The sequence below is a fragment of the Gavia stellata genome, chromosome 6 (assembly GCF_030936135.1).
Source record: "Gavia stellata isolate bGavSte3 chromosome 6, bGavSte3.hap2, whole genome shotgun sequence".
NCBI lineage: Eukaryota > Metazoa > Chordata > Aves > Gaviiformes > Gaviidae > Gavia > Gavia stellata.
The window spans coordinates 3,293,524-3,361,523 of NC_082599.1; the positions used below are offsets into that span (position 1 = coordinate 3,293,524).

The following is a 68,000-nucleotide window of genomic DNA, read 5'->3' on the forward strand; positions in this document are numbered from 1 at the left end:
GGAGCGCTGCCCATTGAACTCAGTTGCATTCACCCAGGCTTGCCCACAAAATTAGTCTGAGCAGGCTTGAGTCCTAGCAGAGTTAGACCATCGGTTTATACACCTGAAAGGGATCCCAGCATCCTCTTAAGGGCTTCATGTCCCCCATGGACAAGGACTAACTTCTAATTATTGTGCCTGAGCCTGGCCTCTCTGCCGGCAGCATGGCCAGGCTGAATTCAAGCTCTGAGCTGGCTGCAGATGAAGGAAAGCAATGCACCATCCGTGCAACTGGAGGTGATGTCTGGAGCAGGATGGGTGAATCAGTCCTCGTTATCTCCCTCAATCTGAGGAAGAGCTGAGGGACTCGCTCAGCGGGGACATCTGCCCTGTAGCAGCTGAAGGGAGGAGGGATGGATAGATGACAGCGGAGGAACCAACTTGTCCTTTCTAACCCATCTTCCCCGGGTACCAAAAGACATCGCCAAGGCTGCTCAAACAGGGCATCATCCCACTGCAGGTGCAGCTGAGAGCTGCACCCAGAGGTGTCAGTAATTAGCAACGCTGATGTTATACAAAGCTCTTCTCACCGGCAGGTTACATGGCACGTCACTGAGTCACGAAGTGTAGCTATTTCCAAATTAAGGAGAAAAAAGAGAGGCTGAGAGCTGCAGCAATTTGCCCAACATCCCTAGGGAGTCGGTGTCATGAGCGGAGAGCCGATCTGCTTCGTTTGCTCTCCAGGCTTCAGTCCCACATCTGAGATGCTCTCAAAAATGCTCTGGCTGTGTGGGTCCCTCTGCCACTTAAGTCAGCTCTGAATGGAGAAACCAGAGGAAAATAAAAGCTCTTGCTCCAAATATTCTTATTTTTCTGCCTATCAAGGGAGCCATTTAGAGTTTAGCTTGCTTTTCTCCCGTTTCCACCTTCCTTTTGCTGCCAGGATGGTAAAACGTGAGCAGCAAGACTAGATCTATTGGCTTTTCAACAGCCCAGACCCATCTATAGGTGACCCTAGGACCCCAAATCCAAGAAATAATCGCTATTTTTTCAGTAGATAAGGTAGCAACTTGCTGTCAGGGGGTAATTTCTCAGCTCCTGGGAGTAATTGCAGTTCTCACCCCAACGTGAGAGACTCAAAGGTGAGAAATCCCCAACCCGACAACACGGCCTCGCAGAGCAGGAGCTTTAGGGTAGCAGAAAGCAGAGCATCAATTGACCCCGGCATCCTTTAGCCCTTTGCACATGGGCACCTGTCCCCACGTCTCCCCAAAATACCCCAAGATGAGTTCGCCATCACTACCAGGAGGGATTCGGTGGCTGGATGTCGCTGCTACCAGCTCAGAGATCTCCACCACCCCGTGATACCAGACACCAGCAGCTTATCATCAAGCAGTATCTTCTCAATAAAGACAACTTGCCCACACTGGGGCAAAAGATTATTTTGGGGGACCCTGGAGTTGGAGTAAATCCAGCCCACAGTATTTTTTCCTGGGGCAGATGCAAAAGGAAAAGCATCGCTCGGGCAAGTGCTTTGTGACTCCGGATGGTATTTTTATAACCTCAGAAAATTGCCTTTCACAAACACTTGGGGTTTGATTTCTTTTTCAACAGGCAGCAAGAACAGGGTGTAGTTCAGCCGGCAGATTTGTCATCCGAGGCTCCCGGTGGGGAGGAAAACTCTCCAGCTCCAAAGGGGCCATCCAGGAAAAGCCAACGGGCTTTCTGCCACCCCGGGAGCACCCAGCAAACAAGCCCAGCCACCCCGAGGGATCCCTTCCCATTTCGTCCTTCTCTCACACCGGCTTTTCAGAGAAAAGAGAAAGCCAGCGACATGTCTGCTCTCCCAGCTGCAAAAAAAACCCCAAGGCCTCTTTCTTCCCATAAATGTCATGAGTCACCAGGCAAAGTGTTCGTCTTGCATCACGGCAGCCGTCATTAATGACTCAGACCGACGGGGCCAAATTTCTACCGGCTCGTCGACTCAGGTCTCCGCCGAGATAATAACGAAATCATATATCATAGATGATATATCATAGATGATGATAATAAAATAAACCTCCCTCTATTCGCTTTGCATCTCGGCTGGTACCTCCATCATTCGCCGGGGAGGGTAGGAGGTGATGGGATGGTGGGATGAGCATCTCCCCTCCTCCCCCCAGCCCCGTGAGCTAAAGCGAGGAACTGCTCTGGGTTAAAAATAAAGCAAAAAGAAAAAAAAAAAAAAAGGGAAAAAGGAGAGAAGGGTTATTTTTAACCCAGAGCAGCGCCCTGATCTGGTTCACTGTCCGGGCATGGAGACAGGGCTGTAAAACAAGCGCTCGCTCGGCTTGGCTACGGCTGGGAGGGGATTTGGGGATGGGGGATAAATGCATTACCAGGGTTTTGCTGTCGCCTTGAGAGCAGCTTCCTCATGTCAGCCTATACACGGACACGTAGAGCGTGGCCTCCCAGCACAGCTCCTGCCCCGGGACTCACCCAAAATGTCCCTAACCAGCGAGGACAGAGGCAGATATTCCCCAGAAGCCCCAAGCAAATGCAAATTCCCCTTTCCTTTCTCGAAGGCGTTGCCGAAGGATTAAATCCCCCTTTACGTTTTAGATTTAACTCGGTATCTCTTCAACCAGGTCCTGAAGGATGCCGTGCCCCAAACGGTTCACAAACCCAGGGCTGCACAAACAGCCCGCGCCGAAGGGATGGGGACATCTGCGATCCCGGTGGTAGCTGTCCATGCCTGGACCTCGAGGTGGGAAGCAATCTGTTCACCACAATAGTTATTCTCTGCCTGAAATCCCCCGTTTGAGACAGGTCAGCTTCTGCAGTGCAGGAAAAAAGAATTAATTTGGTTTCTCGGCATGTCTTTGCCATCGCTTTCTTAGACTGTTATCGCTACGGCTGCTTTTTGACTGTCTGGGGAGATGTTAATGCAATTTAGGTGCTTCCTTAAGTAAAATAATAATATTATTAACCCACACCTGCCCATGCATGGGGATGGTGCCTCCCTGGAAGAAGCACAGGGCAGATCTCACCTCCACCCCTCGCATTTCTGAGCCCCCTTGCTGCCATCTCCCTTGCGCGTGACCCAGTTTTTTAGGAAAAGAAGCTTTTGGGCTCACATCCATCTGTCCGTCTGCCTTCTCTCGCCTCTGTGTAATGTTTTCAGCTGCTGGGCGATTTCAACCCGATTTGACAGGGGGATGGAGCTCTTCGAGGTATTCATTTCCTATGAGCATCGGGGGGAAATCTAGAAATAAGCAGTTTTTGTGGCTTCCTGCTGTGTTTCAAAACTCCTCTTCCTGTCTTTAATAAAGGAAGTATTTAGTATTTAGCATTTAGTTTCTAGCCTGGGACAGCACATGACCTCGGTTTATCTTAAACTTACCCCAAAGTGGAAAGGAAATAATCCTAAATTCATTGCGCACATGCGCTAACAGTTGTTTCTACACTGATCTCTTGAGCTTCCAAACCATGTGAGGTTTTTATCCATGTGGAATTCAAAAATTGCTCCACGTTCACCTATTCCCTCCCACATCTGTGTATTATTGAGGTGAAAAAATTAAATGGGTTTTTCCCTGCATAGGGAAACTGAGGCACGGAGGGGCTGCCGCAGCACCTGGCGCGCTCCATCCTGTGGGTCGTCGCCATCCGTTTAGCCTTTTCCAGCCCCAGAAATGGTGAGAATTTTACCAAATCCTCTGTGTTTTGTCTCAAAGGTGAAGTGGCAGCAGAGCGACCCGGCGAAGGGGACCCTCCGTGCAGTCCTGCTTTATTTTGGATAAAAGGGCCTGAAGGATGTTATTTGACGCTCTCTGTGCCTAATAACGTGAATAACCAGCAGATGCAGAGGTGGGGAGCACACCAGCACTACCAGACGTGCATCAACCCCACGGCAGGGTGCATGGGCAGCTTTTTAATATATATCTGTAAGGCAGGAGCGCATGCTGGAGCGCGCAGCCCAACACCGGGCAACGCTGTGCTGCAAGGATGCCCCATGCATCTGAGCAGCCCGACACAGGGAGCAATGCTGCGCAGCACACGCAGGGCCCAGCAAGGTGGGCATGTACCGCGTCCCACCAGGCACGCCCGCGTTCCCACGCGGCCTGGCACGCTGCAGTGCTGCGCCGCACATGCAAACCGTGCTGCATGCATGCATGCATGCATGCGCGCATCAAGCCCCACGAGGCAAGCGTGCATCACCGCGCGGCCAGGCGTGCAGCGATGCGGCACGGCAGCTGCAAGACCTCAGTGGGGAGCCTTGCCCGGCCTGGCAAGGGGCAACGCTGCCCGGTGCGCATCAGCCGCCGCCACCTCCCCGGGGGGACGCACGGCCCCGCACACGCCGCGCTGCGCGCTGCACCCCGCCCCCCCGCGCACCCCGCCCCGGGCCGCGCGCGCCGCATCCGGTCACGAGGCGGCTGGGAGGGGGGCGGTGTGGCGTGGCCAGGGAGTGGGAGGGGCCAGGCGGCGGGACACGCCCCCGCGCCTTTCCAGGTCGGCGGCTCCCTGCCGTGGCCACGCCCATTCCCCGCTCGGCCCCGCCTCCTGCTGCCCTCCTCGGTTACCCGTGGTGCCGCGCGCGGGGCTGGCACTGACGTGGCCGCCGAGCGCCGCCATCTTGTGTGTCTGGGCGGAGAGCGGCCGAGAGGCGTAGGGGGGAGCCGGCTCCGAGCGGGACAGTCCGAGGACAGCCAGACCCACTGCCCGGGGCAGCAGCCGACGCCGGTGGGTTCACCGACACCTTCCCCTTCCCTCCCTTCAGCCCCTTCCCATCCTGCCCACCGCCGCCGCCCCGCTCCCCCGCCCACACCCTGCGGCCGCCGGGGGAGGCGGCGGCCAGCGGCCGGGTGTGAGGCGCCGCGGCCTTGGCGCTGAGGGGAGGGGGCGGCGGGCCCGGGGGGAGCGGGCCCGGTCTCTTTCCGGCCTTCCTTCTGCCCCCAACCATCGCCCTCGCTCGGCGGCTGCCGGTGGGAGGAGGAATCCGCAGCCAGGCCGCAGCCCAGGCCTTGGGCAGCGGCGGGCCTGGCAGGGGCGCTGCCCCCCATCCGCCCCCCTCCCCCCGCACCCCGCCGCCTTTGGGGCTGGGCGGCTGGGCCGGGGGCGAGGGGTGCCAGCTCTTTCGTTTCCCTGCTGAGGAGGCGTGGGGAGGAGCGGAGGGGGGACCGCTCCAACTCGCCAGCAGCCGCACAAGGCCCGGCGCCGCTCCCCCTGCCGGAGGAATTAGACGGGATGCGGCGGGATGGGCTTCTCCTCCCTTCCCCAAACTCGCTCATTCCGGCCTCTGCCCCGCCCGTGAACGGGTCTGAGGAGAGAGGTATTTCCTCGTTTTCTTCTCCCCCCGAAAACCCTCATCGTAGCGGACCTCGGAGATCTGGTAGCGCGGTAAGGGAAATGAGGCTCGGGTGAAACTCGTAGGAGAGAGGTTATTTTCCTGTAAGCCCTTGGCTGCTGAGTTGGGCTTTGTGCTGGGCTGAGAGGGTGATGGTAGGAAGTTGAGCTTTAGCCTGGAGCAAACTCTGTTTGCCGTGCATGGCTTGGGTTTGATGGTCTAGGAGATCGGTTTTCCTTAGCATAGCAGCTCCCGGTGGGAGGATATTATATTCTGTCTGAAAATACTATATCCTGTCTCTGTGAGTAGTTAATGGGATACTTTAGGCTGATAACCTCTGTCTGATCAAGTGACAGGCCAGCTATGTGAACCTTTTCACGGAGGAGTCCCGTTTGCCTCAGCAGAGCGCGACCAAAACTCTGCTGGGTCATAAAACTGCCTAAATGTTGTGTTTGACATTGACCTTGTTGCTTTGCTGCTAGGCTCTTGCCAAACCAAATTCCACAGGTTGATTAGAGTTGTATCCAGAGGTCTTGTTTTGAAATGTAACTTTGTCAATAGCTAAAATGCGAACTATTTCTATAACACTTTGAACTTTGTTTTGTAAGCGGCAAGGCTTACAACAGCCCTTTGCGGGATATTCTGTTAACCTTATTTTTCAGGCAAAGAAAATGAGTCAAAGTAAATTGTCCAAGGTCATTTGGCAGTATCGTTATTACTATTTTTGCTACCGATTTGGAGCGCTTCTGTAGGAAAAAGGAACTGTAGCTGAACTACAGGATTGCTACTTGGCGTTTGTTCATGGGTTTTATAATCAAATTGTCAGTATAAGTACTCACAGTCTTACAGATATAGAAGAAGATTCTCTGAAAGTTTACAGCGTTGGTGTGATGCCACTGACTTCCTCTATTAAAAACGCGTCTGCAGTGCTCAAGAACCCTGTTGGACCGCTTTCCCTGTTGTAGTAATTACATTGGGTGAAAGGGTGAGGAAACTCGCCTCACTTGAACCTCTTAAACTCAGTTGCTTTGCCAAGTTTATTGACGCCTCTACTGTGGTAGAGCATCAGGAGTAAAAATGGCTGGAGCAGATGTCGGCTCTGCTCATAACAGCCTTTGCTGCTGTGATAGTCTGTGACATACATAATGGTTGCTGGATCACGTTAAAAGGTGAACACCTGAACGTAAATCAGTCCCCGATGGTCTAAGGCATTTGCTGAATTTTTAAGATTGCCTTGTTGTGAAATACAGTTGGAATCTGAAAAGGGACTGGGCAGGAGTGGTGCATTTTTGCTCAGTGTGCTTAGTTCCCTGTGTGTGTTAGTCATGCTGACCAAGTCGGGGGCAGGACTAGTCACAGCTTTTCAAGGCAAACAAAGTGTGTGTGGGAGTAGGGGGCTGGATTGTAGTCCTTATAATTCACCAAATTGTATTGTGCTCCACTTACACCTGTTTGAAAGCTTGCTTTAAGCAGTAGTGTTCATACATCCCACTGAGGCACAATTATCAGATAAGCTATTGATTACATTAATTGGTGAAAGGAGGAAAAGCTCACAACACAAGATTCCAGCTGAATTTGCAGTGGTGAAGTTTTAAAGAACCACCTTTCTTTAAAAATAGTAGATTGCTTTAGAAATAAAAGCTGCTGAGATGTGTAAAGATGGATTTTCAAGCAAGAATTTTTACAGATTTCAACAGCCTTCACAAGCATCTAGCTTGCCTTACGGTGGATAAATGTGGCGAACATGAACTACCTATTTCTGGAAAGGAATAGTTTTGATTCTTTTTTAGAAATCTCTTGAAAGTTTTGCTACTGGAATGCTATAGAGCTTGTATTAGAGCCAGCACTGTCCCCAGCCATTATTCCCTTTCTTTAACTGATGAGTAAAGAAGTTTATAATCAGCTTCCTACTACAGCAGCTGTTTTTCTGTGTTATTCAGCATTTTTTTTCTTTTCTGCTTGTGAGTATCCAATTTTATTTCTTGTTTCTAACACATGCAAGTGTTGAAGGACTATAGTGCTAATTCTGCTGATGTTTCATTTCTAATAAAAATCTCATGTCTAATATAGCTCTTATTCATACGCTGATCTTGTACCTAACAACTAGCTGCGTACGCTCTACTTTGACATTTTCCCCAAACGAAAAGCCAATTTCATTGCCGAAGCTCTCTTGTGAGTTCTTGCCATTTCTACTGCGAGTGTAAATGTTGACTTACTGCCCAGTTACGGGGAATGAATAACAGGATATTTGGCTTAAAATTGAACTTGTGAATAGGTCAGCCTCACAAAACCGTGCAACGCTTATCTGAAAAGAAAGGTTTTGTAATAACCTGTTCTCACAGCAGCATAGCCACCGTTTAACAGGTGAATATGAAGTCACAGTCCAAACTTGGGTGTCCCAACTACATTGTCGGCACCGCTTTATTTCCTGAGCAGCACAGGCAGTCTGCAGGGAGGTGATGGATGTGCTTTATCTAAAAGCACGGACAGTGACTCCTTCTGTACTTTTCCACCTGCCAACCTATCCTTTAAATAAAACATTTTTCAGACCAGATATGTGTTTTTCCTATGTGTTGGTTTGCATGCTGCTTAAAATAGTTTGAGATTTTGCTGTGAAGCAGAAGTAGCTTGCCCCCCCTGCTTGAGGGTGAGAATAAGGGAATAACTCTGATCAGGGTTTTGAGTATCAAGTCAAACAACCTGCCCTCTGCTTGATACGGACTCTTTTTTTTTTTATTCTGACCAGTGTTTTAGGAGTGAGTTCTTGTGTCTGAGAAATAGGCATGACCCCTAAGGAAGTTTTCCCTCTTTTGCCCTTGTTTTGATCTTGTAAGTGGAAATATTTTCTGTTTTCCTGCCATTCTGAGCCTAGTGCTCTCAAGAGAGTGTTACAGTATGTGGAAAACGCGCTGTCTGGGTAATGTGTATAGACAGCAAGATGTTCAACCTACTTAGGTTGAACAAAGGTGCTGCATAAGGAGTAGATCTGTGTTGGATTTTCTTTCACCTAGTTTCTCACTTGCGGTTGACTTGTCCCCCATCTGCCTTGAACATGCGGTGTGCATCTGGGCACCTTTTAGTTGGTCACTGCGAGCCTTTGGTGGCCAAATCCAGCTACACCTCTTTAGATGCAAGTACAGTTACATATCTTTTATTTCACTGGCTTTAATGCCAGTTCCTTTCCTCTAACCTCTCCTAAAAGACAAATGACAAGGTTACGATCATTTAGGACACCTTTTCCATCTGGTGCTTGGCAGAAGCACCTCTGGTGTGAAATGGGGAAAATTGCTGCAGTGGTAGGTTTTGATCTCCATGGTTAACACTCCCCTAGTTTTAATGGGTACAACTATAAAGGAGTTGTGACTTAGTATTAATGAAGAGCTCTGAGTAGAGGTTCTTGAGGTGGCCTTTATTACAGTGGTATTTAAGTCCAAGATAATCCCCTGGTGAAGAAAGAACCTGGCCTATTTGTTAGCTACTCTTAAATTTTGCACGTAGTCTATGCCTAGTGATGTTAGTATGGTCTAAAGTCTCAGGTAACTCAAATCAAAATTATTTGAGCTAAATTCCAGTGTTAAGGCCCCAAAGTTAAAGGGTTTGAGTTGATAAGTACTCGGGTTATCAGATGTGGAAGGCCAGTAAACAACTTCTAAAAATAGTTGAATATAACTGTACTGGAATAGTCGTGTATTGGGCCACCCTGGCTAATATAAAGAAGTGTTTCGATCAAGAGCGTTTTTCAAAATTTGCTGTAACACCACACTTTAATCTATGAAGAAATTACTTGAAGTTCAAAAGAATGCAGCTGTACTTAACTGACTGTGCCTGCTGAGTGGTGGTGTGAAATACTGTGGCCCTAGATTAATCCTAAATTTTAGCGGTGTTCTATTCTTGTTGGATCACTTCTCACATTCGCTTTTAAATGACGCTTTATATTGTAAAGAACAAGCTGCCAAGTTAGATTTGCACTTTAGATTATTTGCCAGTTGTTCTTGAATGTAACACCAGTAACAGCTGTTGAACCTGATTTTTTTTTTTAAAAAAAAGCTTTCTCACTTCTTGTTTACACATGGGTTTGGTGATCTTTTGTAGGAATAGTTTGCTTCTCTTGACACTTTAATTTAAAACCTTCTAGAATGCTATAAAGTAGAAGCAGGATACAGACCAACTAGTGATAACTGACTGGATTTCAAATCAATATTTATGTTAAATGACAAATTGATCAATTTTTGTTCTCCTGTGATAGAACTAGTGTGTTAATACCAGGTTAGGAATTACGGGTTTGGGGTTTTTCTAATTGTATTGGAGGTGGAGTTAATGCTTAGGCCAATGTCAAGTAGACTTTCCTTTAAGTGGAGACATGCTTTTGGTAGTAAATCAGTTGTCTTCGTAAGCGCACTATTTTTACTTGCTGTAGGTGTCTAAGCAAATAGACCAAGGTGCAGAAAGCTACTAGGAAAAAGTGTTTTGGTAAACCTGCAACTGTTAGGGGTTGTAGCTTGTGCTTTAGCATTAGTATTTTGACTGATTATAACTGTGTAATGCAGTATATCATTGGCAGTGGCACCATGTTTGTCTCTCCTTGAAATGGGCATTTAAAACAAGATATGAATGTCCTAGGGAGATATAATAGTTCCTAGAGACAACAAACGCGCTCTGTACCTCTGTATCTCAGAGGGTATTTGGCATTTTCTGGGCAGAGAAGGGACAGAGAATTAAGCTTTTCTTGACGGATCTTCATTGCTGCTGGTGTTTTTCTGCTATGGATATGACAAAATGACTGTGCCCAGCAAGTTTGGTTATGCCACTTGAAAAGTTTTGAGCATTATTTTTTCACTGTGGGAGCTTTGTGGTAAGTGCTGGTACGTAGAAGTGAAATAAATTTATTTTTATGTAGAAGTGAAATAAATGTATTTCTATACTGCAGGCATAATTTGACTAAATAATGCATATGGCGTCCTCTCTCTCAGCCTCTGATTTTTGTCTGCTATGGTATGTTTGTAGAAATGGTGTAAACCTGAATGAAACGGTGGTATTTGCTGCAACTCCTGGCTCAGTGAAGTTTTACTCTATGTGGTCAAAACCAACTTTTCCAGAGGTGCAAAATGAAGGTTATGCAGAGATTTCAAGATGTAGCTGTACTTTCTTTGATGCGCTGCATATCCTTCTGGTCATACCTCTTGGGATGGCTTGTTAACTAACAGCTCATCCAAGAAGTTTGGAGGTCAAGAAGCATATTTGACTTCTCGAGATAAGCAGCCTCAATGAAATGACATTAAAATGCATTAACGTATGGTTAAATGCAAAATGCTGCAGAAGATTAAGTATTGAATGATCTTTGGCCTTGAGATACTCCCCAGAGCTTTTATTCTAACCACCTACGATTAATAAAAGCAAATTCTAGTTCTTACTCCTGGGCCATATTGCTTTAACAGACACCAGGCTGCTCGCTATTGCAGACACTCATTCATTTTTAACTCATTACACTGAGCGTTTCTGAAAAAGGCTGCCTGTTCTCCTAATTGCTTATCTGAATCTAGCGCTTACTAGAAAACAGGCTGCTGAAAATACCTTGTTTCCTGAAACAAAACTGCAGTCTTAGCCGGTGAATGTCTTTCTCACTGTTTACCAATGGCACATTGTATCTTACCTGAACCTGCCTAACAGGTTTTTACTGCTGTGAGGATCTTGAGGTGGAGTAGACTACATTAAGGTGTGCTTCAGGGCTTCGATGGGCAGGGGGAAACCAGAGTCATATAGACAGTTTGGTTTTGGGGTGATCTGGGTTTGTTGGGGGGTGGTGAGCTTCCATTTCTGAGGGAACTGCCAGGCTCTGCAAAAACAGTCTGCGCTCGTTTATTCAAATTGTCCTCTTTCATACACAAATCTTCCTATTTAGCCTGATAGCTACCTCTTTTGAAGATGCGCTGAAGTACTACAAGCAGTCGCTGAAGTACTACAAGCAGTCGCAAGCCGTAGTCTTTTATGTTTTCAGGCATTTTATTGAACTTGTGCTTCTGAAATGATCACTGTAGCAATTACTGACAACATTTGGGTTGAGGAAAAGAGAAGGTTAAGCCTCAGTATAAATACAGGCAATATATTGGCAAGTCTTGATGCAGATTGCAAATGTTGAAGATGCCTGAAAAGCGATGGGATTGCCTAGTTAACCTAAAAGGGTCTTAAATTTCCTCGTATTTTCAGACTGTGTATGTTAGTTCTCATGGTCCAACTAGTGGACTGAAATGAGAATTAAAGTAAGCAGATTCAGCTCTGAAGTACGGTGGAAGTAATCGCATGATCCCTCAGCTGAGTTGTATTAATGGGAAGCAGCTCTAAACAGTCGCGGCAGTTTCTGCTGTGGTAGCGTCTGCACTGTTTGACAACACAAATGATCTAAAAAGCAGAGAGACCTGATGGCTGGTCACAGCCATGTGATGATGATTTGGTTGAGGATTTTGTTGATACTGAGGAAGGAACTTGAGGTGGTGCTTTCGCTTAGATAATAGAAAGTAATGAAATACTGGCAGGAACAGTGCAGACAGAGGGTTGTAATGTACAAAAATGTGGAAGTGCAATTTCTTTTTCTGTGGCAATAGATGAACATGATTCTAGCTGCCGGTCAGAGGATGGTCCTGCCGATGGCGAAGACAGAGGCCCTCTCTTTTGCTCCAGCAGCATCCAACAAAACTGGTGGGACCCACAACAGTTTGTGGGAGTTCTGCAGATGGGTTTCTCCTAGTATTCTCCTAGACAGCAATGATTCCGCTGCTTCCTAGTCAACATCTAAACACACTTGTCTTGCAGGGGTGGGCTGTAAACTAAACAGTACCTATGAAAATAAATGGCGCTTTCTGCAATGTCACCTACCCTGAAGTATCAAGTAAGTTACAGAAGTGGTTTGGGTAGTAGGAATGTGGAGAAAACAAGAAGTAACTGGAAACCAAGCTCTTTCATGTTCAACTCCTCATTCTTCGCAAAAAGTGAAGAATAGGTGGTAGGCAGACTTGAAATAGTCAGCTGCTGGGAGAACAAGGATCTAATGGGATTCCCTATCGCTAGTGCCAAGTGTAAGCAACTTGTTCAGGAGACTGCGACTTCTCCAGGGTGTGGAAGGATGTCGTGGGTGTTAATGCTAAGATTTTGCTGCTTTACCTGATTACTGCTATTGATCCAAGCATTTAATAACCTGTTACGCTTTTAAACATGCAGAAACAAAGGAAACGCATTCTTTTGGAGGGCTTGTAAGGCTCTCTTGCTACAAAAATTCTTACACTCGTTTTGGAGGGTTACAAGAGCTCTGGTAAAAGGTTACAGTTCAACCCTGACTATTGCTTTTCACATGAAGCAGAAGATAGAGGTAGCATGAGCAGGAGGACAAAGGAAAGCTTTACAGCCTCCCTGCCCTCCAGCCCAGCAAGAGCTGCTGTTGTGGGCTGGGGAGTGAGATTTCCTGCCGTGTGAGTGATTTGGATACATAGGGACTCTAGCAAAACTGTTTTCTCTGCTTCCTCATTAACTTTCCTGTTTATACAGCTTTCGTATATTCAAGTGGGAGTTGAGTATTCCTGGTCGTGCGTCAGAAATATGAAGGAAATGGTGGAATAATAGAACTTTTAAACCATCCCTTTGGTTTTAATCCCTAGGCTGCCCTGTCTGGCTTATAGATGAGCTTAGTTTTAAAGTTTCGATCACCTTGAGCTTCTATCGTATAAGGTAAATGAATCTTTGACTCGAGTTACTTCAGCAAGTTGAAGTGGTGATTGATGTCATTCAGGAACTCTGGAGTGGACTCTGAACTTCACTGTGGAGCTCCTTGTGCTAAGGCATGTGACTTAGTTAACGTTACAGTGCTTAGCTTTTGGGTTAAAAATTGTATCCAGCAAAGCTTCCTGAGAAGGGCAGAACTGCTTAGATCTTTGGCAGGGCTGAGTGAGGAAGCCAGACTTCATACATCCCTTGCATAGATCTAGACAGAGTGGGACAGGATTTTTGTTCTGTGGTGCACTTTTCAGTTCAAAGCTTGTTTTAATTGTCTTAGTCCAGTGAGATTTTTTTCCTTCAAGCCCACAGCTTCATCGTGAAATACAGAGTATCTTCAAGAGATGATTCAAACTTCATATTGCACTTTAAATTGTGTGACTTGGTTTGCAGGAAGCCCATCTGTTGAATGTTGCGCGTCTCGGCTGTATGTGTTCCTACTGTCTTAAGCTTGTATTTAAAGTTGGGCTCAGTCTCTTCATTTTAAACTCACATCTGAGAGCTTCTAGACAAAGTAGTAGTAGAGGTGTGAATCATCACTATTGCCATGTAACATCCTCATCTACAACCCGCTGTAAAGCTTTCAGGCTGTTTTTTTCATCTTTTAAGTGAGCAGAATAATATGTTGGTGATTTCAAACTCACTGTGAACTGTGTAGTAGTAAGTTTGGGAAGCAGGGGAAATTTGTGGAAGAAGTGGATGAGTTGTGATGGGGTGGATCTGGTTCTAAGGCCACAGGGAGTGTCTTGGGGGGCTGGAGTGGAGAGGCAGTTTCTCCAGTTTCTAAAGAGGAAGCTTCTGATGTTGGTAATCGCTTGTGAGCATCCAAGCAGAAGCATTCGCAGTGAAGGAAGAAACATTGATTTTTAAGCCTGCCTCTTTTAACATGGCTAATAATTTGTGATAGTTAAGTTTCAGTAAATGTGGATTTGCTTCCTAGAGTTTTCCCTCCAATGTTAATGAAAGTAATACTGCTTTGTGTTTACGTTGTGTTTGCAGGCCGTTTCCTTAGGGTTTGAGAGGAAGGAAGCCCTTTTGAGTAGGAGAGAATCCAAGCTGTATTCTGAGTTTCCTTTGCAAAAGAAGGACCAGCTATTGGTGTGCTAAGCAGCAAAGAGATGAGCACGCATTTAAAACTTTTTTTAACTGCAGGTCAGTTAGGAAAAGTGTGTTTTATGGTAATGCTTTAGGCTGCAGATAAATTATCCCATAACAGCATGGGACAGAGTACCTGTAGTGGTCAGTTGAGTTGAAAGCAAACCATGAATTTTGCAAACAAAAGTTTGAGAACAGCATTTAATACTAAAATCTCGGAAAGAATATTTGAAAGATTTAAAGCGCTCAGAGCCATGTCTTCTAATAAGGAGTAAGTGTTGGCGTATCTGTTCATCTTTGTATTGCTTCAGTGTGGGGAAAAAAATGTGGTGGCTGGGGTTATCTAAAGAATTCATATTATCTGATACTTTTTTTGGTGGTTGATTATGCTCTGGTCAGAACACAGCTGTTGGTAACTCATGAGTGATACTGTGATCTTTTTCCTCTAGACTTCGCTGGCCAGTGAGAACAGATCTCAAGCATGGGAAATATTTTTGCTAACCTCTTCAAAGGCCTTTTTGGCAAAAAAGAAATGCGTATTCTAATGGTTGGTCTGGATGCTGCAGGAAAGACTACTATTTTGTACAAACTTAAACTTGGTGAAATAGTAACTACTATTCCTACCATAGGTAAGATTTTTACATTTATGTAACTGCTTGCTTTGAGATTTGGGTCTTAATTGTTTGCAGCAGTATCTCAGCTGCCACTCCGTTGACTTAAGTGACTTAGTGCTGTGCCCTGCCTTGACTGGCAGAACAAACACTTGCTAAAACTGTGGTATGAAGATGGCACAGCCAAATATTCTGGCATGGGAGGAGATTACATGACTCTTGTTTTTTCCACTCCATTCCCTCTCTTCAGTCACTTGTGGAACAAGCCTTTGTGGGCTGTAGAAGGGCAGTCTGCCCTCCTAAGTGTGTTGTGGCATTGAGTAGATTAGACTGAGAAGCAGAGGGTGACACCTTTTTCCTGGAGGGTGACTGCGAGAACTGTGTGATTAGAGAAGTACCTCATTTGTAGTCCTTAAAACCCAGGATTTTTTCATGCAATGTAGTTTGCTCTGCATTTTGTAGCTGCTCAGGTAGCAATTACAGCTGTTGATCATCAGTTTGATCACAGGGGGGTTGGTGGTGGGAGCAGAGGTTCCAGAGAACCCATGTTTGTCTGCTTTGAGGGCTTCAGTGTAGGATTCTGCTTATTTAAAGTAGATTTAAATTTTAGGATAACTTTTTTTAGTGATGACATTCTGAGCGTGACTTGATAAATACAATAGGTCCAGGGCCAACTATGTTTAACTGAGATTTTTTGCCACAATTTCTATTTTAGGTTTCAATGTGGAAACAGTAGAATACAAGAACATTAGCTTCACAGTCTGGGATGTAGGCGGTCAGGATAAGATCAGACCACTGTGGCGCCATTATTTCCAGAACACACAAGGTGAGTCTGAATGCCTAAGTCACAAGTTTCCGGCATCTAAAAGTCTTTTTTAATGTCCTTACTACGATAATCTTGCAAGTTGGGGGGGGGGGGGGGGGGGGGTAGAGAATATCTGTTATTATAAAAGGGTGTGTTTGTGTGCTGCTTTGGCTCTCCTGTTAAGCTAGTACAGGTTCAAAGAGGGGATGGGAAGACATCTAGAAACTAGTCTTCCTCGTCCATCTGAATCAGAGTGAGTTCGGAATTTTGCTTTTCTTCTGTAAGCATCACAGCTCTCTGCCTTCACTTCAAAGCAAAGAGTTTTTACTACAAGCTCAAACAGCCCCATGATCTGAGAGTTTGTCACTTCTTCCACTGCTGTGCTTATATAATGTTTGTGCATTTGAGTCCTGTCACAGGATTTCAAGAATCACTACTCGCTGGAAAATATCAAATGGTCATGTAGATGAAGCGCACAAGTTCAAAAACGCAAATGCAAACTCACACTTGCCTTCACCAGCTCTCAGCAAGAACAGAATCAGATCTGAGATTACAGTAATAAGAAAACTGTATTTTTCTGATAAATACTGATAATTTTTTTGCGTTATTTTCTCTTCAAAGCTTAGTTCTGACCTCCAGAAGTATTTATCATTTGTAAATAACTTCTGGTGTATGTTTATTCTGATCATTTGCTTATTTCTAGGTCTGATTTTTGTGGTTGACAGTAATGACAGAGAACGAGTGAACGAGGCCAGAGAAGAGCTTATGAGAATGTTGGCAGAAGATGAGCTTAGAGATGCTGTTTTATTAGTGTTTGCTAACAAACAGGTATGCTCAAGAAAGGTGTCTTTCTGTAAAAACTCTTGAAAACGTACAACGTGCTTGTGAGTGCTAGATCTTGAACTGGACATTCACCTTTTCAGTGTAATGATCGATAAGCTCTCAGTAAATGTCCATTGAGTTTTGTTGAAGACAACAAACCCATAGAGTAAATTACCCCATTCTCATCTGAAAGGAGCATCCTTCTAAACAGTCTTGGCTAATAGAAATCCTTGTATTTTCAGTTATAGGGAAGATTTCTACCAGTTTGATTTTTAAGGTTGGCTTGGCTCAAGTACAGCACCTGCCCAAGCTTCGTCCAAACAGAGAGGAAGGCTGGAATGCCACAACCTCCCTGAATTCTTCGATTAGGGTGTTTGAGGGCACAGCTGGTGTTGGTGGAAGCACTGGGCTGACTTTTAATGTACTTGTGTTGGCCTGTGAGCTGTACATACTCTTCCAGGCCACAAAGCAAGCTGAGAGTTCTGCCTTTTATTACTTGTACAGGCCTAGGTAGCTTAAACCCAAATGTTGAGGGTCTTAAATATGACTAGTAAACTTTCAGAGTGAATGTGTCCTGCTTCATCGATTGCACAGACTCAGTTATGAAGAGAAAGAAGCCATAAGCCTTATCTAGGAGTAGGAAAGGTGGGCTATAAACAGAAGCAGTACTAAGCAGAGTACTATTTTATGATAAAAGTTGATCTTAAATCATAACTGCAGTCGCAGAAAATGTTTCCTGAGTGGAAAGTGAAAGAAATGGCCCTTGAATTGTAAGCAGTTTTGGGTTAACACTGAGGGGCTTGGTGACTTGATCCAGACATCAGCCATCTCGCTTCTTTTTTCTGAGGAGAAGTATTCCGTAATACGCGCTTTTGATCATGGTGTTAAACCTTTGAGACTTTTGTCAGTATAGGGGAAATGGCTTGAACATAGAAGTAATCAACTGAGTTTTTCTGAAAGAGAAGCTCTAAGAGCTCTTAACTTTGTTTTAATGGCTTTAAAGCTGGTGGTCAAAGACGGTTTTGGGAGGTGGGCATTAGGAGAGAAAATGACTCTTCTTCCTTCCCTCAGGACCTGCCGAACGCAATGAATGCAGCAGAAATCACAGACAAACTTGGACTGCATTCTCTTCGTCACAGGAACTGGTATATCCAGGCAACCTGTGCCACTAGTGGAGACGGTCTCTATGAAGGACTGGACTGGTTGTCCAATCAGCTCCGAAACCAGAAATGAAACCATAAACCTTCCTCTTCCCTCTTTTTCCACCCCTCCCTCTTATTTCCTCCTACTCGCCCTTCGCTTTACTCTAATGTGGCAAACTGTGCTACTTTGTGGTATTGAGTGCCGGAAGCTGTTTTCATTTCTTTTGTCACAGTATATATTGCATCATGCTGTAAATGTGGCAAATACAAGCCTGAAAACAGTTAAGTTTCTTATTTAATGTAAATAGTTTTTGTTTCCAATGAGGCAGTTTCTGGTACTCCTATGCAATATTACTCAGCTTTTTTATTGTAAAGAATCAACTCACTGTTTAGTACTCGGAAGGGATTTAAGTGGGTTAACATAAGGGTTGCCAGTGGTCCTTGTGCAGTAGAGCTGAATACGATCTCGGTTGGGTTGTGAGATCTGTGAGATCCATTTTGGTGGTTGGTTTTTAACCTGAATTCTGTATTTTTTTAACTAGTCAAGGAAAAGTAAAAACACTTCAACATGCAAACATAGCTTCTGATGTGGTGACTTTTGATTCTTTTGAAATGGTGAAGCGATGATCGCCACCCAGTTAGCTTCATCTGGTTAAAGAACAGATCATAACTAAGATTTCTGGCTCTTTCTGTAGCTCGTAGTATCTACTCGTATTTGCTTATATTCGTTAAAAGATTTGTCGGACCTGGTTTAGATGAGCTTGCAGACTCATGCTAAACTTCAGACTTTTGGTTCAGGAGAGATTTATCGCTTCCATTGAACTTGAATAATTTCCAGAAGTCACATTTTTAGCCTGTCGTATTTGTCAAAAGTGTTTTGTACTTTTCTTGTGTGTAAACCACTCCAGAAGGCAAACCTTTCCACAGAAAGCACAGCCTGTCCTAGTCCTAAGCTCTATAGGCAGAAAGTACTGTACTTAACGTAAGAATTGCCATGAAAAACACCAAACATCTATGTATAGCGTCTAGGAAAAAAAAAAAAGCATGAGAGTTTGGAGAGTCATTCCACTCTAGAAGTATTCAATCCCATTTTGGAACAATCCCATATCTGTATATGTGTGAAAACCCTTGGCATCCCTCATACTGCAAGGTTCAGATTTGCCATCAGAAAAAAGACCTCTTTACTTTTCTTTTGTATTTTGATAAACACTGAAGAAGCTGGAGCTGTTAAACTTTAACTTGAGGAACTATCAGAACTGGTTTATTTAGTGTTGTGGAAACCTTTATTGCTTTCAATACACAATTAGTAATCAACTGTTTTGTATACTTGTTTTCAGTTTTCATTTCGACAAACAAGCACTGTAATTAAAGCTATTAGAATAAAATCTCTTAACTATTTCATGTTTTTTATGCCTTGCTGTTCATTTGATCATCTTGGCAGAATCATAATTAAATACTTGTTGAATAAAAAGTTTCATGAAACTTGCACTGGTATCATGTTGGTTTTGTACCATCTTTCTACAGTACTGTGTGCTAGACGAATGCAAATCCAAGCAGCTTTTTGCCACATCATAATTTTGCCTGAAAATCTCAGGACATCTCCTGTCTTTTCCAAATAATATATCGTTCCTGGTCGGACTCCGGCAGGTGGAGCAGTGGGCAGCAGTTCTTTGGTCCTGTTGGCTGGTGGTAGTTGGCTTCTGCTGGAGTCCCTTCCTTGCCTCAAGGGCATCTGTTGAGCTTCTGGAGCAGTCCCATCACTCCCCACAACAGATCATTCTTCCTGCTGATCCCATTTAAAAACAGGCTCTGTGAATTAGCAGGTTTTTTGGGGGGGGAAGAAAAATAGAAAGTCTGCCTTCCTAAACGCTTTATTTTGCGGGTGTTTTTCCGTTCTGCAGTCCCCTCTGGACCTGGGACAGAGCTCCTCCCCACCGATTGTCCTACCTTCCCCCATCAGCTACAGCTTCTCACCGCTGATGGTCACACTTGGGCTGCTCGGCAGCTGCCGGCTGTTTTTCCTGGCCAGAGTTGGAGCATATTCCCCCTTACCCAGGCTGGAAAACTGTAAGATGGAAAGTGTATTTTGCAGGTTAGAGAGCAGCCTCCCTAGTGGGGAAACCTGGGGCTGCGGGTGGGTGTCAGAGGGGACGGGAGCGCTGCTCTCCCTGTAGGCTCTTGACCTGGCATCTGCTTTCTCGGTGTAACGCGAGAGCTGGCTTTTTGGATGATCTCCTGAGCTCTGTTCAACAGATTACGCTTCCCCTCACTCCCCAGGTTTTGTTTCCTCTCTGAGTCCTTCGAGCAGCACAGCAGCTGCGTAACGTGTGCGTGCACAGACCAGCCCTCACCCTCAGCACGGGTTTTTCCTAAGGCTCTCGCGCAGAGGCCCGTTGGGTGAGGTGGGTGTCTTCTCTGCCCTGTCTGCAGCTGGGGCTGCTGTTTCCCAGCAAGGGCTGCCTGAGCCCCGTGTCTGTTCCTTGTGCTTGGCTCGGTAGTAAAGGGAAAATAGTATTGGGCAAATGATGACAAAGGATTACAAAACTCCTGTAAGTCAGGTTATTCTTCTGAAGCCGTTCGTCTGGCCTTGAATTTCAAGCTCTGAATTGGGATCTTTATATGCCTGGTAGGGCAGGACATCTATTCCTGTTTTGGGAGGGAATTGAACTTGAAGGGCCAGCTCTGGAGGTGTTCAAGGAACGTGTGGACGAGGCATTGTGGGACATGGTTTAGTGGCCGTGCTGGTGTTGACGGTTGGACTTGATGATCTTACAGGGCTTTTCCAACCGTAGTGATTCTGTGATTCTGTTGGTGTCAGTTGGTGCTGCTGAAGTAAGCAGAGCTCCCCACTCCTCTCTCTCGTCCTCCATCCCTAAAGGCGGATGACCTGCTGTGACACAGCACCCGGACCCCATCGGCAGCGGAGAGGCTCCTCCAAAGCGATGGTTTTCACCCAAGGCATGTCGGCACAGGGGCTGTGCGGTGTCCGGACTGCCCTGGCCACGCTGCCGATCCTGCTCCTCTACATGCAGAATTTGCTGCTGGCCAGGGCTGGAAGGAGGAAGAGACAGGGAATGTGCTGATGTTATCTGAGATCAGAGAGCTGTGGGAGTTGAGTTGTCCATCTGCTCGGGGCAGCACAGGCTTTGCTCTGTTCTGGGCTCGGCCGGGCCCCCGGGGATTTTGGCCAGCCAGCCAGCCAGCTCACGCCCAGGGAAAAGGGCGAGCACGAAACGCCGGCTCCCTTCGGCAGGGCCAAGCGCTGCAGCTGGTGTGCAGTTCCTTCCTCCTCTGTCCACCCGGGAACCGGTGCCACAGCTCGGGAGGTAGGTGGGGTGTGCAGTCCTGGGGTGGGGATGGGGCCGGGCTCCTTCACCCCCACTCACCCGCATTCTTATCTTGTCCGCATTTCTCAAACTGCGGTGCTCGGGTCTCGGTTTTGAGTGCGGAATAGGCATGGGTGCCTCCTTCAGATGTGCGAGGGGTAAGAGCTGCTGCCCGATTCCTCTCTGTGGGGTCAAAAGCGGGGACCACAGGAGGGGACACAGCCCTGGGTGCCGCGGGCCACCGTGGGGGCTTCCCTCTGACCCTCCGTGTGCTCCCCCGGCTCATTCACGAACTGCGGGAGACAGCCCCCGAGTCCTCCCTGCCTCCCCTCATCCCCGTGGGTTGTGCTGCTCCATCCATCCCGTTCCCTCGGTGCGGGTAGAGCTCGGGTGGCCCCACGAACGGCACGAACTGCGGCAGAGCTGCAAGAGGTGCGACCTCCCTGGAAGGCAGGAGAAAGCTGGGCCAGGGAGCCCCCCGGGCCAGGCTGAACTGCACTGGGGTAGCCGTGCTGCGGCCCCTCCGGCATCGGGCTTGGCACATCAACACCCTCCTCCGGCACCAGCTGCCCCCCGCTGGGACACCCGCTTGGAGCTGCGGGTGCGAATCACCCCGGCAGAGCCCGGCCCTGCCAGGACCATCCATCCCATCCGCTTGGAAGATGAAGGCAGGGGGAAGTGGGAGTGTGACTCGGAGTGGGACACTGGGATTTGTGTGGCCTCTTGGGTTTTTTTCCTCTGCTCCCAGTGCTGTTTCAGCTCTCCCATAGTTCCCTTTTTGGCCTGGAGCTCCCGGGGCTGAGTTCCCGTTACGCACAGCCCTGCTCCGCCGTCCCCACCGCTGCCCTGCACCGGGATGCTCCCAGCAGGCACCAGTCGCAGCCTGGACCCCAAAACTCCCCAGGACGGTGACCCCGAGCCGGGCAGGCTCAGAGCCTCCGGCTAGGGAGTGCGTGGGCTCAGGGCTACCCGACTTGTGCCCCGTGGGCAGCCACGGAGGAGGTCCCCGAGCTGGATCTGGGGCTGCAGCTGCTCAGACCGAGAGGAATAGCCCCGTGACCCTGCCAAAAGGTTGTCAACCCCCCCAAAAAAAGCATCATGGGGTGGGAGGGAAGTCACCAAAGCTTACAACCGCGCTGCAGCATCTCCCGCTGCCCGCCTCGGCGGGGTTAAGCACGTGCTCGCAGCCAGGAAGGGGAGCGGGACAGAAGGGCTTTATTTCAGCTCATCGCCCTGATCCCGCTGCGTGTCCCCCCCACGATGAATGCTGCCCTTGTCCCACACCGGGCACGCCTGGTCCCACCCCGCGCCGGCAGCGCGGCTCCGCACCCCCGTCCCTCCCGCCCGGCCGTGGGCAGGGCGATGGCACGGCCGCTGAGATGACAGAAGACCCCCTGGCAATGCTGCCGAAGCGCCAAGCGAGGCTGGTCCCCAGCCCAAGGCTTTTGTCCGCCAAGACACACAAAACCACCCTGTCTTAAGCAGGAGAAATTGCATCATTAATTACACAAACGAGGCCCTCGTGCTTGGCACGGCCACTCCGGCAGCCGGCAATGCTCTGGAGCTGCTCGGGACCATCCCTCTCCATTTGGATCAGTATTTCTATTTATTGACGTAAAAATCCATCCCCCCTCCTTGGTGCGCCAAGCACATAAACACGAGTGTTTATGTTCTGAGGTTTAAAACCCTGGATGGGAACGGAGCCCGCTGCTCCCTGCCCCGCTGCGGGGTGGACAGCACCAGGGAAAACATCTACGGGAGGTGCCCCAGCCCCATCCATCTTCTCCCCATCAGCTGAGGAATTACTTGAGAGATTCTCCTCGTAGCCCTTAATTAGGGCAGTTTCCTGTTTTTTTTTTTTTTTTATCGAAAAAGGCTGTTTCTCAACCAAAAGGAACATCCCTCACCCCCGCCCGCAGCTGCTTGAGCCACAAAGCCCCTTGAGCCACAAAAACCCTCCCGGCAGCACGTGAGCCCCGGGTTTTATTTTGCAGCTGATGAACTTAAGGGTTTAAGGAAAGAAACTCTCCTCCAGCCACTTCACTGGCAGTTATTTGAGGGCATTAAAAGAAGGTATTAAAAAAAATATATAATAGTAACTGCATCCAAAGTCTCTCTATGTAAATATGAGGCATCTGCAGCGTTTCCAGCATCGCAGCCGGAACCGTCCCAGCGCTGGCACCCACCCCACAGCATCCTCCGCGCTACAACATGCCTGGACGGACAGATGCAGGGAGCGAGAAGGGTGTCCGGGCGCCTGCTGCCCCCTCCACGGCTGGGATCAACAGCGGGGGGGAGCCCCGGGTTGAAGGCAGGAGCTGCGGGCAGGGCAGGGGCAGCTGGCATCGCAAAACATAATGCCCTTTGCCAGACTCAGCCCCGGCAACCGCAGAGCTGCGGCTTTTTTAATTTAATTACCTTAAAAAATATATAGCCTATGTGAGATCTCCCTGGAAAAACCCCAGCCGCCGCCTCAGTCACCCGAATCGGTGTCGTGGCGTTGCCTGACCCCGCGGGACGGAGGGGACCTGCTCCTGCTCCTCTTCCTCCCCTTGCGCTGTGGGGACGGGTGCCGAGTGCGGCCGTCCCTGCTCCGGCTCCGCCGACGGGCAGGATGGCGCGAGGGGCTCCTGCCAGAATCCCGGCTGCTGGCAGAGGAATCCGTGTCATGCCGACGCCGGCCGCCGTGCCGCGACGTCTCGGGACGCTGCTGGGTTTTCCTTCGGTGGTGCCTACGGGGATGGAGGAGAAAGTGAGATTGGGGATGCCGACGAGCCAATTTTGGGGATGAAAAAGGCATTTTGGAAAGCCGGGAGATGCCGACGGGGAATCCTGATGTCGGCTACAACCTCGTGGCTCTCCTAAATCCTTCATCCCGTTTTTCCAGCAATGATGCCCTGCAAGTCCCGGTCGTGGGGAGGGGGACCTGGACCGGGGGGTACCCTCGTCCCGGTCCCCCTCCCCACGACTGGGGCTCAGCCTTTATCCCAACCCAGCTACCTCTCATCCTGGTTGGGAGAAGAATCGGAGGACGACGGAGCAGCATCCCTCTTGTGATGCTTCTCCTTCTTCTTCTCCTTCTTATGTTTCTTCTTTTTCTTTTTCTTTTTCTCCTTTCTGGATTTCTTGCCACCCTCCAGTCTGCAGGGAAAAGATCAAGCAGGGAGGATCGGATCACTGCCCTGCTCAGCCCTCCGGCTCCTCCAAAAACTCATCCCCATCCCTCCCCCGCAACGTGCATCCCGCCACCTCCCTCCTTGGCCAAGGTTCTCCTCCAAAAAAGAGATTTTGGGGACAAACCAGAGGGTTTGGGAGGTGATTCAGGCGGATGCAGAACAAGCCCGATGCCAAAGGGAGCCAGAGAAGTGTTTTGCAAACTAGTGTCCCCCCAAAAAAGACCATTTCTGGGGGTTTCCCACCAAAGAGGCGGTCCCCGTCCTCACCGTTTCTCCTCCACTTTCTCCTCCTTCTTCTTGGAGACGGATGTCTCGGGGCTGCTGGAGACCTTCTGGTGCTAGGGTTGGAACGAGGGGGGAAAATACGGAGTGAGTCAGTGAGCCCCTAGCTTCGAATTACAGGGAAAAGGGACTTTCGCCCTTTAAAAATTAAAATTCGTTTGGAAAAAATCAATCAAAATGAAATTAAAATTGGGAAAAAATGACATCCAAATTGAATTAAATTTGGGAAAAATTGAAAAATTGGATTGAATTTGAAAAAAGAAATCTAAATTAAATTTGGAAAAAAGAACATTAAAATTTGGGAAAAAAATAAATTTGGAAAAATAAATCAAAGATAAATTTGGAAAGCATTAAATCACAATTGAATTAAATTTAGAAAAAAATTAAAAATTAAATTTGAAAAAATAAATCTAAATTGAATTTGGAAAAAATAAAGTAAAATCCCAATTACATTAAATTTTGAAAAAAATTGAAAATTAAATTTGGAAAAATAAAGCAAAGCTAAATTAAATTTGGAAAACATTAAATCCAAATTCAATTAAATTTGGGGAAAAAATTAAATTTGAAAATTAAATCTAAATTAAATCTTGAAAAAATAGAATTAAATCTCCATTAAATTAAATTTGGAAAAAAACTTAAAAAAGACATTAGATTTGGGAAAATAAATCAAAATTAAATTTGGAAAAATAAAATTAAATTTGAAAAATAAACATAAATTAAAATTTGAAGAATAAAACTAAGCCCCAATTAAATTAAATTTGGAAAAAAATTAAGAAAATAAATTAAATTTGGAAAAATAAATCCAAATTGAATTAAATTTGGAAAAAATGAATCCCAATTGAATTTGGAAAAGGGTTTTAAAATTAAATTTGAAAAAATTTAAATCGAATTTAGGTTAAATTTGGAAAAACAATTAAAACACCCGCACGAGCTGCTTCCAAGTTGAACCCCCGCAACTGAACGCTGCGCAAACAGGCCCCGGGTCGCTCTCGCAGGGCTCTTCGGCAGGCAGCATCCCCCGCGCCGAGCGGGGCCTTTTCCCTTTTCCCGCCTGTTTTTTTAAACCCCGTCCCGCCCCGGCGCCGTACCGTGAAGACGGAGAGCCCCATCTTGGCCGCCTCCTTGTCCTCCTTGGAGAGCATCACCCGGCCGGCGCTGCCGCTGGGGAGAAGACGCGGCCGCCAGCGAGTCGCGAAATGAAAAAGAGAAAGAAAACACCCCCCCAAAACCAAAAAAGCGTCAAAACGGGGAAGCGCAACCCGCCCCCCACCACGCGGCCCTTCGCCGCCGGACCCCCCGCCCCGTACCTGGCGCTGCCCAGGCCCACCACCCGGTCCACGTCCTTCTCGTCCCGCTCGCCGCCCTCCCGCTTGCAGACCTCCGCCAGCTCCTGGGGGGGGGAGCAGCCTGTGCGTGTGTCCCCCAAAAAAAGACAGCGGGGGGGACACACAGGGGCGTGAGGGGACGCGGGGACCCCCTTACCTCCTTGCTGAGGCCGCTGGGCTGCCTCTTCACGTTCTTGTAGCCCCTGTGGAGCACACAGCAGGTGATGGGGGGGGGGGGATGCTTTGCACCCCCTTTTTTTTGGGGGGGGGGGGTGTAGACTCACAGGGCTGCCATCATGGCCTCCCGCTCGGCCAGGCGGACGGCGGCCAGCTCTTCCTCGCGGGACAAGGGGGGGCCCGTCTCCTTCTTGCCCTTGGCGTACCAGGTCAGGTCCTTCCCCTTCTGCCAGCGGCCCACCGGCGCCATCAGCGAGTTCCCTGAGGGAAAGACACCCCCCCAAAAACAACACAACAGGTCCTCGCACCCAAAACCCTCCACCCGCACCCCAAAACCGCGTCGGGGGTTGAGGGGGGGGGCACACACGGGGGGGGTCAGCCCTCACCCAGGTAGTTTTCACGCTGTTTGTCCGTCTTGACGTCCTCCCAGCTGAACTGGTCCTGCCCCCCCCGGACCCCCCCTCGGGAGGAGCCGAACATGGTGCCGCAGCCCACGGCGGTGTCAGGGCGGGGGGGGGATGGACCTGGAAGGGATCAGCCCCGCGTTGCCCCCCCCCGCTCCTCCGTGCGGCCCTGGGGGGGCTCCTGGAGGTGGGGGGAAGCAAATGTGCACACACCCCCCCCCAGAGCCGGAGCCGGAGGGGGTGGCAAAGCCCCGGGGGTGATGCACAGCCTTGGGGGGGGTGTGCGTGCACGATTTGGGGGGGGTACACGGTTTGGGGGGTGCACGGCCTGGGGGGGGGGGCACGGTTTGGGGGGGGTGTACGGCCTGGGGGGGGTTTGCACGGTTTGGGGGGGGTGCACAAGCCACAGGCGGGGGGGTGCACGGTTTGGGGGGGGGTGCACAAGCCACAGGCGGGGGGGGTACGGCCTGGGGAGGGGGTTGCACGGTTTGTGGGGGGTGCACGGCCTGGGGGGGGGGTGCACAAGCCAGAGGTATGGGGGTGCACGGTTTGGGGGGTGTGCACGGCCTGGGGGGGGGGGTTGCACGGTTTGGGGGGGGTGCACGGCCTGGGGGGGGTGTACGGTTTGTGGGGGGTGCACGGTTTGGGGGGGGTGCACAAGCCACAGGCGGGGGGGGGCACGGCCTGGGGAGGGGGTTGCACGGTTTGGGGGGGGGAGCACGGTTTGGGGGGGGTGCACGGCCTGGGGGGGGGGGTTGCACGGTTTGAGGGGGGGTGCACGGCCTGGGGAGGGGGTTGCACGGTTTGGGGGGGGGGAGCACGGCCTGGGGGAGGGGGTTGCACGGTTTGGGGGGGGCGGTTGCACGGACGCGGGGGGGAGGTTGTACAGGTCGAGGGGAGGATGCACGACCGGGACCGGGGGGGGGGGGGGGGGGGCGGGTCTCGGCGCGGGGAAAGTTGCACGACCCGGGGGGTGGGGGGGGTGGGGGGGGGCACACGGCCCGGGGGGGTGTTGCACGGCGCGGAGGGGTAGTGACACGGCCCGGGGGCCGCACACCCGGCACCCCGGGAAGGGCGGGGGGAGAGGAGAAGGCGGCTGCAAACCGCGGGGCCACACACGCCCCCCCCCCCTCCCCCCCGGCCCGGCTCCCGCCCCCCCCCCCCCCAAACACGCACCTCGCGCGCCGCTCCGGGCCGCGGGGCCCGCGCGCCCTCTCGCCCCGCCCCGGCCGCTACCACCGCGCTCAGCGGCGGGGGGGGGGGGTGGGGGGGGGGGCGGGCGGAGTGTTTGCGAAGCGGGCGGTACCACTGCACCATCGAGCGGGGGGCGGGGGGGGAGCCGCGGAGCTCCCGGCGGTGCCCCCTCAGTCAGGAGCCGAGGCCAAAACCCCACAGAACTGCAGCACGACGACTCGTTTCCCGGCTTTATTATTATTATTACTATTTCAAATTTTATTTCAGAGCCTCACTTCTTCCAGAACCGCTTGTAGGTGCCCAGGTCGATGCCCTCGAAGGTCTCCTCCGTCTCGGCCTTCGGCCTGCTGGGGAACTGCCTCCGCAGCCGGGCCTTGCGCTCCGCCTCGGGCAGCGCGTTGCTGTCCAGGGGCAGCTGAGGGGGACGGCGTGAAGCCCCCCGGGGCCTCGCCTCGCCCCCCGCCTGCCCCCACCCGCCTCCCGCCTTACCATGAGGATCCTCTTCGGCTCTTTGTAGCGGAGGCGGACGGTGGAGCCGTCGGTCTTGACCAGGAGGACGGGGTAGAGCCGGCCGTAGAGCTGCCTGTGGAGGTGGGAGATGGAGGCGCGGTTGGAGTTGCTGCGGCTGGAGACGGCGATGGCCGGCAGCAGCCTGGGGACGGCGTCGAGGCGCAGGGCGCTGGCGGGAAGGCAAAGGGGACCGCAGTCAGTCGGGGTTGCGAGGGGTCACGGTGGCGGGTTAAACGAAACCCAGCCCCACTGAGGCTCCTGCTGAGGGACACGGTCGCTCTCCCGGGGGATCACCGCCACCGCCGCCATGCTCACCTCAGTGCCCGGTTCACGGCCGCCATCCCGCTGCAGGTGAGCGAGGCCGGGTCCTCCAGGTAGGCCCCCACAGACGGACCAGGAGGTGAGGCAGCGTCCTGGGGACACCCTGGGGGACAAGGAGCTCTCCTGGGGTGGATGGGGCGGTGACAGCCCCGTGTACCCACCACAGTGCGGCCCCCCCGGTCCCATTCCCATCATATATCAGCCCCATGATGGCTCCTCCTGCCACGGTTCAGCCCCACCATGCTCCCCCCTCCCCGCCCACGTCATGGTTCAGCCCCACCATGCTCCCCCCGCCCGCGTCATGGTTCAGCCCCACCATGGCCCCCCCCGCCCGCGTCATGGTTCAGCCCCACCATGCTCCCCCCGCCCGCGTCATGGTTCAGCCCCACCATGCCCCCCCCGCCCCCATGGTGGTTCGGCCCAAGACAGCCCCCCCCGCCTCGCAGTGGTTCAGCCCAGCATGACACACACCCTCCCCCGGCTCTCCCCACCGCGCTGTGGTTCGGCCCAACGCGCCCCCCCCCCCCCCCGCATCATGGCGCGGCCCAGAGCTGACACCCCCCCCCCCCCCCGCCAGCCGCCATCATGGTTCAGCCCCAGGCGCCCCCATTACCGCCGTGCCCCCCCCGCCCCGTACTGCTCGGTCCCGGCGCCCCCCACCCGGCCCGCGCTGGTGGTCTGCCCCGCCGCCCTCCGCTCACGTGACCGCACCCTCCGGCGCGCAGCGCTCCTCTTCCCCCCTGCTGACGTCAGGGCGCGTGGCGGCGGCGCGGGGCCGCGGGGGCTGCCGGGACCGACTCACACACCCCCCCCCCCCGCCCCCCCCCATGAGCTGGCGGCGGCTGCGCGGCGCCATCGCCCGGGCGGCGGGTGAGCGCGGCGGGGCGGGGGGTCCCGCCCGCCCTGAGGGGCCCGTCCCGGCTGGGGTGGGCGGGGGGGGTGTGGTGAGGCCCCGCCGGCCGCGGGGCGATGGCGCCGTCCTCGGGGGTGCGGAGCCCCTCGCTGGGCTCCTGAGGGGGCCCCGCCGGCCCTGAGGGGGCCCCGCCGGCCCTGCGGTGCTGAGGTGCCGGCCTGAGGGTGCTGGTCCTGGCTGAGGGGGGCTGAGCCGCGGCCGGCCTGGGGATGCTGAGCTCCCCCATCGCGCCTGCCAGCGCCGGCGTGTGTGCCGCTCTGCCCGCGCAGGACGGCCGTGGGTGCGGGCGGTGGGACAGGCTTGAGCCCCCCCCCGGGATGACGGCGTCCCCGTCCCTCCAGCCGCGCCGGGTCCCCATCACTGCGCTGCTTGGGGGGTGGCTCTGAGATGCCCCGGTCCCCCCTCCCCGGTTAGCTAAGCCAAACGGGGGTTTGGAGGCTGAATCGGTTGGGTTTTGTGGGTACTGTGCGAGACGGTGAGGTGAGACGGGGGGGATTTGGGGTTACCGCCCTTCTGGTGTCCAAAAATAAAGCTCTCCGTGGTGAAACGCAGTGTACATGAGGGGAAGCGGATGGCAAAACCACACCTGTCTGAGCTTCACCTCTGTAGACGTTTACCCAGCTGGGTAAACTGGCTCAAACCAGTCGGTTGGTTAAACTGGTCCAGTTCTGCAGGAGGACATAGTCTTGGAGTGACTCCTGGCCTCATCTGTGGCCTGGACCTAGCTGATTTCTGCGGTGACCTTGAGCCACGCGGTTCCTATTCCTCCTGCTGCATCGTTGCTCCCTGCAAAGCGAGGAGCACAAATCAGTGCAGCCAGTGGAGGGGCTAATTAGCGCTTCGTAGATAATTATTTCCAGGAAGAAGGTGGCTGAGTGGTCCCACCAGCTCTGGGTACCACGGTGGGGATGCTCTGCTCCTGTTTCAGTATTGCAAATAATTGCCGTTATTTAAGCAACCCACTGGCTGTTGGGGCAGGACCTCTGAGCCCAGCTGTCCTGCACGGTCTCTGTGTGCTGGGAAACTGCAAATGAAGCCCCGGAGCTTTCACCCACCCATTCCCTGACTTAACAAGCCTGGATCCGGGACTGTGGCCTTTGGAGCAGCCGGTGCTATCTGACGCGCCAGAGGGGACGTCCTGCCCTCAGGGCTCCTCGCAGACACCGAGCATTCGCCTGCTCTCTGATAATGTTAAACTTTATTGTGTTACTGTAGCTGGGCTGGATTTTCAGAAAGTGTCCCAAAACTTAGAAAGGTGGGAGCTGCAGCTTTATAATGAACCTGCTAAAAATAGGGAATGGGATTATAATCCTAATCCACGAGACCTTTCTTGGGGCTCCAGGGAAACTGTCCTTTAATCTTCTTTTCTACTTTGTACGGGGGCTGTACCTTCTCTTTAAAGCCTCTCTGCTAATCAGCATTAATTTTGTTTAACTCTCATGATGTCTGTCCTTTGCCTTACTGGTTGTGTTGCCGCCTCCCAGTTAAAATCCAGGGCGAGTTTAGCAGGCGGGAGCGAACCGAGAAACGTTCCTTGCCCTAGTGACAACCTCCTGCGTCCCCCTTCGGTGACCACCTTGTCTTTGTGGAGCCCGGCGGGGTCTGCGTGGCCGTTTGTCCTCAGACCTGGGTGTGGCACCTCCCCAAATATGAGGGTCTTTATTAAATAGCCGCGCTGCTCTCTGGCCGATCAACTCCAGCCTGCTGTGGTTTAGGTGATATGTGGTGGTTAGGCTGAATCCAAAACCGTTTTAGGGGTAACCCACTGGAGGTGAGAGACCCTCTGTGCTAGATATTTGCAGGTCGCCTGCTCTGAAAATGCCGAAATCTGAGCAAACGGGAAAAAAAAAGAACTTCTGCTCAAAATAAATATGTACCTGTAATGTTACTGCTGCAGACGGATTGAAAATGTGGTGCGCAGATGCCTTACAGGGCTGGGAACCAAACAGGAGGTTTAAAAAGCCCCATATCCACCAGATCTGGTTTCTCGGGCTTTTTTGGCGCTTTACTTGTGGTTTTTGAGGGCTTCAGGCTGCCAGAGGGAGAGGAGCTGTGTTTGACGGGGAAGCGGAGGAGCCCGGTGAGGACAGTAACATCGGTGTGCAGACCAGCTCATCGCTACGAGCGATCCCTTGGGGTCAGGGCGCGCGTGTAGCCAAATCTGATGGTGGAGGAGAGGGCACCCGCTCCCACATCTGCGCTGCTCGCGTCTCGAGGCAGAGAGCCTCTCTTCTGTTCACTCTTCCAGGACGTCTTCATCCTTCTCTCTGGCCCCGAGCAGCTGCCCCCAAAATCCCGCACCGTGTCTTCTGAAATTGCTCCGTGGGAGCTGGTTTTGCTCTCGGCTGGCACAGATTCCCAGTTTGCCAGCCGGGTGTTTGCCGTCTGCCGCCCACGAGGGCCCAGCCCCTTCATCTGGCAGTGGAATTGGCTTTTTTTATCCTCTAAATTAAGTTTTGTTTTCCTCTGTGGAGCTGCAGCAAAGGAGAAGGGATACATTTGGAGGGAGGCAAGAGGAAGCACCTGCAAGTCTTTTGGTTTATTTTTAGCCCGTTTCTCAAAGAAGTGAGACCTGTGGTTGCAACCCGTGTGTCTTTTCTCACTTTAGTTCCGAGTATTTTGGGAGAAAAAAGGGAGTAGGGTACAGGAGAGCATGTCTATCTTCCCCTGGTCCCCACCCGTGCTCTTTCAGGCAGAAAAGCACTGCCAGCGTCAAGGTGGCACAGACCCTGCAGGGTCCCACTGCGAAGGTGCTGGGACGTGCTGTTGGGAGGCTTGGGTTTGGATCTGCGTGGGCAAGAGGAGGAGTTTCCCTGTCGCCTTCATGGTGGATAAGTAGCCTCATTGTTGCCCTGAGGCGAAGCAGTGGTTGGAGGCAACAGCCGTGCGGACTTTGGTCCAAAAGAAGAGGAGCGTTGTCTGCCGAAGGGGAAATCCTGGCTAAAACCAAGACTGAGTGATTTTCTAGAAGAGTTGCCTCAACCACCCAACTGTTGGGTGCGTAATGTGAGCGTAGCAGCTTCATAGCCTGGGTTTTACGCCCGATGTCCATCGATGCTATCTAAGGGCCCATCCGTTCTTGGTGTTTCTGGGCACCACCACTTGATCACCAGCTAAAGACATGCCATGTTTGAGGAGGAGGGTGGGCTGGAGACCTCCCGAGGCCCCTTCTGACCTGAATGAGCCAGTGGTCTCACCCAGGAGGTACCGCACCTCCCTCTGACCCACAGATACCAGGTCTTCCCCGTGTGCGTTTATGTTGGTGACTGCGGGGACATGTGAGGTTACGTGCAGAGATGGGGACAGTTTTGCTGTTTGCCGAAGCGCCAGGCTGGCATGTGCCGGCACCCGTTAGCGGTGTGTGACTGCAGCTTTACCAGCCGGGAGAGCAGGGAGCGGAGAAGAAACCACAAGAGGAGATTAAAGACCAGCGAGCGGTTTTCATTGGCCACCTTAAAATTGCGGGTCGGTAATTAAGGCTTTAGGCAGATCACAAATAGCCCAGCTTTCTGCCGGCTGACTCGGTTGCGAGCCTGTTGCCGCTGCGAGGGGCTGGTCTTTATACCTTGGCTGAAAGGGAGTAAAAGCAAAAGGTAAGGATGCAAAAGGTTGGAGCCTGCTCCCAGCTGGCGCTCTGCCCATTCCCCTTACCCCTTCCCCATTTGTCTGGTGTTGAATGAAATGGTTGTAAGTGATTTGGGCAGCTTTAAATTCCCTTTTTCCTATCTGTGCCTGCTAAAGGGCAGATGAAATTTTGACGGGGGAGAGAGGAAAGCTCCTTTTTCCCTCTAGCTGGGATGTGAGCATCCTGGCTGGGATCTGCAGGCAGGGACTGGGACTTATGTGTCCGGAGCAGCTCTTGTTGGCACAGCCGGATCATGGTGGAGAGGAAGCCGTGAAACGCCCAGGCAGAGTCCATGCTGGCATCCGAATGTCCCATGTGGTGGCCGAGGAAGCCGGCGTGCGATGAAGGAGCGTCTTTCGGGAGCAGCCATGTTACGAAGTGCACTGGGATAACGGGAGGGTGACAAATTTTGTGTAGCTCCTCTCCTGGAGTGTTTCGCAAGCAATGGTCAGGGCTCACCTGTTTTTTTTCTGTGGGTGAGAGGAGCTGGCAGGGGCAGAAGAGGAGGAGAGATGCTTTGGACAGCTTGGCAAGGGCCCCTCTGCTTCCTTGCTGCAAGCACTGAATAGCATTTTGCTGGTGAGGAGGTGCAGGAGGGCCTGCTTTCCTCTCTTGGTATTGAACATTGAGGCAAAACCTGTGAGATTTGGAAATTATCAAAGCTCCAGGGCTAAGGGAAAGGTAGGACAGGTCCCCAAAAGGACTTTTTAGAGTTTGTTTGGCCTCGTCGTGGTTTTCGGATGATGGAGCCTAATCCAGCAATGTGGCCATGCTCATACAATGGGATCAGTCCTCTGAGGTCCCTGGAAAACGTCTGATCTGGTGGGTCTCTGGGGCTGCAGCACCTCGAGGACACTTACAGCAAAAAAAAAAAAAAAACAAACAAGAGTTTCCTTTAGGATGGTGATTTAATGTGGGTGGACTTTGTGTATTAATAATACACCGTCCTTTCGTACAAGGATAAACTCTAGTCAGAGAAGTACAAAGCATCCTTGGGGAACAGACGAAAAACTCGTATAATTTGCTAGCTGTAGTGCTGCCTGATGGGTGTCTGCGTGATCGCAGAGCTGTGCAGGAGGGATTTAGGGCTGGGGAGGTGTCCAGCTCACGCAGACTGGGGTCAGGGAGGCAACCCGGCTAGATTAGCCCGCTGCACGATCCGTGGCTGATTTTGTAAGAGATGGCATTTGGCTTAAGTCTGTTTAAAAAGTGATTTGGAAGGTCAGGGTGACATTGCTATGATCTAATTTAAAATGGAAAGGTATTATACTGTCTGTCGGCTGATTGTTCCTGAGGCCGCACCCAGCCGATGAGGTTAAAAAAAAAATTAATGCATTTCCAGGGGCTTTACTGCTTGCAGAAAGTAATTGTTTTTAAATAGGAGAAATAGAATAGGCTTGTTTGATTTGTTCCGCTCTCGTCATCACCTCTGTTTTAGAAGCTGCTGAATTGCTGTTGATGGCTGAGGGTCCCCAGTGGTACCCCCTGCACTGTCGTACAGGATTTTCTTCTTTATTCACACGTTAATTATTAACGTTTCTTCCTCCCCAGAGAGGCAAGCACATGAAAACGCCCAGTTTTTTTCTTTCTGGCTGAAGAAACAGCTGCAGAAAGGTCTGTGTGGCCCCAGGCTGCCTTTTTTTCCCTGTACCAGGAACCAAACCCTTCTCTCTTGCCACGAGACACCTTGAGCTGGAGTTAGCGCTCCAGGAAATATGGAAATAAATCCCAAAGCATGTTCGTGTCCCAGATCCACACCCGTGTTCAGACCGCTGTTGCAAGGCTTTGGGGTTTAGTGGTGGAGGACGCGCTGGGCTTCTGGGTCTAGGCTTCAGTACCTCGTCTGCTTAAGGTAAAGGCTTTGCATGTGGATATTTATCCCAGGACTGATAGGAAACATTTAACTGTCCATCATAGGCTCGCAGTTTGTACTCGTTAGGATGTAAATGGGTGGCGTAAGAGGTACGACGATCTCCTGGGCATCCCATCCCTCAGTCAGAGCTGCGTATGTGTAACACTGGCTGATTTCTGCCCTTTTTTCTTGCCAGCATCTCCTACAAACACTCCTCAAGGCCCCTCCCTGTGAAATGGAAGTGGCTATGACTACACCTCTATCAGTAAGGACAAGTATTACGTCCGGGCCCAGCGTGTGTGGATGTCCCGTGATATTTCCAGATGCCAGCAGGCACAGACAACATTTTCCTCCTGTTTGAGAAAGTCTTCCCTAGGATTTGGGTCCCAGAGGGACCCAACCCTGGTGACAGAGAACAGAGCTAGGACAGAACTGGCTTGAAGTATCCCAGTTTAGTGGCAGCTGGAGCCCAGTTTCCTCCTCCTTTGGTTTATGTCCTATGAGTTTAACCTCAGTCTCTTGAGAACAAGTGTTCACGCTGCAGTGATAAGTGTCCTTTGTTTGTACAAGGTATTTGTTCCCCAGGTAAGAATTGGGTCCAGCAGCAAAGCAAGGTGAAGCTGTCCTGCTGCCTTGCTGGTGGCCTCCACTGTCTGCTTTCCAAAACGATATCCGAGTCCTCAGGGCTCCCAGCCCAGATCTTTTGCAGCAGTACAGAGGTGGCAGCTCCCGCTGTCTGCGGCCAGTTTGCTAATTTAATAGTTCTTTGAATTTCCCTGGTATCTCCTGCACGCTCAGTTACTTCCTATCAGCTCTAGGCTTGTGATTTCTCATCTTTTCAGATTTGCCTGCAGAAACCTGTGTCCGAGGGTAAAGGATAGATGCTGTTTTGTGGGGCTGAGCACTCCTGGGAATCTATAGCTGTGTTTTTTCATGGGTGTTTCTAACCAGACACGTATTTTTCTGTCTCCCTAGCCATGCAGGGACCGAGACCAGTGGTTCTTAGTGGCCCATCAGGTGCAGGGAAGAGCACTTTGTTAAAGAAATTGCTTAAAGATTATGAGAACATCTTCGGCTTCAGCGTCTCCCGTGAGTATCTGTGTGTCTCTGGGGAGGGGCAATGAAGGAGTTTAGGGCTGCTAGCCCAGAGCCTGCTTCTGTAGCCGTGTTCGTGCCCCAGATAACAGGCTTCTGTGGCTTGCCTGTGTCCTAGTCTGTCTGTGGGCTCTTTGGGATGTTTAAATAAGTCAGGGCAGGGCGCCTTTTACTACTGGTATTGAGTGGCAAGTCTAAGATTTGTCTGGAACCGCATGCTTTCCAGGTCTGGTGACTCCCCACACCCCCAAACGCAGCTCACAGTGGTGATGAGATTTTTCTGAGTGATTCTTGACTCTGAAAGCAACAAAATCCACCCCCCCCCCCAACCTCTGCTTCAAAAGCCAATTCTTTCGATTCACTTATGGGAGCTGAAGGGGATTTTAACAGCCCAGGGGCTGCATACCAGAGTCTCAGATTTAAAATTAAAGAGTTTCGTGAAGTCCATCTCGTTGCCGGGTGAGTCACTGAAACAGTTTGCCCCATCACCTGCGTACGTTCCTCCTCCTGCCATCGCTCTGGTGGTGTGTTGATTTTTTCTATGTCAGTCACTAAGTGCTGGCCAAGGGTCCTTTTTTTTTTCTGCCTGGGATGGTTCCCTGTAATGTGAAAATAACCCCTGGCTGGCCGGTTCGGTCCACTCACGCCTGCCTGCAGTCTGCAGGCAGTGCTGAAGTCCTCCTGTGTCCACAACAGAGTAAGTAGAGGGAATTTTCTTCAGGCAGCTTGCCTGTTGCAATACTAATTTTGTTTCCTTTTTCTTGAGTGACACCTTAAAGGTTACCCTCAGAGCCTGGGCTGTGTCCACAGCTCATTCGCCTGATTTTCCCTGGAGCTCTGCAAGGTGATTTTAAGTACTTTACCAAAATGTTTTTTTACTGTCCTAATGCTTTGGATACTGCAAATGAAATCCCTTCTTTGAGATCTGGATTCGTTCTACCATAAAAGGGCAAATACTGGATGTTTAAAAATTTAATGTTACTGGAGATGAAAAAACCTTAAAATTATCTTTCGTGTGTTTCATCCTATGCTCTTGATTCAAATGAATCTCTCATCTCGCTCCAAACTAAATCTTATCGTTTTCCCCAAGGTTGCCTCTTGGTAGATATTTTTTTTCGAAGTCTCCATAGGCCACTTAGACCTTGGCAACTGGTGCTTTATAAAAACTTAGAGGTGATCAGAGCCTTACTGCATTAGGTTAACTCCTGCCGGTTCTAAATAAAATAATCGGCATTGCCCTCCTTGATGACCGCCAGCTCCTTTTTGGTTTGCAGAGCATGTGCTTAAAATAATACTAGTCTGAACAACTTCCAACAGGGTTTAAAGGCTGTCCGATTTATTCACCTACCTCATGCAGGAATTTGCCCTTATTCATTAAATCTGGCTATTTTAAGCACCTATGTAGGTGCTGCATGATCTTTTAAAATGAAGATAGCTCTGCGAAGTAGGGCACCGCTAATTCACCTGAACTGAGACAGAGGTCCAAATAACGTGTCTAGGATTACACAGGAAGGCTGTAGCAGAGCTGAAAATGAAGCCCAGCCTGGTAAGTCCCACACTGACCGCTCAGCCCCTAGCAATCTTAATTGATTGTTTTCAGATTATCTAGGATTCTTCAATTAAAGGCCGATCCTGCATGTCGTTGTGTGTTACACTAGCTGATTCCAGAAGCTTTGATAATTTTAAATAGAGGATCAGCTTACTACGTGATTGTGTTAATCTGCTGCCTGTGTGCTTTTATTTCTTTGATACTATTACTTCCTTGGGCGATCTACAAAATTTACAAGGCTGTCTTTTGCTTACAGATACCACGAGGCAGCCAAGACCTGGAGAAGTCAATGGCAAAGGTGAGTGTGTTGCAGCTGGGCCTGTCTCATCGGACTCGGCAGATAATTCCTCTGAAAAATTTTAAGTTTTTATGTGAAGCGCATGCATGAATCCCTGCTAGCAGATAAGTTAGTCTTACATTTATGTTTGTAGGGTGCATTTCCTTAGGCAGACATTCAGTAATGATGTATTTGAGAGTGTGTATGTATATGTGTATATAAACATGCGTACATAACACACCTTTTTGTTCTTCATCTCAGTGACAATGAGACCGTAGCTGTTCACCGCTGTTCTGCAGCATGTACCATGCGTTGGAGAAACGATATCAGAGGGATGTACAGAAAAAACCCAAAAATTAATTAAGCGGCGAAACGTTAACAGAGGCGCAGCACGTGCTGCCAGTTTTCATTTCTAGACACCGTCTCTGTGACTTGCTGACCGACATTCCCAAAGCGGGGCTCTCGGTTTAAGCGCCCTGGTCCATACTTGGGCATTCAGTGGCTTGATTTTTCCAAACTGCCAGGTAGCTCTGGTGAGATACCTCAAATGCACGCTGCTTTGGGAAATGCAAGTGCTTAATGAGATGCCTTTATCTGTATTAATAGCTTGTGTGCAGCTGGCTAGCTGCTTTTCTGTTTCCTGGTTTGTTTGCGTATTCCAGAAAGAATCAAATGAGGTTTGCACTTAACTTCCGATGGCAGTTTTCACTCTGAAGTGAAAGGGAGGAATTATAACAAAAGATAGAGAAACGTTCCTTTTTAGCTTGTTTGATTTTGATGCTCCCTTTTATCTCCCCCTCTCTCTCTTGTCCCATTCTAGTCTTTAATCATAAATGCTTTCAAATTAAGGGCCTTGGCAGTCCTGCTGTTCCACATCTGTGGGGAGAGGGGGGAGGTTCCCACTGCACCAGAAAGGGGGATGTGTATTAAAAAGGGGGTACAGCAGCATTTTTGGCCACACAGAAAGCTCCAAAACCTTTCGAGCAGGTGTCTGGGCAATTGCGATGCCATATACCGTAATTAGGAAGTAGATATCTGCAGTCTGCCAACATTGTCTGAAGCAGATTTTAAGTTACTTCTCCCCTAAGCACCCATGGGTGTCATTTTGACCATGGACTTTACCTTCAAAGCTGTTAATTTCTGGCTATTTTTCCTGTTTTCCTGATCCAGATTACCACTTTGTGACCAGAGAGGAAATGCAGAAAGAAATTGATGCTGGTGAATTCATCGAGCACGCAGAGTTCTCTGGAAATATGTACGGGACGAGGTATGCAGTTCAGACACTGTTGCTGCTGAACCCAGGTGGTGCCGGGAGCTGAGACGATGGTGAAGGAAAAAATATTTTAACTTAGTGTCACTGTTTTCCCCCAAAACATGTAGATTCTTGCCATAAGCAAAGACTTTCATTTTGGTAGCGGGGTCCTTGTCAGCTTTATTAAGACGGCAAGATTAACTCTTGCAGAGAGTTAGCTCATCATAATGAAATCATTGTTACGCTATGAGATTCTCTGTAGCCTCTAGTGTTTGAGGGCTGCTGAAGTAGTTCATATGTTTAACACTTTTCTTGCACAGGGGTGATTTTCACAGACTGTTGACACTCCTTAATGTTTTCCAAGTGCTTGCAGAGAGTAGTGGGCAGAATGGAGACTTACTCTCATTATCCCTACCTTGCTTAATGGTCTGAATACGATGACTTCAGGAGCAGAAGCGCTGATATATGTATTGGCTGTTGTGAAACAAGTATGTGTGCTGCTTTGGTAAAATGGCTGCTTACGAATGGATAAATCGCATGGCACCCTTGACTGGGGCTAAAGAGTTAGGTGGATTTTAAAATAGCATTGCCCTCGGCATTGGAGCTGATGATCAATAAGACATTAAGCTGCAATGTTAATTAGAAGTCAGATATCCTATATAATTATAGTGAGAAAATTGTGGCACTATAGTAAAGGATCTGCTAAGGAGGAAAGTTAAATGTTTCTTGAGATATTTAATTAGTTGCATTAAAGAAATTTGCCTGAAATGCTTTTCAGGAAGACTTACATTTCTTAAAGAGCTGAATGTGCTTTTTTGAGCATTTTCTGGAGATGGCAAAGTTCCCTTCTGAGGCTGGTTTCCTTATGGGAGGTGCCAACGTAAGGCCCCCAGACTGAACGTGCTGTAGGTGTACAGCTCTGAAGGAACGGTTGGTGATTTTGCATTTCAGTAACGTAGATATTTCAATGTGACACGCAGAGGTGTCATACTGCTGTCACCGCAGCTAAGGGCAGTCTCGCAGGGGTCTGGCTGTGCTCCCTCTGAGGCTGATGGAGGAGCAGAATCCCCTGCCCTGGCCTTGCTACTTCCAGTGTTGCTGGTTTGGCAAGAGAAGCAAAACCTGACAGCTCATCTTCCAAATACCCAGCACCAAGGAGAGACTGAGTTCAAGCTCCTTAATCCCTGGCTTCATCCTGCGTAGGATAGGCTTCCTTCCTTCAAACGTGTCCTGCTTAATCCAGCTGGCTGGAACGTGGAGGAGACGGCTGCTTTCTGATGCCTGATACGTAGGTGGAGTTGATATTGGTGCCTTTTCCTTGGAGTGGGTGCTGAGAAGACATCTCTCCTCAGCCAATTTCCTTGAAATTTGCGGGAATTTGATACTTTAACCAAATTAAATGACGTGTTTGGGTTTGTTTCTGAGGTGCTTTTCTCCCTGGCCCTCACTTTCATCTTTGCTTCCCTCTACATATTCATGCTGCCTGTGCTCTGCCTGTGGTGGTAGGCATGCAGGGTGGGAGGCTGTAATTAACCCAAACCATCTCAGCAATAAAGACTAGTTTGCAAACAAAATAAATACGGAAACTCCCCAAGCCTATGTTTCCTCTAGAGGTGCCTAAGGATATTTCTAATCAGATGTGTGATAAAATGAAGGGTCCCTCATGCTTATCAGAATAGTTGAAGTTTTCACCAATCCTTTCTGCTCCCTAAATCTCATCAGCTAATAATAATGAATAACTAAAAATTAATTGTTTAATTTAAGAGCCCTGAAAGGGCCCTGTCTGTGGGATAGCACTGAGTCCTGCCCACAGAAACTAGAATTTCTTTGAAGCCACCTTAAATTAGAGGCTGAAATCAGAGTGCAGGCACAGGGTCTCTTTCTCAGGGCTCTGAGAGCTGCTGGCTCTTTGTAGATAGGTTGTAGCGGGAGTTAGTTGATACCTGGTGATAGCAGATGAAGCCTGGGGCTTTCACAAGGCAAAACAGGCCATTTTGGGGAGTTTTTGTGGATTTGCGGTAGACAGTCCTCAGATCCGGGCTCTCGCTGCTGCCCACCCGGGCAAGGCAGCAAACCTCCGTATAGGGCACAGTGCTGGTCTTGCAGCTTCGCTTCAGCTTTCTCCCTCTTGTTGGGGTTTGTGACTTGGGTTGTGGGACTCCCAGGTCAGGAGGAAAGTCACCAGCCGCCTCCACCCTCCTGCGTGACCCCGTCACAGCAGTGTCTCTGCAGGCAGTCGGCCGTGCTGCACTGACCAGACCAGCTGCGGGACCCCAAGGCTGCCTGTCTGCCTGCTCTTCCCCACCGTCCAGCGTGAGGAGCTCACAGCGTTGCTGTATCAGGCTGCTCCACTGCTCATCTCTGTTCGTTGGGGCTTTTCTGGGCATGCAGGCTCCCAGAAGTCTTTACAGCTTTCCCCATCTCGGTTCTGCTCCCTGTTCCTCCCAGAGGCTCCTTCTGCTTGCGCTGCCTCTGTCCTGTCCGGCTGTGTTTGCAGCGAGCTGTTGTGTAGCTGTGGTACCCATGGGTTCAGGACTCTCCGTCTGTGCTGTCACATCTTCCTCTGCTCACACCCCACCACAGCAGAGCTGTGGCCGTGAGCAGAGCTGCTGCGTGACACCCACGGGTGCTTTCTCTCCGTGCAGGTGAAGACCCTGTCTTCCCCAGCTGGCACAGCCAGGAGCGGGGCTGGTGAGAGCTGTGGGAGGAGGGCTGGGAGTCCCAAATCCTGTTCCCTCAGAGCTGTGACTCCCTGTTCCAGGGGTGTAGGACAACACAGAAGCATTTGTTTAAGGGAGTCTGTTTTCAGCACATCTTTGCAGAAGGCATCAGGGAGCAAACCTTGGTGGCGCAGGGTGATGGGCTGAGGTCCAACGAGGTGCCCTGGGTATGGGCAGGGAATCGAGCAAGTTAGAAATTGGCTGTAGGGCAGTGTTTTCTCTTCATCTCTGCTTCCATTGCATGACCTCCTGACTTCACCTCAAAACCTGCAGTGCTACCTCTGAGCTCCTGGCAGGGCTTCTCTCCACACTGTCCATTATGCCACGGAGCCCTGGCTTGAGGGAGGATCAGTGCCCAGCACTGTGCAAATATCGACTGAAAAGTCCCTCAAGAGGGCTGCTACCCAGTAACTAATCCAGGTACCTCCAGTGCACCAGGAGAGGGTTGGCGTTGCTGCTTTTCAAGGGAGAGTTGTAGGTGTTCAGGAACAAGCTCCAGGCAATGCCCCCATGTTGGGGAAGAGATACTGTCTTTAATGACATATGGGAGCCGCCACTTAAAAAAATATTTTCTTAATTGTGCATCTTGCGACCCAGGCAGGAACATCCATCTCCATCAAGCATCCTTCAGGAGAGCGCATGGGTACAGAAATCAGTGGATCTCTGGAGAAGAAAAGTTCTCAGTGTTTTTTGCTCTTTGGTGAAGGTTGCTCCTGTGTTTGTCAAAGGCAGGAGCTTTACGGACTGTACCCGAGCCCCACTGCTTATGGGATAGGCGCACATTATCCATTTCCACACCTTCCATCATGGTTTTGCCAGCCTCTGTAGCGGGAGACAGCAGGTCCCTGCTCCACCCCAGGGACCCAGAGGACGCTTGGGGAAAGAGAAACTGTCTAGCAAGAGCAGACCAGGCTCTCTCTTCTCTCCTGCCACAAATTGGGCACAGGGGAGCCCTGTAAGGTGAAGACCTGCTGCTGGAGGGGGACACACCAAACCCCCACTGCTGTGGCTGGACGCTCTGACCCCTTCCCTCTTTGCTCTGTCCCCAGTAAAGGTGCAGTGCAGGCTGTTCAGGCCCGGAACCAGATCTGCGTCCTCGACATCGACATCCAGGGCGTAAAGAACATCAAGAGGACAGACCTGAACCCCATCTACATCTCCGTGCAGCCTCCGTCCATAGACATCTTGGTGAGCGACCGCCTTCCTTTGCCGTTAGGCAGTTAGAGGTAATCAGCGTCTTGCTCTGAAGCGGTGGGGGTTCCCCCCTCGTTGATTCATCTGTATGTTTTTAAGGGCCGTAGAATAGGTAGGGAGGACATTTCTGAGCACACTGTTACCTCTGTCCGTCTAACTCCCCAGCCTCTGGCTCCCAGGGATAAATCTTCCTGTGTCCTGTTTTTTGAGTCCCTCCTGTACAGTTTCTCAGTTTCTACACCTCGGCCTGTTTGTCTGCATTGAGTTATAGACTCCCTTGCAGCGTGGTCAGCCTTTAAAAGCATTAGTTGTGCTTACACTGGGCAGAAAAGGAGATTTTTGTGCTGAGACTTGCCTCCAGAATATTAAAGTTAAACCGAGGGAAGCTGGTTCTCTGTAGCACCGGAAATCCTATACCCCTCTGGTCTTACGAGGCCCTACGTAATTAATGATCGCAGTGTGCCTCTTGGAGAAGTGAAGTCACTGTCATGGTTCAGAGAGGGATGCAGATGCATGTATGCGACTTGCTGAAGCCATGCAAGGAGTACGTGGCAGCAAAGCCCACGACTCCTGGCTCTCCCCTCTTGTTCTCAGTAGATCAGGCAGTCCATGTTTCTCACCGAGTTTGTGGAGGAGGAACCCAACAGCACTGGATGCCAGAGCCCAGCAGAGAAATTTCATCTCCCAGCAGTACCTGCAAAAAACCAAGATACAGGGCAGGAAAAAAGAGACTGGGAACCTGAGCTCTGGAGAGGACATCTTGAGCCCCAACCCAGCTTGGCCACTGGTTTGCTCTGGGCTCTCACCCTTTGCAGAGTGTTATCTCACGTGCCCGTGGTCGCCGTCAGTGGCAAATGGCAGACAGCACTGGCTTGCGGGGTGGGTGGTGGTTTCTGCGTGCAGCATTTGGAACACGTATTTCTTTAATATATTTGTCATTGGATTTAGGAAAAAAGACTACGTGACCGAAAGACTGAGACAGAAGAAAGTTTACTGAAGCGTTTGACTGCAGCACGCGTAGATTTGGAACTTAGTAAGTCTAGGGGCCTTTGAGTGATGTGCACAGGGAGAGGGGACACGTTGCTGATTTAGGAGCTGGTTTTTTGCACTAGTATCTGACTTGTGTTTTCCGAGGAGTGCTGGATGGGCTTGGACATTAGCTGAGCTGGTTCCAAGCACCATGCTGCATCATTTCCCACTGCAGTTCCTTCTGGGTGCTTGGCAGAGAAGTGCATTAGCAGTGGCTGAAATAATAATACTAAAATGCCACAGGAACTCAGGTCATGCAGGAGGGATGACGCAGGGAAGGAACACGTTCTCTAACTCCTCTGTCTTTGTCTCCTTCCCTAGGTAAAGAGCCTGGCCTGTTTGACTTGGTCATTATTAATGATGATTTAGAAAAAGCCTACTCCGAATTGAAGGAGATACTCCTGGAGGTGAGTCGTTTGGGGCTTTTCTGCCTCGCTCCCCGGGCAGGTATGACATCTAGGCTGAGCAGGTGAGGGTCTGTCTATAGGCAGCCACAGAGATGTGACCACATACCTACACTTGATCTATTTTGAGCTGCTGAGTGATGTAGTTGAGCACAGATCGTGTATGAGTGATACTAGATCAGTGGCCTAAGAGTGGGAAACAGATCCAGCGCGATACTGGGTTAGGGGCAAAATAAACATATGTCCCTGGACAGTGTGGAAGGGGTGTGCTGTTTCTGAAGAGCCTCTAAGACAAACCTTGCCTTGTCCCTAAAGGCTTGTGTGTAAACGCCGGGCTTGGTCGTGTGGAGCTGGTCTGAGGAGATGATTGCTCATGGTCAGAGCTGTGAAACTGCAAGTTGTTCCCAAAGAGTGGCAGATGCTCAGTTGTTTTCCTGATGTCCTTGCAGGAAATCAAGAAGACCCAAGAATCCAGGAAGTCCTGAGCTGAGCCTGCTTGGACGTTATAACTTTGCACATCATTCCCGAAGCACGTCACATTGTTTTATTCTGAGAGACATTCCCTTTAGGCTGATCCTCCTCCCAAGTTACTCTAGGATGTTTCTATTAAAAGGAAAGAAAACTAAACCCGGTCAGGCTTGTGTTTCTGTTCGCCCCACGCTCAGCGTGGGCTCTCCCAGGTTGGTACATCGGGCGGATGCTTTGGAAGCGATTGCACAGCATCTGCTGCCGAAGGGCAGAGCCATTCTGTGAGGCTATAGAGGTGCTGTCTGGGCAGCTGCAGCCCTGGCACGTGGCTTAGGATCCCACTGCTGTATTTGTGGAGGTACATGTTGTGCCCAGCTAATGCCATTTGCAGTAGGGGAGCTACTTAGATTGATGTGACCCCCACTTCCACCTGCAGATGGAGGGGTTCCCATCTTTACTGGCTCCTGATGTCACAAGTGTTGGCATCCTCTTGCTCCCTCTGGTTCCTGCTTCCCTTTGCAGATCTGGCTACAGCTCCTCTGGGCATTTCCGATCGTCTGCGCCTGCCGCCCTCAGCCTCTGCAGTGTTTTGTTGTGTCGCTGTGGCAAGAGAAGCACATTGGCACGTCTCGGCTGCTCTAACCGCAGTCCTTGTGAACAGATGGGTTTGTTTAATAAGCTGAGAGGAGAAGGGAATGGTTGCAGGATATGATCTATCTGCTGTCCTTTTTTCTGTGGGAAAAGTACTCTGAGCTTCTCCTCTGCCACCCTGGCAGCAATCTTGTCATTCACATGTACTTGTTGTTCCACTTGAGTTTAGGTGCAGGTAGATTTTTAGATGTTCTTATACCTCCAAGATGGGGGAGAAAAGATTTCCTTCCCAAGCTGTGCAGCCTTTTTGGATGACGTGCTCAAGGGCAGCAATAAATCCCTTTTCCTAGGAGGGATCCATCTGATCTAGCCGCTGTCCCACGTACTGGTCCCTGGCTTGAGACGTAGAGAGCTTTTCCTGACGGGGGCTGGGAGGATGCTTTGCGCTTCATTCCCCCAGTTTTCTTCAGCCTTAACGTTGATGCTGTCACATAACTTCTGAGCCCTTTGGTACCTCCAGCAGGTCATATCCTGAGCCTCCTTGGAGGGGCTGGTTCCTCACTGAGCCCCTATACTCGAAGCACCCCAACCTTTACCAGAGGTGAGTGTGGGAGAGAGACGAGCGAAGTTGCACCTGGTACCTCCAGGTGGTTAACCTGGTTTTGGGCTGCAGGGAAGGAACGGGTGCTGCGAATGGGCATGCGGCACAGCCGCTGGCAGCCTGGCTTGTCCCAGAGCCTGTTGTCCTGGAGGACGCGGGTGGTTTGCGTTTGATCCTCGAGAAATGGGGAGTCCGGCAGAGCTGCCGTCCCACAGGTGGTGGCTTCCAGATGCTTCCCCCCAAACTGAACCCAGATTAGGCTGGCATCGTGCAGACCATGAGCGGCTGGACCGCGCAATGCCAGGCTGTGATATTTTCTCACTGAAACTGCATCTTACCAGGGTGTGGTTGTACCTTAAACTCAACTCTCAGGTTTCATCCTCTTCATATCCCATTTCTCCAGTTTACCCAGCTGCTCTGCTCCAGCGCACCTGCAGTCACTCTCAATCCAGCTCCACCTTCCACACTGTGGACACCAGTAAGCAGAACCAGACCTTGGGCAACCCTTTTAGTACCTTGCTTGCATTCAGAAAGATGATTTGATGATTATTTTAATCATTTGCCTCTTTTTGCGTGCTTTAAATGCATCTTTTATAGATTCTACTGTGAATTCCTCCTTTCTGTTGTCATAAGTTTCATGTTGCGAGGTTCTAGTTTTGGTTAAACGACCAGGAAAATGGTCCCCAAAAATTTTCTGGGGGTGTACCTGCTTCACAGCATCTGGCTTTCCCCATCCTGACGGTGTGTCACTGCGGGCAGGCTCTTCCTGCAGTGGCGAGCGACAGACCTGTGTTGGTTTTTTTTATTTTTTTTTTTTCCCTAAATCATGGGCTTTCATTACGTTTTGAGGGACGCGTTTGCAATGGGGAAACGTCCCCTCTAGATGGCAGAAATGACAGCAGGAAAGCGCAGGGGGCCCGCGCTGCGGAGCGGCAAAACGCCGAGGTGGAGGACGCCGTGCTGGCCTCAGTCCGGTGGTCTCTGGCCACCGCGCGGGACCTGCGGTGCCGTCACCAGATGGAAATGCCCAGCCACTGCCTGCTCAGCCCTCCTGCCGATGCCCCGAGAGCTGCGTGGCTGCCAGCCCCGAGCCCAGCCTTCGCGTGTCCCTCCGGGAGAGGTGAGTGGTACCCAGGAAGGGGACGATGCTTCAGCCGTACAGCAGCACTGCCAGCGCTTGAAAAATGGGGAAAAAAGTCATTTAGATCACTTGTGTCCGCCTTCCCCGGCGGTAACAGAGAGGGAAGTCCTAAATAACCTGCCCTATATTGGGCGACCCGCTTTTAGCAGCTGCCGCTGTGTCTGACAGACCAAAGCGGTGAACGCCTGAATGCCCGGTGCTAATGCGAGGTGACGGGGTGGCCATCGGGATGGCGATGGGTGGCGGAGGGACCGGGAGCGGGTTGCTGGAGCCGGGCTTGTCACCGAGCGGTTGATACAGCTGTTGAGCATCTCTTGCGAGGCGAGTCGTCGGCGGCAGCTGTCGGCAGTGTCCCCCTCTCCGTCTTTGGTGTTTCAGAGGGGCCGTGCTGCACATCGTGATGGGGTGGGTGAAGGCACCTGTTGAAATGGGTTTGGTTTCTGCCTCCTCGAAATGGGACATCTATTTTATTAATTGCATTTGCAAATGTAAATACCTCTCTGAATCCATATTTTGGTACCGGCTCATTGGGGTGGGCAAGGACCATGCTGAGCATCGTGGTTGTGGCAGCTGCCAAATTCGGGGTCCTACGCAACTGCAAACGGCGGCTCCCAGCGCTCGATGTGGGGCTGGGGATGGGATCGAGGGATCAGAGAGTGGCAAAGTGAGGGTATGGGAGTCTCCCTGCCCAGGGGTTTTTTGTGATAAAACATGCTGGTCCTGGGGGAACCTACTTCCCACCTAGGAGGTCTTCCAGGCAGGAAGGTGCTGAAAATACCAACCAACAGGTTTGGGGCATTTTGGGGTGAAGGTGGGCAAGAGGGAGTTAACGCTGTCAAATGTGGGTTTATTTAGCTATCCCAAAAACCTCATCACCTGGCCCCATGGGACCACGGGGATGACTTTCTCCCCCACGAGTGTGGCTGAGACTCCTGCCACTCCATCTTGGGGTATCCCCAAGTGAAAGAATGAGCTTGCTCCTGGGTTGCTTGCAGAAATGTCAGAAAAAGGGGATTTTTTATATATATATATATATATATATATATATAGTCACTGTTCTATCAGACTGGGATAAAATTGGACAGATTCTGGCTTTTTTTCAGCTCTGCAAAATGCTTTGGGAAGTGTGGCAGCACCTCATCCTACATCCCCGCAGGAGGAGGATGCTGGGGGAGGAAGGCTAATCTGCGCGAGAAGATCGTGTGGGGTGGTACGAGGAGCCACGCCGGGGGAAGAGCTGGGACAAAACCTTCCCCGGGGGCTCTCCCCGTCTGGGGTGAGGCTATTTTGGAGCTGATGCCAAAAAAATAATAATTCCCCGTGGCACTTTGGCTTTAAAGCAATAGCTTTGCAGTCTTGCTCTTGTGTTTTTTGCTGAATCCGGGTTGGCACATCGCTTTTGGGGCTGGAGCTCATCACTTTTCCCACCCTCCTGTTCACCCAAGGTCTTCGGCAATAGAAATACCCCTTCAAGGGGCGAACGTGGGGTTGGTGGCTTTAGACGCAGAGGTGACCTCTGCTCTGACCCAATGGCACGGAGATGCTGCTGGGAAGGACATTGTGCCGGGATCCATGAGGGCAGGCAGTGCCCAAATCATCCTTAGGGAAGCCCAAATCATCCTGGGGGAAGCCAAGAAAGGCTGGAGCCACACTCCAGGATAGCTTCAAGCAGCCAAGATTAGCCCAAAGCCCATCTGCCCGTGGCTCCTTCCACCCCATGATGATCCCACAGTCCAGAGACTTGTCCTCGACGTGGCTTTTCTTGGCATCTCAGTGTTTGTGGAGGCAGCCCTGATTTTCAGGCTTCCTTCGGTGCGATTGCAAAAAGTCACCGCGGGGCAGAGCTGGCCTGGGAAATAATTGGGCAGCCGGCGTATAAAGTAAGCAACAAGGAAAAAAAGTAGTAGGAATAACCATGGTTTCCTTGCTTGCCCTTCAGTGTCTGGCTCGGTCTGTGTGTATGCTTCCGATCGCAAGCGTTGGCATATAGCATCCCGGGTGCAAAAGTGTGGTGGGATGTGCTCACGTCGGTGCACGGGGGCTGCGTGTGATGGGTAGGGCTGTGGCCACAGCGACCTGAGTGCTGTCAGAAGTAGTTATTGGGGAAGAAAAACCTTATTGCCAGCCAGCCTGGGCTCCTCACGCACATTTAGGACCTTCCAGAGAGGTCATTCAGCACATCAGTGCGGTTAGCGCTGCCTGGCCCCGGCATGGCCGAGGGGTCTGAGGCCACCAGTTACCAGCTTTTCTGGCAAAACCCCTTTTTTTTTCTGCTATATCCAGTGCCTGCATTCCCATCGGTATGCAGGAAACCTCTTCTAGGAAATCGTCCGGCAGCCAGCGTGGCCGCAAACAGGAGCTGAGAGCCTTACCACAGGGGGTTTGGGGTGTGATTCCTCTCCCTGGGGTCAACCCTCCACAGCGGAGCCATGGGGTGAGACCTGCCGGCGCTCCCCAACCTGCCGCGGTGCAAAATCCTGCGGCGTCTTGTGAGCCACACGAAGCCGTCTGGCTTTGCGTTGGAGCGGATGAGGAGCACGCCTGTGGGAGCAGGAGGGAGGTGGGCTTGGTGGGCTGGGGATGGTTTCCCTGAACGAGGGAGGAATCCAGCCATGCTGGACTGTGGGCTTTTGTAGGGGGCTGCACCCGAGATTGGTCTTATGCCAGGTGACGTGGTCCCTGCCTGGGATGCTGATGCCCTTTTTGTGCTCTCCCGCAGGACAGCGAGGTCACCACCACGTGCCAGCTGCTGCCTCGCGCTGAGACACCCACCAGCACCCACAACACCAACAACAGGTAGGTCCCATAAAACCACAACAGCTCATAACCCTTGCTGGGGCTAATGGACCCCGGTGAGACCCAACCTGTGCTGGCACCCCTCGGCCAAGACGTCACTACTCCAGGGCTCGTTTTTCCTGATCGCGCTGCTGCTGCAAAGCAAGTCATGAGGGAGGAGTGAGTTTTCTCTCTAGCACAGGGTACTGGGGAGCGTCCCATCGGTACGTGATGCTCCAGGGTGTTTGTAGGAGTCACGCTGTCTCCAGCTCCGTCGGCTCCATGAGGATAAGAGGCATGACCAGGAGCCGGGATGTGCCTGCCTTGCTGGGCACTGTATTTGGGTCAGCCTCATCGACTGGATGTGCAATTGTGTCATCCCTGGAGAGCGCACGACGCCGATCCATAAACCCGATGGGCTCTGGACAGCGTGGCACGCACCGCGAGGAGCACCGGCCAGGGGGAAACGCTGGCATCAGCACCACTCTTCCCATTTCTCGAACTCGGCCCTGCTCCCAGGCTCCAAAAATGGACAAAAAATGGGGAATCCAGTACAGGCTCGGCTTTTTGTGACAATAGCAGCTGTGACTCCGCTTGTCCGGGACGTGGCTCCAGCCCCATAAATAGACAGAAGCCATCTGCAATTCAGATTGTGTGCGGCAGCAACTGGTACAACCGGATGCTTGTGAAATCGGGGACGTGTCCCCTTCCTGACTCCTGATTTCTCTCTCTCCCCAGCCATGAAAGGAGAGAGGAACAGGATGTTTTCCCGGCTTTTACTTTCCCCATCCCGGCTGCCAGAGGTGCGAGGAGGCGATAAAAAGAAGGGAGGCAGAAAAGGCAAAATGCTGGTGCCCAGGTTGGGCTCGAAGAATTTATATGTTTTATTTCATTGCCCCATAGAGAGGATTTATTTTTGTGAACCCACATGGGGAGGAGACCCCTGGGAGCCGGGACCAGCGGGCGCAGGAAAGGACGGGGTGGTCATCCCACCGCCATCAGCCCTGCGGTGGCCAAGTCCTCAGTCTGGCATTAAGTTGTAGATGTTCCCTTGAAGCACCGGGGTTTCTTCTCCTGTTTGCTATCAAGCAAGCCTCGCTGATGGAAAGCAATGCATTGACGTGGTGGGCATCCAGCCACAGGGATGTCCCTGGCTCCCTAATGTAAAGCCAGCGTGGAGGTGATGGGGACTGAGTCCTGCTGGGAAAACTCTTCAAAAAAGCTGAGTGCAAAGCTCCGGTCCCCCTGTTAAAACCAGCAATATGCTGACCTGGATATACTGGGTATAGGATGAGAAAAAAGGGGAAGCTTATAATTTTCCCTGGTTAGAAGTCCAGGATACTCGAGCTGCATCATGCTTTTGAACGTGGTGATGGTCCTGCGGATGCCTCCCGATCACGGCGGCATGGACCAGAGAGAGAAGCCAACACCCAGATCCAGGTGGAGAGGGGACACTGGTGTCACTGCCCACGCCGGTGGGGTAATCGCCCTCCCTGGGGAGCCACGGCCAGCATCCGTGGGGCGAGAGAGCTTGTCAGGCTGTTCCCCTGAGCAAGGAGGAGGATCTCGCATGGTTCATCGATTCGGTATCTGATTGCTAGTTATTACGGTAGCTTGATCTGTGGAGGCCAGCAAGCCGTCACACCTACAGTCATCTTGGCCAGCACAGGCATCTTCGTGGCTTCAAACCTGGGCTGAACATCCCTTCTGCTCCCTCCGCCTGGCCCCGGGCTCCCAAGTGCTGCCTACACACCCTGCCCCTGCCAGCATCCCCGGGGAGCAGCCCAGCTCCATCATAGCAGCTTTTCCACATTTAATTTGCCTTTATATGTATATATATTTTTTTTTCTTTGGAATGCACCACAGGTTTTTTTCACCCCATCTGCCCTCAAAGCATGGGTGCTGCTGCTCCTTGGGGCCATTACCCTGCAGCTTCGCTCCATCAGCTTTAGGACCTACTCTAATCTGCAGACACCAGGAGCAAAAATAAAGCAGACGGCACCGCTGTGGTAGCACCTCTGGACTCTTTGCTGGTTTTATTGCTGAAATCCAACGTGATTGCCCTTGTCCTATCCACCGTCATCATAGGGAAGAAATTTCACTGCTGTTCGTTGCAGCGGCTCCTGGTGTTTCTAAAGACAGGCAGGATCTTCCTTCATGCCTTATCTTGGCTGCAGCAAACTTGCTGCCTCTCTGGTCCCTGGGTGCCTCTGAGAAGTGTTTGGCTCCGTTTTCTCTCCACCTTCTCATTTAATAGTTGCATTTATCAATAAAGTCTCCCTTGCTCTTCTCCAGCCTGATCAGACCCAGCTCAGCCTCTCCTCATGCATCCCATCTTCCAGCCCTGACCGTCTTGGTGGCCACCACTGGACCCTCTCCAGCTCCTCAGTGTGCTCCTCCACTGGATGCAGCATCCAGATGCAAAGTCCCTGGAAGGATCCCTACAAAACACCACCCAGAGCATCCCTCCATTTTATCAGTGAGCCGTTAACACCCGTTCTCAACCCAATCTTCCCATCATCTTTGTACCCCGATGTATTTTAGCTAAGATCCTATTTCCTTCCTCTCGTAGAAACCTCACACCAGACAATAGTGTAATGGTGGTGGCAAGGCAAAACTTGAAATCTCTCCTGCCCCCAGGTCTTTCATCCTGCCGTAGGAGGAAAACAAAGTCTCCTGGTCCTCTCCAGTGGTAGGATGAAGCCGTTGGGAGCTTGCAGAGGAGCAGAAGCTTCACCCTGTGCCACTGCACGCAGGAGCTGTGGCTCCGGAGGGGACAATGACGGCATTGAGCGCGGGCGCTGAAACGCTGCCGTATTGTGCCTGGCAGAGAGATGCCCGGGAATAATCGCCTCCTCCTTGGCTTTGTTGCAGGGCTGAGGCTGGTCGTGCTGCAGGGCTTTTTCCCGCTCCGAAGGTCTCCGGTTATGCGGTGAAGACCCGCAGCTCAGACGCACCTTTTTTCCTGGCTGTGAAAGGTACGGCTCGCCGAATCACCTCCTTACCAATACGCGACTCTGGGGGTAACACTGATTGGGAGAAAATGTGGATTTGAGGACAAAAGGATGCTCTGTTCCTCATCCTGGGGGGGCATGTCACTCTTTCATTGATCCTTGTAATATATTTTGTATGTATTTTATTGCATATATTATATATAGTATATATTTTACAGATCACATATATAATATGTGACAATTATCGAAAGCCATGCAAGTTATCTTGCTTCCTTTTATGCCTATAAAACGTTTTGTATTTAATAAGTGCCTAAGCTGCCGATATCCGACTCCACTCGGGGTCTGGGAAATCCCTTAAAATTTGGGTCTAGGGTTTTGCTTGAAACTGTTTTAAACAAGACTGAATGAGTCTTTGCTCTGGGTCGAGGCTGCGAGAGCGAGGCTGAGATTTTTTAGAAGCATTTTTAAGGTTGTTTTCAAGCTGGGCACCTACAAAAGGATTTCCCTAAGCAGTTTCGGGTGAGGGTGTTCTTCTCACCCAGAATCTGCTTGAAAACCTCCAATTTGGGCTGAAGTTTTGGCTTGTGACCATGTCAAGGGCAGCACCAGCCGCAGGAGCAAGCGCTGCAGCGATGCCTCCCTTCTCCCTCCTCCTCCATCCCCGGGGCATCCTACGAACTAATTTTCTCTTGAAAACCCCTTCTGGGAATGCATCTCCCCCCGCACGGTCAGCCAGGCTGTTTCCCAGCTTGTCCCTCCCCGAAAGCAGCTGGAGAGAAGAAACACACTTGAAAAATGAAATAAGAGGATGAAGACTTGGCTGCCCCATCCCAGCTGTGCCGGGGAGCAAGGACATCCCTTCTCTTTAAAATTGGGAAAAACAAGTTATTTTGAGTAGTTTCACATGACGGGTGCGACTTAAGAAATGCTGAGGGACGTGCACTGGGTCCCTGTAGGGTCAGGAGACTGAAGAATCACCAGATTTTAAAGGTTTAGAGCCATCTTCATACTGGGGTTGCTAATTTTTTTGGGGGGTTTCTTTAATCGCAGTGAGCAAAACCTCATTGATTTGAACCCCTGGAAGCCAAATCTCGCCTCGCAGCACGGGGCCTTTAAGGAAAAGATCAATTATTGTGAGATCAGCCATAAAATCATGCGAGCTGGCAAGGTGAAGGAACAGATAACAACGCGCCAAAGGTCGCAGCTGCCGGATGGCGGCAATTATTTAATCCCTGCTTGCCACATTCGAGTGCAGGGTAACATCAGCCCCCTCCTCAACCGGAGCCCTGCGTGGGGGGCAAGACCCTCTGGCTGAGAGCAGGAGGGGCTGGAGGAGGAAGAAGATGTCCTCTCTGTCCCCTTCCAGCTGTTTTCCCTTCCAGCTGTTATCCACAGAGCAGGGCGATGCTTCCAGCCACCCCCCCGCTGCAAAATGGGACTGGGAAGGGAGCAAAGGGATGAAGAGGGTGTGGGATGGGTCTGGCAGGGAGCCCCCGGCCACCACAAAATACAAAAAATGTAAAATTTGAGTGACGCGTGCTGCTTTGGACTGCTTGCTTCGACATAAAAATCAGGGGGAAAAAGAGGGTTTTGGTGATGCTGTGATGTATCGCTGTAGCTGTAAGGACAGGTCGAGTTTGTGGCCGTCTTTGCTTTCCGCTTCACCCCTGCTTGAACAGAAAGGAAAAGAAAACCCAAGCAAGAAGGAAGCATTTCTTATCCTGTGGCAGCACCTCCGCTTTCCGCCTCCCCTCTCCTGCTCCAAGGAGCTCTCTCTTTGCTATTATTAGCCCTAAACCCGTAGACTGTTTGAATTATTTGATTTTTCCCTAAGCGTTGCTCTCGGCTCTGGAAAGCATCGCAACATTCTCATTTGTCCTGGACTTTTTTTGGGTGTTTCTAAGGAAATTAAAAAAATAAAAGGAAGGGAAAGAAATCCTTGGCGTCCCGGGGAACGATGGGTTTGCAGCGTCGGACTCGGAGGAGCTCTCCTGTCTCAGAAAGCTTCCCCGGCGGAGGTCTCCACGTCATCGTCTCCAGGCTGGTGCAGCGAGAAGAGAGCTTGGTTCGAAGGGGTGGGAGGGGAGGAAAAGCAGCGGCTGGGGAGCTCTGCCCGTGGCGGCAGGCAGGGACGAGGTGCTGCCTGCAGCTCTGCGCACCACAGCAGGGAAGGATGGGATGTTTTTGCAAAGGACTGAGCCCAGCGCTTCTCCGTATGTTACTTTTTTTGTTTTTTTCCTCCCCTCCGCTTGATCTTGATATTTTGCCGGATGGTTTTAGCTTGGCTGATTCCCGGCACTTCACAGACCCCCTCCCTCTGCTTCGATCCACCTCTTCTCCCACCCCGCTCTCCCCTGCTCTTCGTTTTCTGCCCTTTCCCCATCATTTGGGTGGGGAACGTGTTTGCAGCAACCTAACGTTTGTGTGTTGCCTTTCCTGCCGCTGGTAAGAGACATAACATCCCTATTTGGCATCAGTTTGTGCACGCTTTGTCGGCATAAATCATGCCCCGTTGCGCAGGGCAGTGCAAATCCATCTCTAGGGAGTTGGGGATTAAACCATCGGTGTTTTCACTTTTTCCTGATGGAAATCCTTATGTGCTCTGGGACCTTCTGGCCAGTCCCCATCCCGAACCTCCTCCCTATGTCAGGCCACCAGAAGTGGAGAGAGGAAGATGCTTCAGGGTCTGGTTTTCCTGCTAGTCCTGCTCTCGGTCCCTTGGGTTACGTTTCTGAGACTTCTGCTTGGTACAGCAAATTTCAGGGTCTGCAGGCTGCTTGCTTTTGGAGCATCAGCTTAGGTGGTACACGCTCATGCATCATGAGCGGGTCTTTAAAGACCAGGCATGGGCAGAAACCAGTGCCTGTAGGAGCTCACCCCAGCAGAAGATGCGGTTTTGCAGCTGCTGTCTCTAACCCATGGACAAAAGGTCCGTTGATAAGATTATGCTCTTTGTAAGGTGCTTTTGTACTGTTTTTTAAATAATATCCAATATCCAATACAATATCCAATAATATCCAATACACTTTTCATCCTTGCATCTCCAGGCACCTCACAAAGGGTGTCTTCTTTCCTGTGCAGCTGGGGAAACTGAGGCACAGGGAGTGCAGTGGCTTGGCAGCATCACCACCAGCAGGAACTGAACCTGCTCCTTGGTGGCCTTATCTTCTTGACCAACGGGCCTTCATTGAGAGAAAACTCTCCTGTTGGCTACCAAACACACAGGATTCTCCTTTGGGGTGGGATCGCCTTCTCCAACTTGTATCCCCCCTCTAGGTCCTTAGACGAATCTCATGTAGAGATACTGTTGCATTTCTGTAGCCTTTATCGGTTCCATCCTCATTAAAACCCTAACATCTTCCTTGTGGTTGATGGGTGACCCTTAGCTACATCCTCCTACCTCCAGGCCACTGGTACAGTCTTACAGTCTACAATTACCTGAAAGGAGGTTGCAGAGAGGTGGGTGTTGGTCTCTTCTCCCAAGTGACAAGTGATAGGACAAGAGGAAATGGCCTCAGGTTTTGCCAGGGGAGGTTTAGGCTGGATATTAGGAAAAATGTCTTTACAGAGAGAGTGGTGAAGCACTGGAACAGGCTGCTCAGGGAGGTGGTGGAGTCACCATCCCTGGAGGTGTTCAATGTGGTGTGGACGTGGCACTGCGGGATGTGGTTTAATGGACATGGTGGTGTTGGGTTGATGGTTGGACTTGATCTTACAGGTCTTTTCCAGCGTTAATGATTCTGTGTTTCTGTAGCAAACTTGGTTGCAAACAGCATTTGCCCAAAGGGATCCCCTGAAAGCGGGGCTAGAAGGACCTCCTGGTCCGTGCTGTGCCCCATGCGTGGTAGGGAGGCATTTCTCTCGCACACCTCCATCTCCTCGCATCCCAAAATGCCCTTTCCATCTAGTATCAAGCACAGGAGCTTGGCTTAATAAATTTATTTAAGCTGTGCTTAATAGGAGAGAGCTGTGTCCTCTCCTGGCAGAGGGTGAGTGAGCACCGCCCTAGCCCAACCAGAGGGAAACAGAGTCCCTTGAGTCTCAGGAGGCCACAGGCACCTTCTCCTTTCACCCAAATTATGTTGAATGCCACAGGAGGGCAATCTGTCCTCTGTTCAAAGCCTCCTTAGAAAGTCGGAGGAAGGAAATCCAATGTAACCCAGGTCAAGTGAGTCACTGTTGGGTGGGAATGGGGGAAAGGGGCATGTCACTGATGGGGAATCTGCGCCTTGTACTCCTGCAAACCATGAGAGCTATTTCTGAGACTATCCTTGGGTGTTGTCCAAGGCTGAAATACCAGAAGATTTTTTTTGGTGTGTGTAATAAGGAAACCCCTCCTTCCCCTGTAATGTTATGTGGAGGTGGACTGCGGCATACGGCATGCAGCGTATTTCTGCAGGTCCCAGCACTGTGGAGGACTCACCTCTCTCGTAATTTATGGCTTGTTTGGAGCTCTTCCACCCGAGATTCCTCCAACCAGCACAAAGTTCATTTTTAAGGGGTTGATTTTTCATTTGACCTGGTCTGTTTCTTGGCGATCTTGGTGACCGGCCATATAAACCGCCGTGGTTTCTGCTCCTTGCTGCCAGGAAAAGAGAACATAAAGGAGTTTGTGCGGGGTTGCTGCATGCCATCAGTGCAACCCGGGGCTAGAGCAGTAGGGGACAGGGGAAATGGATAGAAAATGGGGAGCCCTGTCCTATAAATTAATTAAGGCATATGGGGGTAAATTGCTATTTCACTCCTAACTTCTTCACTTCTAACTTTGCTAGAGCAATTTGTTTATCTCCCTGCCTCTGCAGACGAGCCTGGTGGCATTTTTTGGTTCTATGGGGTGGTCCATTGGCTCTCTGGCTGCCTCCCCAGAAGGTGGGGACCCTGAGGCTACCTGCCAGGTGCCCCAGGCTGTCCCTAGGGCATGAGGTGGCTCTATACAGCGCCCATATACATCCCACAGGGTCTCGGAAGAGCTCCTCCGAGACCTTCACACCCTCTTCTGTGGTCTGTCTTCTCGCTCACCCTGAGGGCAGAGCAGTCTCCTGGGGAGGATGCCAACTTCTCCCGGCCATTGGTGGGTGCGGAGGTGTGGGAGATGTTGAGCAGGGGGAGACTGATGGGAATCTCGAGGGTGAGTTGTGCAATTGCAGGATAACAGGGGCTGAAGGTACCTCAGGAGGTCACAGAGTAGGGCAAGTATGATGCTGGATGAAGCTGCCCAGGGCTCTGTCCAGTCGAGTTATCTCCAAGGGTGGAGATCCCACCAGCTCCCGGTGCCAGTGTTTGTCATGGAGACTTTTTTATTTCATATCCAGTTGAAATTATTTTGGCTGCAACTTGGCCTTTCATTGTACGCTTTTGAGAAGCATCTGGACCACCTTCTCTGTAACCTCCCATAAGGCAGCTGCACACACCCGTAAAAATCTTCCCTTTCTCTTCTCCAGGCTGATCAGACCCAGCTCTCTCAGCCTGTCCTGGGACATCCCAGTCTCCAGCCCACAACCAGTTTGGAAGCCTCCGTAGGACTCACCCTGGTACCCTTCTTGTACTGGGGAGCCCCAAACTGGGCACAGTATCCAGCTGTGGTCTTACAAGGGCAGAACAGAGGGGATTATATCAGTGCTCACCCCTATGCTAAGACAGCCTGGCAGAGGGGTGGGCTTCTCTGCTGCAAGCCCACACTGCTGATTAAAGCCCAACTTGACCATCGGGACCCCCAGTCCTTGTCTGCAGAGCTGCTCCCCAGCCAGTCACTCCCCGCTGTCCTGTGTCCTGTCCCGCACCAGGGCCACCGTTCTGCCTTTGCCTCTGTTGAACTTCACCCGGGTCCCACCAGCCCATTCCTCCAGCCTGCCAAGGTCCCCCAACACAGCAGCTCTGCCCCACCCCACCTATCCGCTGCTTCCCCCAACCGGGAATGGCCCCAAACTCGGTCCCATCATCCTGATCATTAATGACACTCAACAGCATTGGCCTCAGTCATCATCCGGGGGGGTTGCCACCACCACCAGCTGGCCTTCATCGGGAGGGGACCCAGCAGCGCCAAGGAGGGGGTGACAGGGTGGCACCAGCTGCTCTATGGGGGCCAGGATGGTGCTGGGGTCACGAGACGCTGCTTTCTGGGTGACTTTGCATGCAGCATCCCCATTTCAACTGAGATAAGACCCATTTTGACATAGCAAGGACTGAGGGATCTTGGTGTCTCCTGAGGCTGCGTTTCTGCTTTGCTCTGTTAATTCTGACTGCTACTTTTAATACCCTCTTAAAGACACGCTCAGCCAAGAGCTTTACAAGTGTCTGCTTTGTGCAAAGCGCTTTTCAAACACGAGGTGGAGGCCAGCAAGGCAGTGAGCTGCAGATGGCACGTGTGAGCCCACCAGCGGGTTGCTGGCGGGATGTAAATGGGCAAAGTCACGGGAAAACGGTCCAGAAATGCAGCTCGTCCCCCGCCGTGGCCGACTCACTGGGCTGAAGCATCACTGTCAGCTCCTGCCCAGCCCTGAGCATCTTTGGGTGCTTAAATGCCTTCTTGGTCTGACCCTCCGGGTCAATGCAGAGTTAATCCAACCCGCGACCCCAAATGACGTTCCCCACCGGTTTCAGCCCTGGAGAACGCCCTGCCATGCATCCGGAAGCCTCTGCTTTGGAAACCTGATGCCGGTTCAAATGCGAGCCTGAGCCAAATTCCTCCAGGCATGTTTTTATCATCCCTTTTTTTTCCTGCCGGGGACAATGGTATTGCTCGCTGCTCTGCCCAGCCCTTTCCTCTGCGCTTCCAGACAGAAATAGTTAACCAGGTTCACCAAGAAATGAATGTCCTCGTTTCCTTTCCAGGGCAGGCAGCTCCCTCCTGCCTCCCCCCTGCCTGTCTCTCTGCTCCGAGCCCTGGGGAGGAGCCGCTATCTAGTGACAAGATGCAAGAGCAGATGTTGTCTCCCCTGCCCTGGCAGTGTTTCGGTGACCGGGTGGCCTGTGCAAGCGCTGCCAGGACCCCCGGGGCTTTCTGCAGCAGGAGAGCAGCCCCTTGCTCTCCTCTTGTGATCCATGGGATGGGAGCACCTCAGGGCTCCAGGGAAGACGTGAGCCAGCCCCGGCTCTGGAGAGTTTCAAGTCAAAACAGATCAAGCTAATAAAAAGGAAGCGATGCTGGAGAAGAGGAGGGGAGGAGCGAAAGTAAAGATGATGCCATGGGCATTGCAAAGCAATCCCTGCTGTAGAAGAAGATTATTTGATACCGTGGCTTCTCCCGGGGTTGTGGCTGGGTCCCCTGGGAAAGGGGAGACCACCGGAGCCAGGACCCTGTGCTGACCCCAGCACCCAGACTCTGCGGGCTGCATATGGGACACCGCGGGCTGGTTTTGGTTGCCCACATGTAGGTGTTTAGGGTCGTCTGAGATGCCACAACCCATTAGTTTTGCCGGGGCGGCGGGGAGGGCTGCTGGCTCACGCAATGCTCCAGCTGCCGAAGCGGCGATACGACAGTCAGGAGGAGCCGCTCAGCGCTCATGTAGCCACTTCTCCAAGGGCACCCGGAGGAAGGCTGCTTTTCAATGGGGCTTTGTTGCGTGCTTGGCTTGGCTTCGCAGGAGGTGGTCGCTCTCAGGCTGCAAAGTCCCCAGACAAAGCATTTTTCATGCCGTGGGGCCAAGGGGAGACGGGCGAGGTCTTTGGTGAAAGGGTCAGCCGTAGCTCCAGCTCTTGGTTGAACGGACCCAGAGGTGTGCACGGGATGGACATGGTGTTCGGTGGGGAACGCGGGTTTGGTGGAGCATGAGATCCCACTGCCCCGGCCGGGGCATGGAGACCTGCCCAACATCCCTGTGCAAGCGGAGAGGTGAGGAGCTCCAGCGGGAGAGCAAAGCTCCCCTGGATGTCCCTGGGCTGGTGGGACGGACTGCACGTCTCCGTGATTTCGGGACGGGGGAGGATGGCTGTGTCTTCTCCTTTGGACCCAGCCTGGGAGATGGCCAGGGGCCGATGCCAGCCGTGCTGCAGCACTGCTGGTCTTTTGGCAGGTGGGACTCACGGCAAAGAGACCGGAGGTGGGGCTGGTCCCTGCATGGGGGCTGTTCCAGACCTCCCCCTTCTCGGCTGTCCAGGTTGCTGTAGGGTTTGACCGAGGCTGTTTCTGCCCGGAGATCGGAGAAACCTTCGGTGGCAGATGCCATGGACAGGACTGCCTGGCTTGTAGCTGTGATCCAAGGACATCCCTGGAAAGGTTTTAATCTCCTGCTTTGGTCCTCCGGCACTTCTGAAGCTGGTTTGCAGCATAACCTTACTCCATGCTGTTATAGCAGAGAGGGATGCCCTGGAAAATAAGAGGAGATGGATGCAGCCAGGCCAGAAGAGCAGCAGAAAAAAGCAGGCAGCTTTCTGCAAGAAATAATGTCTGACGGCAAACACATGCGAGGTTTCGCACGCTGGCCAGGACGCGTGTGGGCGTGGAGCTGATTTATTTAGTCCTGCGTGAGCAGAGCTCGCCCAGAGATCCCGAGGTGGGAGGATGAGGAGGAAGCTTTGCTCCAAGCAGCTGCTTTCTTGCAAGCTTTCACACTGCATGTCTCTTTTTCTCCCAGATCTCGTGGCCGCAGAGCCTCCTGGCAGCCCACCGCACTTTTTTAGCCATTCCAGAAAATTTTAATAGTTCTAGCAAGGGTGAACTCTGATGCATGATTTATAGGGAGTGTTTTTACGGTGTTTATGTTGGCAGGCTGTAGTTTATATATGGTTTGAAATATTCACTGAAACCTCATATCGCTGGAGCTTAAAAACAACAGAATGCTGATGAAAGCCCTGCGCTAATTGAAGAAGGGTTGATTTAGGGCTCGGGCTGCCCAGCAGCTGTGAAAAATGCCTGGCTCCTGCCTGGCGCAGAGAAGTTGCTGCAGTCTGCAGTCCCCATGGGGAAGGAGAGACGATTTCACCCATCAGCATGGTGGGGATCTGTCCAGATTTAGCCATTACGCCAATGAAGGCCGTATCTGGCACCGAGAGGGCCAGGCCGGGATGCCTGGGGCTCCCATCCATGCTCACAGCTTCCCTGGCCGGGTAGAACAAGATGATCAGCAGATGCAAGAGGCATCAGCTTGGGAAACCTCCAAAAGCCATTGTTTAAAAACTTTTTTTATAACCCAAACCAGCTCATCCACGCACTCAGATACAGCGGCAATACCTTGTGCTGGTGTTAGAAAAGCAGCTCGCTTCCATACCCATCACTCCTCTCATTGTGCCTTTGCTAGGATCTCAGTGGCACAACTCATGTTTTAGTAAAATCAGTGACTTGAGTGAGATCCCATCAACATCGGTGGGATTTGGAGTAATCTAACCTCACAAGCATCTCACAAAAAACACCCTCCTACGCTTCTAAGATTTTCCACTGAAGGGCAGGACTGTCCTGCTCCCATTAGACCTGCAGTGGAGGTCTGAGAGTATGGAACTTCTTCAGGTGCCAGCAATGGGTCATCTTGGAGCATAAGGATGCAATTTATCCATCGGCCGTAAGACACCTACTTTACGATCAGTTCCTGACCCCTCCGGTTGTGCCCACCTTTCCACCTCCAGCATCGGGGGTGCTAAGGAGAAGTGGGTGAACAGTGGGGTAAAAGCAGCACCTTTGCATGGGATGGGTATTTTTAAGGGTAGTTAAAAATGTAAACTAGCAGGAAAGAGTTGCAGGAGGAGACCACGTCACCCCACAATTGCCCCATACCCCTGCAACCCTTTTCCTAGAAACATCTACTGGGACTCCTCTTCCAGGCAAAAGGGCAATTTATCCCAGGCCAGTTAGTTAGGAAAGATCCTGACTTGCTTTAGGCATCCTACTAGATGTATCCTACTAGGTGTATCCTACTAGAAAGGGAGGGAGAGAAAGCCACAGGATTAGAGGCACATCTGCATGCCTCCCATCTAGATACATATACTAGAAAATTGAGCAAATTTGGTTGAAAGTGGTTTAGTAGAGCAGGCAGCCTTCTATTTTAAGAGATTTCTGATATCTCTCAGTCTGCAGTGCACTGCACAGATTTAAAACAAAAGAAAACAAAAAAACCCCACTTTGCTACTGGCAGTAAAATTTTGGCTGGCATGTGTGAACCTCTATTAACCTGTGGCCCGTGCTAATCTGCTGGTACAGAGACAAGCCTTACAGTAGGAGAGTTCATCCTGCTGTTATTCCTTGTAATGGGAAGCTTCCAAAAAACAAGCCAAAACAAATATTTGTAGCAAAGGCAGGGGCTGCCTGGAGGCAGCCACGGCGAGCAGGAATGCTCGTGCCACCAGGCAGGAGGTGACATCATCCGGATTCCTTCGCTGAGGAATGCAGGATTTGCCGTCTTCCCTGCCAGTAATTGCTTTTCGAAAACAGACCTGCCCAGGGATGCACGTTTCACCCATCCCCTTCCATTGCACAGCAGAGAGGCTGAATGTCCCCCCTTCCCCTTCTCTTCCACAGCGTTGACGGCGCTGTTGCATGGACAGGCGTGTAAAAGGATGAGATTGGTCATTCCCCAAATCACAGGTAAAAGCACCCAAGATTTTATAAGCAGGGGTTGGACAGGGCTGGTGGGGGAGTGATGACTTCTCCTCGGGGCTGGCCAGGATGGGGCAGGTGATGGGCTGAGTGTGTGCGTGGACTTCTCTGTTGGGCAGATGTTGCTGAGAGCTGCAAGAGGAGGCCATGTGCACTACTCCGCGATGACCCCATTTCTTGGTCCTGTGAAGCCCACTGACTGCATCATGTGTTTTTGAATGCAGGACTTCAGTGTGATGACTGAAGTGAGTTGGACTTGATGGTCTTAATAGGTCCCTTCCAACTTGAGATGTTCTATGATTCTATGATACTATGACTGGAATAGATACGCTAACATGCAGAGCGTCCTGGCTAACCAGCCTACACCTTGCTTAGTCTGGTGGGGCTAACCCTTAAGCAAAGCCATAATTCCCCCTCCATGCAGCCCTTGGCTTCTCCATTGGGTTGAGCATCCCCACATCCCATCTCCGGTCCCTTGAGCTTACTCGCCTCCACCCCTGACTCTGCATTGGCTCCAACTTCAGCAAACACCACTGGAAATTAATAACGGTCGCTAACGTTCATATGTCATCAGCACTTCCACCAGCATCGGCGACAGTAAAGGGGTCAGTTCCTGTGGGATGGAGAGTGTTGCCGTCATTTCAATAGCTGGAACTAGGTGTAGTTCAGCTGCCCCCGTTATGAGTCCAACGGGGTGATTTAGTGGTTGGAAAGGCCCAAAGTTTTTTGCTGTCAGCACCTGAAAGAGGATGGCTGGCAGGAAACGAAAGCAGCATTCTCCAAGGCAGGGGTGGTTTTGCTCCTGCACTGATTCTTTAATTTTCCGCCAAGTTTTGGAAATTCTTGGCTATTACAACTGGACAATTAAATCAAGAGCAGAAAAGAAGGGCTCCGGCCAAAGGAGAAAACCCATTTGGTCAGCTGAATTTTTGAAATGGGGATGGAGTGAGGACCTTTGAATGGACAGCAGCAGAGCAAGGGCTGTCTGGGCTCTTGATCTGCAGTCCTGAAGGTGGTGAGATGTGACATTAGGTGTGCCAGGAGACGGCTTGCTCATTTTTGGATCCAGCAGCATAGATAAAAACAGTGGGGATGGACGCAAAGGGGAGCCTGGGATCATGGCAGGGCGATGCAATGATATTTTGTCAAGGGTGTAGGCAGAAGAGATACATCTAAGTGGGAGGCAATGATGTAGCTGGTTGGGGTCAAGTCCCACATGGGACAGAGTGGCAGTGCCATGGGAGAGACCCTCTGTGGGACCTCCTGGGCTTGGTGTGGATATTATCACCCACCAGGCAAGTCCCTTCTCTTGTCATGTCTCATGTCTCACCATCACAGGGATGTGTCTGGTGCCAGTGGTCAGGGCTCATGGTCTACAGGACTCCTACTGCTTGAGAGAAGGCAGTTTCCCTTTCTTTACATTTCCCTTGTGCTGTTGCCTTTGGGAGAGGTGGAAATAGGGGTGCCCTGCTCATTTCTGCCTGGATTCACACTAGAGACAGCAGAGAGTTGGCCGAGCAGCACTGACGTGGGCTCCAGAGGGTTGAGGTGAAGGCTCCCAGGCTTTGAGGTCAGCAGGGACCCAAAAAGCAGCCAGGGAAAAAGATGACGATGGATGAAGATCTGCTTACAGATGATGCAAGGAAGCTCACAGGCTCTGTTTTCATCACGGCTCAGTGAGTCGGGTACCACCAGTTGGCTGTGGGACTCTGCTCCTCTGGCTCCAGCTCCTCACGGCTGCACGCATGGCCCACAGGGCTCTTCCTTGTCCATCTGTGTGCAAACCGACCTGTCTTATAGCAATGCTGCAGAACATAATTTGGGGGTTTGGTTCACGTCCCTTAAGTTGTTGCTTCTTAATCTTTCTCAGAAACACAGATGGTGTTGCGGTTTCTTATTTTTTTCTGTTTGGAGGCTAAAGGGAGGATGACTTGGAGAGGAAGGGAGGGAAAGAACCAGAGATGGAAAGAGTGAATTTTCAAGAAGAGCCTCCCACAACTTCATCTTCTTTCCCCAGCTTCTGGTAATGGCTGGGTCACTGATTACAGCTATTCGCTCCAGAAAATTTCCAGGGGGATTCCTGGAATACTGAAATGTGGTGGGCTGGGTGCCCAGTCAGTGACCACCGCCAGAACCGCAGCAAAGAGGATGGACCTCAGTTGACCAGCAGCAAACCTAGACATGTCCCAATAGCTGTTTGTAGGTCAGAGACCCTGACTTGGCATTTCTAAGGGCTATTTATTGCAAAGTGAAGGAGGATCAGGGTTTTTTTTCTTTTGCCCCCTCTTTCTGCGGCATTTTCCATGCTGTTTACCTCTTTAGACTTCGCAATGTTCAAATTAGCAGAGGAGGCTGAATCGGCTCTGGGCTGGCATAGAGCATGGAAAAAAAAAAGAGTGAGCACAAGACTGGGAGACTAAGAAGGGGCTTGCTGCATTTCAGGGATGAGATTTTAGTATTACTGTGGATTAAACTGTGATTGTAGCATCCTCTGTGCCCGTAGCATCCTCTGTGCCCCATCCTCAGCCTCACAGTGCAGCTTCATGCATCCCTGCTTGGGAACCAGCCAAGTATAGGGGTGCTCAAGCCCTCTGTGCAAGCCCCAGCAATGCCAGGGGTACCTGCTCTGGCAGCAGGAGCCCACCGCATCCCACTGGGTGGTGGAGGGTTTGGTGCGAGCAGGGTAGCATGCACTCAAGCTGCTCACTTCTCTAGCAAAACCTTCACCCATGCACCCATGTGCCTGGTGCTCTCTTGGAAGATCTCTACCTTCAGAACCAGCCTGTTGTAGCAAGCAAAGAGAGAAAAACCACATCTAGCTGCCTGCTTGTCTCAGGTCGTGGATCAGCCCCAAGCACTGGGGCATCGTTGGCTCAGACCGACGGCCCTGCCTCTCCATGAACTGCAGAGGTTCCCCTGTGTAAAAGGCATGGAAGGGCTGTCCACCTCCTCCTCCTGCATCTCCCTTCCTTCCCCTTCCGCCTCAACATGCTCATTCATGAAAAAATATCTGTTGGATGGACATGGGGAGAGGAATTAATGTTGGCGCACTGTTTCCCGCGCGTTGGCCAACGGAGGTTATAGGCTCAGAGGGTTTTAATCTTTGTTTTCACAGCTGGATTTGATACTGCACTTTCTTTCTCCAGCTTTTTATTGCTGCTCACTCCCTGGAGGAACCTGTTGCAAAGCAGCATGCACTCTCGCGTCGAAGCACAACCTGCTGCCGGCTTCCCAAGGGGCAGCGAGTGCGGCTGTCCACCTCGGGACTGACGACCTGCACAGCCCCGTGTGTTCATTAAGGATTGAGACTGTAAGAGATTATGCTCTCCTACAGTGGGGGTCACACAGCGGGTCCTGTGTCCGGGAGGGCAATGCAGAAAGGAAGGTGCCATCCCATGATGGTCCTGGCTGCAGCCCTGCTCTCCTGGCTCCTTCCCACCCAGCACTGCGTGGGGTGAAGGCAGATAGGCAGCAGGGACTGTCTTGGTCTGTCCTTTGGTAGGAGGGGGCAGGCAGCAAAGTTGGGGGGTGTCTGCCTTAGCCCTGTACATGGGGCACGATGACACTATAGCAAACCCTCAGGCCCATGGTCCCAATCTAGGGGCATCATGGGTTGGGGGGCGTTGTGCTGTAGGGTTTGATGGAGGTGGTGTACAGTTTGGTCATGGTGGTGTAGGGTTTGGTGGAGGTGGTGTAGGGTTTGGTCATGCTGGTGTAGGGTTTAGTGGAGGTTGTATAGGGTTTGATGGAGGTGGCGTACAGTTTGGTCATGGTGGTGTAGGGTTTGGTGGTGCTGGTGTAGGGTTTGGCCATGCTGGTGTAGGGTTTAGTGGAGGTTGTGTAGGGTTTGATGGAGGCGGGGTATGGTTTAGTGGTGGTGGTGTACACTTTAGTGGTGCTTGTGTAGGGTTTGGTGGTGCTCGTGTAAGGTTTGGTGGTGCTGGTGTAGGGTTTGGTGGTGCTGGTGTAGGGTTTGGATAACCAGATGCCCAGCACGGCAGACAGGCAGGTGTGTGCTCATGGCCAGTGTGGTAGAGGGGGTGGAGGAGGTGCAGCCAGCATCCCATTGGATGCCCAAGGGCTTGGACCTCTAGTGCTGCAGATCTCAGAGTCAACCTTTGCTTTGAGCATCAGCTTGGCCCAGGGCCAGATGGGACTGGCTCCGTTCCCACCTGGATGCCAGCCTGAGGGCACCTTCTCCACCCCACTATCTACCTCTGGAAGGGAAGGAGGGACGCTGATTCAACACCCCTCCAGTCCTGCGAACTTTGGGAACGAAAAGACACGTGGTCTCCCTTCTTGGCACGGGGGACCCAGTGGCGTCCAAATGTGAGGCATGAGCTGCTGACCTCTCCGGCGTCAGCGGGTGGGGTCCCACCTATGTAAACATGACCAGGAAGGCTCCCGTCCCTTTTCCACCCCACGCTCGCCTTCGGATCAGACCGGCCAGCCTTCGCCGATGCTCCTGTCCCCAGGGCTCCCGGGGAAGGTACAGTACCACTCGCCCGGCGCCAGGCACTCCTCTGGGCATTTCTCTCTCATCTTCCTCTTCTCTGCATGTAAATATGATCATATAATTATCTCTGTGTATAATTACCTAAGTGGTTATTTAAATATTTACTGGTGATACTGGTGTAACAATAAATCTGGGTGAACAGAGTAGAAACCTGCCCCAGTCATGCTGGGAACCCAGCCAGAAGGATAGGAAAGCACTTGTAGTAATAACGTTTCCTTTTTTTCTTTATTTTCTGTTTTGTCTGTTATCTAAGAACAGTTGGC

The 68,000-nt window shown here is 51.3% G+C and overlaps 4 protein-coding genes across 6 annotated transcripts; 2 read left to right on the forward strand and 2 right to left on the reverse strand.

Annotated features, from left to right (window-relative positions):
- The first annotated feature begins 4,611 nt into the window (after positions 1-4,611).
- On the forward strand, positions 4,612-19,027 carry ARF1 (ADP ribosylation factor 1). Of its 2 annotated transcripts, none has more exons than XM_059818388.1 (5): positions 4,612-4,701; positions 14,611-14,790; positions 15,488-15,598; positions 16,281-16,405; positions 17,471-19,027. In XM_059818388.1, the coding sequence occupies exons 2-5, from the start codon at positions 14,643-14,645 to the stop codon at positions 17,630-17,632; spliced, it is 546 nt and encodes a 181-aa protein (XP_059674371.1). In that variant the 5' UTR covers positions 4,612-4,701; positions 14,611-14,642; the 3' UTR covers positions 17,633-19,027. The 2 variants fall into 2 exon arrangements, with proteins under 2 accessions (XP_059674371.1, XP_059674370.1); XM_059818387.1 differs by lacking the exon at positions 4,612-4,701 and adding an exon at positions 5,304-5,358.
- Positions 19,028-22,618: 3,591 nt separating this feature from the next.
- On the reverse strand, positions 22,619-26,318 carry C6H1orf35 (chromosome 6 C1orf35 homolog). Its single transcript, XM_059818952.1, has 8 exons — positions 26,214-26,318; positions 25,935-26,088; positions 25,808-25,853; positions 25,633-25,715; positions 25,414-25,486; positions 24,311-24,381; positions 23,868-24,008; positions 22,619-23,599 (listed from the first exon to the last, which is right to left on the reverse strand). Exons 1-8 carry the CDS (start codon positions 26,305-26,307, stop codon positions 23,341-23,343), a joined length of 921 nt encoding a protein of 306 aa, XP_059674935.1. The 5' UTR covers positions 26,308-26,318; the 3' UTR covers positions 22,619-23,340.
- Positions 26,319-27,641: 1,323 nt separating this feature from the next.
- Positions 27,642-28,900, reverse strand: MRPL55 (mitochondrial ribosomal protein L55). The gene is made up of 4 exons (XM_059818672.1): positions 28,894-28,900; positions 28,251-28,359; positions 27,915-28,104; positions 27,642-27,840 (listed from the first exon to the last, which is right to left on the reverse strand). The coding sequence occupies exons 2-4, from the start codon at positions 28,274-28,276 to the stop codon at positions 27,697-27,699; spliced, it is 360 nt and encodes a 119-aa protein (XP_059674655.1). The 5' UTR covers positions 28,277-28,359; positions 28,894-28,900; the 3' UTR covers positions 27,642-27,696.
- GUK1 (guanylate kinase 1) lies at positions 28,260-44,787 on the forward strand. 2 transcript variants are annotated; one of them, XM_059818670.1, is made up of 8 exons: positions 28,260-28,286; positions 35,622-35,735; positions 37,547-37,588; positions 38,738-38,834; positions 42,589-42,727; positions 43,682-43,766; positions 44,084-44,169; positions 44,616-44,787. In XM_059818670.1, exons 2-8 carry the CDS (start codon positions 35,624-35,626, stop codon positions 44,649-44,651), a joined length of 597 nt encoding a protein of 198 aa, XP_059674653.1. In that variant the 5' UTR covers positions 28,260-28,286; positions 35,622-35,623; the 3' UTR covers positions 44,652-44,787. The 2 variants fall into 2 exon arrangements, with proteins under 2 accessions (XP_059674653.1, XP_059674652.1); XM_059818669.1 differs by lacking the exon at positions 28,260-28,286 and adding an exon at positions 29,087-29,126.
- Positions 44,788-68,000: the final 23,213 nt, after the last annotated feature.

What these genes read in the sequence shown, in the direction of transcription:
- MRPL55 (XM_059818672.1), bottom strand. Translation starts at nt 28,276, where the DNA reads ATGGCGGCCGTGAACCGGGCACTGAG. An exon ending in GCCGTGAACCGGGCACTGAG is followed by an intron (nt 28,105 to 28,250) that starts GTGAGCATGGCG and finishes CCTTCCCGCCAG; the next exon opens with CGCCCTGCGCCTCGACGCCG. An exon ending in AGCCGAAGAGGATCCTCATG is followed by an intron (nt 27,841 to 27,914) that starts GTAAGGCGGGAG and finishes CGTCCCCCTCAG; the next exon opens with CTGCCCCTGGACAGCAACGC.
- ARF1 (XM_059818388.1), top strand. Translation starts at nt 14,643, where the DNA reads ATGGGAAATATTTTTGCTAACCTCTTCAAAGGCCTTTTTGGCAAAAAA. An exon ending in AACTACTATTCCTACCATAG is followed by an intron (nt 14,791 to 15,487) that starts GTAAGATTTTTA and finishes TTTCTATTTTAG; the next exon opens with GTTTCAATGTGGAAACAGTA. An exon ending in TAGTGTTTGCTAACAAACAG is followed by an intron (nt 16,406 to 17,470) that starts GTATGCTCAAGA and finishes TCCTTCCCTCAG; the next exon opens with GACCTGCCGAACGCAATGAA.
- C6H1orf35 (XM_059818952.1), bottom strand. Translation starts at nt 26,307, where the DNA reads ATGTTCGGCTCCTCCCGAGGGGGGGTCCGGGGGGGGCAGGACCAGTTC. An exon ending in GTGGGCCTGGGCAGCGCCAG is followed by an intron (nt 25,487 to 25,632) that starts GTACGGGGCGGG and finishes TCTTCTCCCCAG; the next exon opens with CGGCAGCGCCGGCCGGGTGA. An exon ending in TCTCCCAACCAGGATGAGAG is followed by an intron (nt 23,600 to 23,867) that starts GTAGCTGGGTTG and finishes CCATCCCCGTAG; the next exon opens with GCACCACCGAAGGAAAACCC.
- GUK1 (XM_059818670.1), top strand. Translation starts at nt 35,624, where the DNA reads ATGCAGGGACCGAGACCAGTGGTTCTTAGTGGCCCATCAGGTGCAGGG. An exon ending in CTTCGGCTTCAGCGTCTCCC is followed by an intron (nt 35,736 to 37,546) that starts GTGAGTATCTGT and finishes TTTTGCTTACAG; the next exon opens with ATACCACGAGGCAGCCAAGA. An exon ending in ACGCGTAGATTTGGAACTTA is followed by an intron (nt 43,767 to 44,083) that starts GTAAGTCTAGGG and finishes CTCCTTCCCTAG; the next exon opens with GTAAAGAGCCTGGCCTGTTT.